Here is a 71,684-nt window from a genome sequence, read left to right on the forward strand (position 1 = left end):
TATTCAGTAGAAGCACAAATGCTGATTTTTCAATGAATAGGTAAGATATAATTTGGGCACACCTGTTAGAAAGGTGTTTAGACAATTTACTAAATTCTTTTTCTGCTTTTTCTGTTTATTGAGCATAATCTTTACTCATAACACTACCAAAGATCAATCCAGAAATGGTAAACTTATGGTCCCCATTACTTGTGGACTCATATAATGAGATTTTACTATATTAATAATCAACAGAGATGGTTGGATGGCATCACCAACTCGATGGAAATGAGTTTGAGCAAGCTCCAGGAGTTGGTGATGGATAGGGAAGCCTGGCGTGCTGCAGTCCATGGGGTCGCAAAGAGTTGGACACGACTGAGCGACTGAACTGAACATTCAACAGAACATACGCTTTTAGAAGGATGCAAATTTCTACTGCTCCATACCCAGAAATAAAATTTTAATCCAGCAAAGCAAATGGATGTTTATCACTTATACAGAACACAGAAATAGGTCCTAAATATATGTAAACTTCATATACCTTAACTAATAATGTAAAACAAAATGGAATTGCCTATATCATGGCAGCCTGGAAGGATAATTATGTAATAAACGACAATAAGAAAAAGTCACTCATCATATAGTCTAGTCTTTATTGAAAGACTTACTTCAACTGTGGTTTACAGCTTTGGCTTAAGTTGGCCAGTCATTTCAGCCTCTCACTGCCAGCAGACATGAAAGTGGGAATGGCATGAGGGGAAATACTAGTAGAGAGATCAGAGCAAAGAAGGTGGTAGGCAGAAACACATCACCAAAAATAAATCTCAAAGTGATTATGAAATAAACATTTTCTTGCTTGCCAAAGAATCTCTGCTGCTGTTTTTAATGAACATGGAAAAGGCAACGATTCTTAGGCTTAAATTGGATCAAGATAGCACTGACTTCACTCTGGGTTATAAAATAGTTCTTGAGTCTGTGTTAGCTTGATAGTTGTATTTTAAAATGGTACATTTCATTTGGATAAGTAGCTTTATATTTTAAAAACCATTTAATAAGAAATATTAATAATTTCCATTAACTGAACTGAGCACGTAATCTTGTTCTTTCAGATTAAGATGAAAAGATTTCAGTCATATGTTTCCTATGCAGTATTAACTAGTCTGGTGTTGCAACAAGCTACTTAATTTACTGGCAGACCGAAAAAGGCAAACTCAGAGTTTAGTTCAAGTTTCACATATATTTAAGAAAATTTTAACTAGGAGGCGTAATTGATATAATTTGAGTGTTCTCCTTATAAAGTATAAAGTAAATTTTCCAAAACATCCCCCAAAGATACTAACCATGAACAAAAGAAATAAGGGTAAATTTTATAATAGATGAATGTAATAAATGAGTACTGTGGTTAAAACTAAAGTGCCATAAAAAATTTGGCCTGAAGACGAACAACTTAGGACTCTGCAAATTTTCATATTTAATGAAGTTCTAAATGGGGGAAGAAGGAAAATACCAAAATTACTGTGGAGACCAACTTACAAAACCATTATTTTAAAGCTAATTGTAAGACTTCAAAAGTTTAAGAACCAGTAATTTGTGGGTGCTAACTGTATCTTATAGTGTAACTGTAAAGAGTTTTTTTCATTTTGGTTTCCAGACTTCAAAACATTTCAAATACACTGCCTAAACATTTGCACCCCCTAGCTGTCAAAATTCGAATAGATAGAATTTTTATCTCTTTTACATTCCTGTTATGATAGAAATTTGAGGCAGACTGTATGCACATGGCCTGAAAAATACCTCAGAATCAAGTGTTAATCTTACCCAATCGAATCATTTACAAACTCTGCACTCATACAGCTCAGCCTCTGTTCAGACTTGTCATCCCATGCACACTACCCACAAGGAAAAAATTAATTAAAAATAAAAGTCACAACTCTGTGTACTATTTAAGCTGAATATCCAATTATAAATTGGTACATCAAACTGTCTAAATAAGATGTTTTAACAATCTTGTTAAAAAAATTCTTGGGCAAAATATATCTAATTTTAAAAAACACCCCAAGATTTTTTAAAAACACTTGTACTATACAACTTATAGGAACCTTGAAATAGGCTTACAAGGTTTTAATCAAGGTATTTACATACCAGATGATGTAAAGCAAAAACAGAAAAAAGAAAAAAAAAATCTAATTTCCAATGACATTTTAAAATGTACTAATGCATCAGATTTGTATGAAATTAAAATTAAGGCTTTTTCTGTCATTTGTAGAATTTTAATCTTACATAGTAGCCAACCTTGGAAATGTCAGTCTTAAACATTCTTATTCATCCATTGCATTCAATGCAGTGGAGTGTGTTAAGTGTTACTTCAAATAATTACATTGTTGCTACTTCTATGTTGAAGCATGCTTTTAAAACACTGTATTCAATATTTACAATGTATATCATTTAAACTTCATGTAAAAGCATAGGTATGACTGTCTGACTTTAATACAAACACCATATTTGGGATTTTCCCCCCAAAATGAAATGTAGTTTACTACAGTTTTAATTATGAACACTTTTTAAAGTTTTAAAAATATGTCTTAATGTGGACCACCAACATTTGCTCAAGTAAGTCAGACAATGCTGTTCCTTATTTAGGTTACAAAATTTCTTTTATCAGTCTGGTTTCAGTTTCTTTAGGCACAGAGAAAGTATTTCCTCCAAAGCGACTCCAAAGTCATGCATTTCTTCTCAATATCACTGTTTTTTCCTGCTGACTTCGAATGTGGTCCACCTCGGGGGAGGGGAGGGGAGTATCAAAATTCAGGATGAACTTATATATGATTCCCAGTTTTTCACGATCCTCCCTTTTTTGCTCTTTTAAAAACACAGTGAGTTAAAATACTGAACAGCAAGATAAAAATGGAATAGTATCTAAGAATCAAAATGTATTACCCATTTCTCCTATTATATCAAAATTTGTAGTCAGAATTTTTTATTCACTTTATTTTAGTTTTTATACACAAAGAAAAATCATGTTCATATCCATCATGAACAAAAACTTAAAAAGGCAGAACTAGAAGACATGTGTCCTTCACCAAAGCAAAGCTGTGCTAAAGGTTCCAAACATTTCAATTTTTAAAATAAATATTTTCATTTTCCGATGTCTACTTTCATGTCTTCAGAGTGTCACAAGGAAATTGAAGCTATCATGAATTACATTTTGTTTAGAGTCCCCGCTCACTGTGTTTGGTAACTGGCCATGCCATATCCAGCTTGGTTGGGAGGAGGTATTACAGGGGGAGGGGCTTGTCCTTGGGGAGGCTGAGCACCAAATCCACCCATCCAAGCAGCTGAAGGTGATTGACTTGGAAGAAAGAAAGAAAGAAAAAAAAACTTGAGCAAACACAAATAAAAAATCATCTACACATTTATACACAAATCAAGCAGAGCCTAATCACAGAACAGACAAGAAATCAAGATACCTACAACAAAGAGCAAAGAAATAAATGTTACATATCTAGCCACATATGCAAAATATATATTCTAATATTAGTCTTAAATTTTTGTTTAGACAACATAATGTCTGATAAATATCTCAAAGCTGATTTTTTAAAAAAAAATGACAAATGATTCAACACATCTACCCTCCAAATATTGCACACATGGTAGATACGCATATCAATTTATAAGCAATTTAAAAAACACATGTTTACATTGGAAGGGGGAGGAGCAACTGCTGAGAATAATAATATAGGCTGGCCCAGGGGGAAAAAGTACAAGGAACAATGCAATCAATCCATAAAACAAAAAGGGTAAGCTGCTTTGTATTAGATAAATATTTGGAGACCTCACACAAGCTAATAGGCATAAAGCATTAAATTTCTGAACATAAATAAGACAAAAGATCTTTTCCATGCAAAAGTAAATTAAGTAGATAAAATGGAGTATTAGAAATACAAGTCAAACTCTACCAACTGCTCATAGAGATAGTAAGACACATCAAATGCTATCCCAACCTCCCTTTCCACCTAGATTATAAAAAGCAAAGTTTCAGCATTTTTTATAGTTTCTACAATGCTTATAATGCCACATTGTTCAGTGTGTTTAATTTAAATAGATTCTCCCCAGGAAAACATACTTTCAGATTCCTTTTGTTGGAATTTTATCTGTTTCTACACTGGAAAAACTCAAACAACTTACTCTACTCCAAACCCTTGTTGATTCCACGGCTGCCCGTACACCCCGTAAGGCGGTACTTGCCACCCATTTGCCATATACTGTCCATACTGTTGTGGGTTTCCATAAACTTGGCTCCACTGGCCCCACTGACTATAGTCAACCTAGGAAAAAGCAAATTACTGTTTTAGGAAACGAGTAAGAAACACAGTATTTGAAGAAAGTGGGAGACAAGGAAGAGAAAAACTAAGTAAGCACCCTTATGTGAATAGGACTCTGTTATTTATCATTGTCTAAGTTTATTGGGGTGGTGACACCTGTGAAAAGAAAGTATTAAGATTCAGTTAATACCGTAAAATAATCACTTTTGAAATAGCATTAATAAAATCAACTGAAAGCAGCTATATGCTTTATTTTTTGTTTGCTTTCTTTTATAGACTTTCTAAAGCTCTTATGTAGATATGTAAGATGGAAACCTTAAAAAGTGCTGTGAAAAATCGAATTACCTGTTGAAAGTTTTTAGTCATATCAGGAGATTCTTTACCCCAATAGCATTTAACAACATGTCCTTCAATTGTAGTACCATTCACCGAAACAATAGCATGAGCCGCACTTTCATGGGTAGAAAATCTAAGAGAGGAAGAGAAGGAGGTTTGTTTTTTTTTAAACTTAGTAATACAGAAACCCCTTAGTTTAAACCTATCAACTTGGTATTTTCCTAAAGCACATCATATAGGCAGTTTAAAGTTCTATATTGCAAAGAAGTACTAAAATAACAAACACATACTTGAGGGGATCAAATAATATAACTGAAAGGAATGGATTAAGGTAGAATTATACCTGACAAATGAATAGCCCTTTTCTGGAAAAACTCGGATTTCCATAATTTGCCCAAATGGTGAGAAGGTCTGCCTCATAAGCTGATCTGAAAAATAAACGTACAAAAAATGTAAAATATTTAAGGTTCATGTTATTAAGAAATTACTACTAATGATGATGACACTCCACAGAGAAGGGGACTAGGAAAAAAGAGACACTATACCTGTTAAGCCAGAAGCAATTCCTCCACAGTACACAGTACAGTTTTTTGGACTTGACTGGTTTACTACATCTTCAAATCTCAGCTGCTTAGTGTTATCTTTATGCAGAAAGAAAACAGTGTTGACAGTTATGCAGCATTATAAAATGGATTACTGTAATACTATAAAAATATGAGATATGCCTCACTGTGGGGAGAAACAGAACTTTTTTCTCCTTGACACTACTGATTTGATCTATAAAATCAGCTGGTTCACAGCTCCAAATATACTTACATCAAAGCCCCGTTATTTTCAGATAAATATATTAAAAATTAAATGAGTCTTACAACGCTAACAAAATTAAATTTTAAGAAATTGAGACTATACTAACAGATGATTCTGTGAAGTATCCTTAAAAACATATAAAAGCAGACGTATCTTACTTTCTTGTGTACTTTTAGGTGCAGGGGGTTTACGTGTAGCCCAATTGGTTCTGATCTGACGACCACCCAACCACTGACCTCCCATATGCACAATTGCATTTTCTGCATCCTGTGAAGAAAAAAAAGAAAAGAGCGATTACCAACACAGAAAGTAATGATATACAAGACTAAGATGAAATAAAATGTTGGTATTTCTGGAGACAAAAATCTTATCAGTAAGTGACTCATTACAGCAATGTTTATTTATAGATTTTAAGATACTAGGAACAGCATTTAAGCATCAAGGGAAATTTATAATTCAAACATGCAAGAAGAAAAATCACAATCCCATTGATAGCCAAGAAAAAGGACACAGTTGTTCTTAAATATCTTGTTGATCTGTAACATAACTTTTACTGTAGAGTTATCTAAAAACTCTTGATATTATGGTCTAAATCACCTTACCCCTTACCAAATCTACATTCTAATAGCAATGGATTATGATTATGACAGGGCTTCCCAAGTGATATTAGTGGTAAAGAACCTGCTTGCCAATGCAGGAGACTAAGAGAGAGGGGTTTGATCTCTGGATCAGGAAGATCCCTCAGAGGAGGACATAGCAACCCACTCCAGTGTTCTTGCCCAGAGAATCCCATGGACAGAGAAGCCTGGTGGGCTATAGTCCCTGGGATCACAAAGAGTTGGACACGACTGAAGTGACTTAGCACATACGTATGCAGACATGACTATGACACGAGATTTAAAGCTTAAGACAAAAGAGTTGGAATGCTGTAAAAAAACCTTTTTTTTTTGGCCATGCCACATGGCATGCAAGATCTTAGTTCCCCAACCAGAGATTGAATCCATACGCTCTGCAGTGGAACTGCAGAGTCCTAATCACTGGAACGCCAGGGAATTCCCCCAAAATGAGTTTAGATTATAGAGGTTAATGTGCATTTGCAATGAATCTAAGCAAAAAAAGAATATGACTCCAAGGACTTCCCTGGTGGTCCAGTGGCTGGGATTCCGGGCTCCTAATGCAGGGGGCCTGGGACCAATCCCCGGTCAGGGAAACTAGATCCTGCATGCCTCAAACGAAAGAGCCTGCATATGCAGGGAAAACTAGAAATCATACGTGCCACAACTAAGACCTAGAACAGTACCAAAAAAAAAAATACAACTCTTGTCCCTTTATCTTACTGCTTCAATAAAACATGCAATTTGTTGTTGAAACTGTTCCAAAATGTTAATATCAAAGCCCATTGTATTATCTGATGTTACAGTTAATGGAAATGCTTAGATATTTGATGTCTTTTTCTTAAATACATGCAAATATAAATATGAATTGCCTAAAATTTCATTTACATAACTTGCTGTAGTCATTACCATCCCAGCTACAAAGATACAGATAATATAATTTAAAAGTTAAAATTGAGATTTTCATGGTTAAGACAAATATAATTTAACTTCCCTCCAAATTCTGAGATTAGCTCATGTGTCCTAATTTTGAGTTTTACTTCTAACACATCTTACCCATACCAAGTCGCAATTGCAAACTTCAATATTCTTCCTTATAACCACCTTATAACCAGTCTATCTTTTCCCATTTATTTCCAAGCTTACGGAAAAAAAAAGAACTATGCGCTATTACTCAAACAAAATCACACAATCATTGTGTTTGTTGTTAACATCCAAAAACATTTACTGATGACTGAATTTTGTATTAAATTCAAACTGAGCTAAAAGAACATACCAGTTTATTATAAAAAGACACAAAGCCATAGCCTTTGGATTTTCCAGTTGCCATGTCTTTAACTACTCGGGCATCCCTGTGAAAAGAAGCACAGCTAAATGAGGGAAGTGAGAGTCATCCTCAAAATAAAAACTAAAAGGAACCACACACACTGTATTGTGAGCATTTTTTTAAATAAAATTTCAGTTAGCCCTAATTAACTATAGCCATTCCTGAACTCTCCCTAACGCTTCTTTACCTGTTAGAAAAAAGCAGTAGGACAAAAACATGTAATAAACATGCAACCTAATCAAATAGCCTGAGCTTTCTAAACTAAACGCTCAAATCTGAAGATTAACAGGAACAATAGTTTCCTCTGCTAATATTCTATTGGCTAGTGTCCTCTAGGTTTACTGGTTCTATAAATTACTGTAACAATGCTAGCTACTTTACCATGCAAACTCTAAATAGTTAAATGTTTTCTGCCTAGTGATACCAAATATATGAAATATTAAAAAATTGAAAAAGAGGAAAAAATAGGAATTAAAAAGGCATACATGGCCTGTTAACAGATTTCTTTATTTTTCTTGGTCAATTCTCTACCATCATTTTGGAGTTTGGGCAGCTGTAAATTTTGAAAAATTGACATTTTCAGAAATTTAAGAAAGGAGAATAAAAAACTAACAACAATGCTAAGCACACCAGTACGAAAACAACAAATTTACACAGAAATTTTAGTGAGTAAGTTAAAATGATTGGAAATATAGAACTCCACTGAATATAGAATGTTAAAATGTAAATACTAAAATATGTATATATAAATAATGTATAATAATAATAAATAGAAATGAGAAAAAAATCTACAACTGAGTTCCAGTGTGCACAGTTCCTTGCAGTTAGCCTTCAAGATCCTGTCCATTCTTATGAGCAATTCTGCAAAATAACCAGAATGCTATTACTTTTAATTGTGACTTGGACTTTAGAAAAACTGCAGGTCTCAGGTATAAATAAAGATTGAAAAACAGCAACCTGTATTATTTTTTACACTGATTTTTAAAACAGTATTACTTACCACATTTATTAGAGATTAAAAAGCAAAGCAAATATCAAAATAGAAAATTAAGAATTACATCTATCAAATAAAATCTATAGAACAACAAATTGTAGAGAGAAATATTGTTGTTCTTAGGTGAAACATATTTTTGTAAAGTACTAAAACATTTAACTTAAATCTACAGGAAATAAATACATAAAATAATGTGATTTTAATTAGATAAATTGTGATAAACATTTTATAGAACTTGTAACCACTTTTAATTTTCCAATATATTAGATCAAGTAACAATACAGTAAAATCTGAGCATAAACTTTGTTTAAAAAAATAAATAAATCAAACCACAATTCAGCCCTAACTAGCAGAATCAAACACCACTAACAAAAAATAATTTACTAATAAATCCCACATTTATGGCTCAGACATTGAAACATTTTAATACTGTAATAGTGCTACTTTTCAGCTAAAATATCAAAACACATTTATCATTATAATAACATGTACATTTCTAATTTCACAATAAACCCAAGGATTTCCCTACTTTTCCACACTTATAAATTCCTTCTATGAAAGTTTAATACACAACCGAAATCACATTTAATCTTGGTTAACCTGTATCTTTAACCACCAAATTCTGAAAACATTTGACAAAAGCTAGACTTTATTAATAGGCATTACCACCCAAACATCTGCTTTAAAGATAACAAATAGAATCACTTAAAATTTTTTCACATGTTATACACAGGATTAGATGAAAACAAGACCCCAAAACATTGAAATGACATTAACATTTTCAACAACATCTACTAATCAAAAAAACCAAACAAACAACAAACAAAAAAAATCACACTAACTAGGGAAAGAAACTCTTAACTCTGATACAAGTTCATCATATACAATTTTGCCTATTGCTATTGAATATAGTATTGATTATGATACTTACGATATTTTACCAAAGGGGGCAAATGCTGATTTGATATCTTCTGTTGTAATTTCTGGACTCAAATCTCCAACAAACACGTGGAAATGATCTGAAATCAAAGCATTTAGTAATCAAATATTTAAGAAGTCAGGGACTAAACCTTTTTTAGGCAACACTAAAAGGAAGAAAAAGCCCTATGTGAGCTGGTAATGCTGCCAGGATAATTTCAGAACTCTTCCGTAAAATGCAGCAGGAGTACTTACTGGAAGTATCTTTTTTCTGGCTACTTGGTGTTGTTGCCCAGTTTACTTTGACCTCCTAAAAATAAAGATTATATTTCATAAAATTATTAGGCATGTCATTATGACTCATAACACTTACCACTTATTAAATCATTTATCAAGCAGAATGAATTTTGGTAAAAGCACTAAGCTGAAGAAAACAAAACCATCACTTGGCAGAGCTGAGTATTTGTTTAGAAACTTGCTAGGAAAGAACACAAGCTCATCTGACGTGCAGACAGACACACTCACAAGGCGCCATCACTCACTGTCTTACCTTTCCCAAAATTTTTCTCCCATTCATAGCAGCTAATGCAGCAGCTGCATCTCTGTGTTCATAAAATTCCACAAAGCAATATGGGTCATTGCTTGTATGCTGCAAAACAGAAAATCCAACAGAAGAGTTGACCCTTCTGCTATCGGGTTGCTGAGAAGAAAATCCAGGAAAAAACATTACTGATAGCTAGGAATGTATGAGGTGAGACTGTATAAGCTTATGAAAGCCTAACACTTTACAAAGCCTAACACTTTATAAGATTTACACCTATACCTGGCTTTGCACCTCAGAATATTGTTGTACTCAAACGAACTACAAAGCAGTAGAGAATCATGACTATCAGTATTAAATAAAAAGATAGGATTCTGGTGAAATATGTTAAATATAAAACAGAAGTTTATACTAAACAAAACCTCAAGCTCAGATCTGAGAGATGAGGACCACTCCTTACCACTGCTCTCCTCTCCCAACATTATTTTCAAAGGGATGAACTCTATTTACGCATCATAATCCTTCATAAACTGTATCCCATGACTATAAAAAAAATACAGAAATGAACCAACTTTACAAGCTTTTCTCCTGATCGAAACTAGGATTAGTACTATACATGATGAGACAAGATTATGTATTTCTCTGGATAAGGAAGGAATAAGAATGGAAACCGAAAAATCTCAGATTTATAATCAACTGTTGAAATGAAATCCCTTTCAAAAGCTTTGGAAGCACTGGAGATTCTATTCACTTTGAATTTGGTCTTCCAAAGACCAGAAAAATGTACTAGTGATTAAGAAAAGGTTTTCTGAAAATGTGTCTGAATAAAATATTCCAAGGCAAAGCTACGATTTTACATCAGAAAATGCCAATACAAGAGTGAGTGTCTAATACAACACCAATAAATACTAAATAGCAATATTAAATTAACAATAAACAAAAAAAACCACAACAATATAAAACAAAGTACCTAAATTTTAGCAACTGTGTCACCTATGAACCAAAATGGAAATGAATTTTTATAAGATGGCCACCTATAATGAACAGCTATACAATTGTACAAATATATTTTTTACGTAGGCTAAAAATATTCATCACTGTTCCATGTAAAATACACTAAAAATAATACTTAAAATGTGGCAATTCCAGTTACACTTACAAGGGATTAAAAATACAAGATAAAATTAAGCTCTTTTCAACAACCACTGTTTTTCATTCCAGGAAAGTTTCAGAAGAAAAATCCAAAATAAGACATCTGAAACAATAGTGGTGAAGCAACCAGAAGGCATTTCCTTAAGGGAAAAAAAGTGTAATCGTTAATACTGACAAGAAAACTACGGTCTCTCATACAAAAACCTATTGTTGTAGCCACGTGAACGTGAATGTTGTATTTGCGAGGCAGAGAAAGGAAATAGGGGGAAAGACTCCAAAGAGAAAAAGGCATTCAAATTCCTTCTGTGAAAAAAGAGTTGACATTTACCAGTAACATTCATTGAAGAAAGGATTTCAAAGTAAGTAAGAGGCTAAATCTGTGCTAGTCAGCCTTCCTCCTCATCCTACCTCTTTTGCCCTGATGGTCTCTAAGGAAAACATGGGTAACTAGTAAAACGTACAGGAATCCAATGGTAGAAGTATTCTTAACGATGACAGGCTTCAGGTAACTAGTCTACTTGTGCATACTGATTGCAAATTTATCTAACCAGTAGTAGGCCAGATCCCACACAATGTACGTACATACATGTGTACACACACTCTTAGATATTCACATACACTGCATTTCATCTCACTTAAGACACCATTGATTTTTTTTGTCACTGTCAGAGATGTTAAAATTTTTTAACATTTGCCTTAGAATTGGTAATATACACTTATTATAGTATATGGAGGTGGAGCTTCCCAGGTGGCCCAGTGGTAAAGAATCTGCCTGCCAATGGAGGAGCCCTTAAGAAAGTCAGGTTTGATCCCTGGGTTGGGAAGATCCCCTGGAGGAGGGCGTGGCAACCCACTCCAGTATCCTTGCCTGGAGACTCCCGTGGACAGAGGAGCCTGGCGGGCTACAGTCCATGGGGTGGCAAAGAGCCAGACACACACAGCACCTGAGCACACACATACACACAGGTACACGGGGAAAGCAGCTAGAGTCTAAGACACAGCACCTAAAGTAGAACACCGTAAGGGCAAGAAAGAACTTTCTCACACACTGAAATGAAATTCATGAAAGGAAACCAACAGTCAGCAGTGGAGTTCAGGGCCTTTGAAAGCTTTCCATTTACACCACTACCAAGGGACACGATGGGGGCTTCCCTGGTGGTCCAGCGGTTAAGACCCCTGCTTCCTATGCAAGGGGCATGGGTTAGAGCCCTAAGATACCACATGTTGTGCAGCCAAAGGAAAAAAAGTTTAAAATCGACTGTGTCCTTACCTTCATGTTGTCACCAATTTTTGTTGGATGACATAAATACCAAAGCAGAGAAATATGAGACTTTAGAACTATTTACAAGTTCAAGTGTAGGAGTTGTAGAATATGGATAAATTATCAAAGTTCACTTCAAACCCTTCCACCCTCAAGTGGCTGATTGTGCATACAAGTTAATAAAACAAACATCAAATGTTTCTCAAAACATTTTCTAGTGACTTTCCACTTTCTCACATTCCATTCTTTCCCAAACACACTCCAGCCAGTTTCTAACCCAACCATGGCAAGGAAATTTTGTGCTGAGCTCACCAATGACCTCTCTGCCATCTTTGTGATTCCTGTTCTTCCTCATCTTGACCTTCAAGCAGAATTCAACACGGTTGACAACTCTCCTCCTCTTCTAAATATTCTCGTCTAGATTCCACCATATTCTCTTGGTTTTCCTATTTCCTCACTGGAAATCTTTCTGAAGGCATTTTTCCCTCTTAACTCAGACTATTACTGTCACTTACGTGTTGAGGAGAGCCTGGCATGCCGCAGTTCACAGGGTCACAGAGTCGGACATGAGTTAGCAACTGAACAGCAGGTGCTGAGACGCACCAGGGCTCGTACCTAGGCCCCTCTACTCTCTCCTCTCTCAGCGCTCTCTAGATCTACCAACTACTTCTTCTCCAGCCCCACGGCTTCAAACATTACTGCAAGCTAGTATTATCAGCACTGGTCTCCCTGAAGTCCCAAAATGTTTATCCAACTGCCTACACATAATGTCCATTTATTGATATATCTCTACAACACATCTTAAATTTAACACTGCCAACACAGTGAGTGATTCCCACCACTCGCCCCATCCATCCCATGCCCCCTTCAGTCATGCCCATTTTAGCAAATAAACAGCATTACCATCCACACAACCACAAACAAGAATCTCAGGGGTTTTTCTTGATGTCTTCATTTCCCTGTGTCCCAAGGTCAATTCAGTGTTATCGATGCTGCCTCCAAAATACATCTCAAATTTATCTACCTCTACTTCTGTGGCTACCGCTCTAAAGAACAAATCCCCCACAGCATGTCTTACCTTGACTAGTGAAATAAACACAGTTAGTTTCCTTCTCCTTCTGCCCTTGCCCCCTACAATCCATCCTCCATACAACAGTCATTTTCCAGTCACCTTTAAAATGCATGCAAGACTAGAGAAAGTCCAAGCCCCTCAATGAAGACCCAGCACAGCCCCTCCCCCGAAATCAAACAGGAATACTTTACCACCCTACCTAAAGCCCCGGGTGCAACCACAATAAAATCCAAGTGCCCTGTCATGGCCGGCACTGCCCGATTGATTCCCAAACCCTGCCTGCCTACTCATTTCCCACCATTCACCAGGCTCCAGCCACCCTAGTCTTTGGTTCCTCAAACACCCAAGCTAACTACCAACTCAAGGCTTTTGTGTGGGTTGTTCCCTCTGCCTCCAGCTCGTAATGCACACAGCACCATCTTGTTATTCCCATCTCAGCTCAAAGAGGTGATGATTTCTGACAGCAATCATCAGGTTGGTCCCATACCCAATATCCACAGTCTGGAAAAGACTCATTTGATCCTTTAAAATTTGGCTGAGTCAACTGCCCACTGACAAGAGAGATTTCTGGATCACAGACCATAACCAAAAAGCCTCAACATTCAATTAGGCAACTTTCGTTCCCGTCTCCTTACGAACCTTTATTATTACATTCACAAAACAGATGCCAACGGCAGCAGGACACCTCCCCTCACCACCCAGGATACAGGGCACCAACACTCCACTCGTCATCACGGAACTGTCTTCTTCTCTTCAAAGCTCTCATCCCTATCCGGGATTGCCGTTCCCGGCCTTCCACAGCAGCTCACTGCTGCTGACGACGCTCTCATTAACATGTGAGCTCTCGGGCACCTGCGGGTCTAGCTCTGCGGTACGTCCCCAACGCGCTGAACGATGCCAAGTGCAAAGTAAACGTTTAACGAATGAAAAGGAAGAATGAGTAATAATCAAAGACAGGAAGGAAAGAAGAGAGATCATTATTGTCAGGAAGGAAGATCCAAAGGCTACTTGGCTTTACAGGTGCTTAAGTTTCTGCACATCAGGACATCACACCAACTCCTCAGCCAGCTCTGGTCCCTGCTGAATGCTCCTGCCTCACCTCCTGGGATCTCACAAGACGAATCCCATTCCAAACTCAACCGTGTTATGGTTTTTATTTTTCCCTCAATCTCACAACAACTCCCGCTCTCTGTCTACCGGCCTGGATCAACGTTCTTCTCTCTACCCGGATTCCCATCTTCCTCGCATTGCTATCTAGACAGTTTCCACTATCCTTTCTGGTTTCGCCTGAGACACTGAATCCCCCAAGAAGCCTCCCCCGCCTGAAGACTGTGTGGACCTATGTGCTCCTAGAGTACTTGAAACGCTCGGTGTCCGCAGCGTCTCCTATCCTGTATCATTAGTGCCTGGTAACGCCTCTGTCTCCCTCATTAGACTGGAAAATTCTCTAGGGCCAGGAACTGTTATATTCACCACTGTATCCCTACCACTTACCATGGTACCTGGCACAAACTGAATAGTCCCCCCCCCCCCCCAAAAAAGCATTAACAAATAAAAAAGAAGAGAATAAACTGAAATACAAGTCATTGACCAGGAAAGTATAAAAAGTAAGATTTCTTTTTTTGGGGGGGGGAAGGAAAACAAATTAACAATTCAATTCAAACTCCTACCTTCATCAAGTTGTTCAGTCAGCATTTACTAAAAATTAAAAATGTTCAAGATGCTTATGTGGCACTATGCTCATAATGACCCAATGTTCTACACACACCCTTCCCTGAGCTCCAAACATAATGTTCTTACTGTAAATAGGTGAAAGATCACCTAGTTTTTCAAGTATTTTGAGATAAGCTCTAACAATTTTTTATAAGCAGCATCACCTGAAGACAGCATCATCATGAAGGACTATTTGAAAATACGGGCGCAGAAACTTTGTCCTCTAAACTTCTAAACCTAGTTTGTCAGTCAAATCAAATAAGTCAACACAACAAACACTAATCTCTCCATCTAGTAACCTGAGGCTTAAAATGATACAAATCAACTCATGTATCTCAAAATGTTAAACATTATACTAACTGTCAGCACGTGGAACTGGGAGGCTCTTACCTCTGTGATCATTTTACAGCTTTTACAGGGTCCAATCTGACTGAATAACTGAAGAATAAGAACTTCTGTCACATCTCTGGAGAGGTTACCTACGTATCTGTATAGGAAGAGAAAAAAAATAAAACTATCAGAATTTCCCTTCAGCTCTGGCTCTAAAGCATTATCATTTACACATCATCTTTTATTTCAACTTCCTCTCTCTTCAATAAAATTTTTCCAATTAAGCCTCATTCTTTGTGTGTAAGATTAACTCTCACCTAGGAAAGCATAACTGTTCTTAGGGCACTACAGTATCACTTTCAAAAGAGCAAATCAATGTGATTTTGCATACCCCCAAAAGCATATTATTCTGTAGCCTATATATCATTTTCTCATCTGTTAGAATAAAAATAATAATTTAAACCAGTCTCAAGAAAACTACAATGTTTAGATGTGAAACACAATTCAAAATAATGTGTAACACACACAGTACCACAAATATTGACTCATTAAAACACCCAATCATAGAGGGGTATCAGATATAAGGTTAGTTTATCTTAGGCCCTCAACCAAAGCAATTACATGAACAAAGAACAGAATCAAAGTTATAGCAAAACACACAAGAGATTGAAGGATTTTGTTCTGTCTTGGTAATAAGACTGTCATTGATGGTATGTCTTCATTATTTTGTTTCAGGAGAGCAGGGTAAAATAACAAAATTTCCTCATCTAAAATGCATCAGAATCAGCAAAATACATCTTTATGTAGGTAACAAAGCAAATATAAAGATGTCTCTAGAAATTCAGAAAAAATTACAGACAAATTCAGGCATACTTTTGACTGTAACATATCTAAAAATTTGCGTTTTTTTAAATTACAGGTTGAAGATATATATTTTGTATAAGAAATTTAATACACAGGTTAAGTTTAAAAGAAAAGAACATTGCCACTCAAAGACGACCATCTTGCATCATGGGCCTATCTCAATTTAGCTGAATAAACTTTTTAAGTCTTTCCGGTACTCAGTGTATAATTCCTAAAACTCACATCTGCTATGATCCTCATAAGCCAAACAATATTTGTAAAATTTAAACATTGTTTCTTCTGGAAAGGAAAGTAATATATAACATCTGGAAACAATGTATTGAGACCAATATAAGCCTTGCATCTACAGTTGCCATAGTTTAAGTAGGGACACTCTGAAAGGGAAAACAGGACTGAGAAAGGTAAGGTTAAGTGTTAAAAAAAAAAAGAAAATCTGATTAAGAATGAACAGCAATTTTCTTGTTTACCTAAGAATTTCATCATAATGGGTCCTAATAACTTTAACACACTCTAAAAATGAAACATAAGTCCAATGTTACTTGAACGGAAGACTAAACAAGTGACAAACTGGTTTGGGTCCACTACGTTACCTTTTTTGTTACATTTACAGTAGAGCAGACCCGAGTGTAGAATGTGCAGGACACTCTCCCAGCAGTAGTGAAAGGTTACAGACTTTTGAGCTAGCCAGACAATCACCTGTCTCCTTTTTTTTTTTAACCCATAGGGGTTTGTGAGTCTGTATCCTTGGAATTTTTTATACAAGGTAGACCCAGCTATAAAGAACAGTGACCTCGGTCTCTGAAGTGTTAAAATTCATCTAACCTAAAATAGTAACAGTTAGCTCATTTCTAAGTGGAGAAGGAAATGGCAACCCACTCCAATATTCTTGCCTAGAGAATCCTATGGACAGAGGAGCCTGGTGGGTTGCTGTCCATAGGGTCGCAGAGAGTCGGATACGACTGAAGCGACCTAGCATGCATGCATGCATTGGAGAAGGAAATGGCAACCCACTCCAGTGTTCTTGCCTGGAGAACCCCAGAGACAGGGAGGGGAGCCTAGTGGGCTGCCGTCTTTGGGGTCGCACAGAGTCGGACACGACTGAAGCGACTTAGCAGCAGCAGCAGCAGCTCATTTCTAAGAGAATAGGAGGTTCACGTATCAAAGCTAACTAGTAACAAAGTAAAAATTATCACTTTTATGTAACAATTTGTAAATGATTTAAATAATTTTAAGTTTGTATGAGTGTTTAAACAGCTTTCCAGGAAAAACTGCATGGGCATACTGTTTCATAGGATCTTTATTCCAAGTCAATCTATTTCTAATCAATACAGATTCTGAAGAATTTCTAGAGGCACATTTAGATATATTAATTTACATTTTGAGCAACAAAGAGCAAAAGGTTAATTTAAGTTTAGAATGTCATGAAATACTTATAGAAAGAGTCCAGTTTTAAGGTTTCCTATTTTTCAAATATTTTCACTAAAAGTTCAGCGGTAAAGGAGCAAACTTCAGAAGCTAATATAAAAACGGCCTTCCATAACCACATGTAGGACATCTGAATCTGACAGGATAAAAAGGATATAATTCAACACATAATTTCACCTAAATTATACCCAAATCTCAAGACTGCCTTTTCCTTCACTCAGAGTTCTGTAATTCATTTATCTACATTTGCCTGCATCCTCCATACAACTTAATACAGAAATACTTCGCAACTTTTAAAACACTATACTATACAGTTTAAGTACCTTGACATTATCATAAAGTTATCTGTCCCAAAATAAACACTAACAAAAATATTCAAGGCTTGACCTGGCAAAAATATCACATCTTGGTAATATACTGAAATATTACCCTTTTCCCTTCTAAATTATATGTCATTTCTACACTTTCTTTCTGCTTTGGTTATGAGGCAGTCAACATATTCTAACATTCCAAGGATTTAAATATAAAATTTCTAGTTGAAGAACACAGAATAACAGAAAAAGACAAATGGCTCAAATGCTTGTATCTGGACAATTCAAAGAGAAAATACTTAGGAAATTCTAAAACACTTTTTAACTCAAGGTGGGGAAAAAGCATACATTTGGTCTATTTTGTCTTCTAAGAACAGGAACTGTAGGAATTAACACGTTAAAAATGGAAAATAGTGTCTCTGTCCCTAACCTCAGGGTTAAAATCAAATTTGAGACGAGAACTTGGCAGTCTCACAGGAGGCAGAAGTCCACACTGCCAAACTACTTCCTATGTTGAACTGGGCAGAATCTTAAGAACACCATGCCTTTCAGAAGACTAATCACACTTTCCATCACTGACTCTGCTCTCACTCTGAAAAGGTCAGCCCTACAGAGGCCGAAATTATCAGCGCTTTTACACAAGATGCTATGGCTAAGTAACATTTTTGGTTTTGTTCTTGCAAATTCTTATGTAAGAGAAGATTTTGCAACAATATCCTTCAATGGGCCTCTAATGAACTGATCAATTTATCAATATTTCATTTTAGGAAGCAGGCAGGGCAGAAGAAAGGTACAGAAGTATAAGTGAACTGACCAACTATATAAGGAATATTAACACACATACACATACATTTTAGAGAAACAGAATATGATTAAATTGAATGAGAGGCTTAATTTAATTACAGGCCCAATAGGGCCAAACCCTTGGTACAGCTAATCAATTCTGTAATAGGATTTAATAGTATTTACTTCTGTTATTGCCCTTGGATGGTCAGATTATACCCTAAATCAATGGTTTATTTCCTCCTTTTGACTGAGTCTCTATTAGGAAGAAAACAGTCTAAAAGATGGCTCTGTACAACATGGTATAATCCCAGATCCACAATTCCTATTCATTGTGGTACCTCGAATAGATGAAGAAAATAAAACTACAGTAGAACACCATTACAATTTAATGCTGTATAACAGATTCAGAAATACCATGGATCGAATCACTGCACTCAAAGTTATCCACAACACAAATGTGAAATGTGAATCCTACAAGGTAGGTGCTGGGCAGTCCCCTTCCAACACCAGTTTTACACAGAATTTTTCTCATTTGTTTTTTTAGATCTCAAATTACCCAATATATATTAGCTCCCCCCACCCCGCAAATGTCAAATAAGAACAAAGAAACATCAGAAAACAGACCTTCAAAGCAACTATATGACAAACTTTACGCTCAACATCAAAGCAATTCTATATCACTTTAAATACCATCAAATAAATTAGTAATACTGTAGGTAATGAATATTTAAAGACCTACCTAGGCTATAAACACCATATTGTTTTCTGATGATAGAACCATATGTCTTAGCTTGTGTGTGTCTGCAGGAAAAAAACCTCACTAGTAACACACAGGCATTTTAAGGAAACAGTTTAAGATAAACTTTGTTAAGAGTACATTGTTTTAAAACATACCAACCACTTTAAAGCCCAAACCAAAGATCACAATGTAAAATAAAAGAAGGATCTCCATAAATAAACAAAACCCCTACTAGATATCAATCTCTAAAGTCACCTTCAAATTTTTCATCATGTTACTAGTATCTAAAAGAACCTTTTGAGAATACGTAAAATATGCATTACTTTTATTAAAATCTGACAAAACTGTAATTGTGAAACATTCGCTTTTATCTCAAAATTGTACGTTTGAGGTTTAAAATATATATATATATATATATATATAAAGCAACAGACCACACCATATATGACCATGTCTGCCTACATACAATTTTAAATCGATCAGGATTTCTTAAAAAAACGGACTTAATATTAAATTTAGTGAAAAGAAGTAAAATCATTGTAAAATATTTGAGTACCTCTTACGTTCCAGGCAGGGGTAAGACCTAGGAAGATGTAGCAGTCCTTGTCTAAAAAAAAAACACAACAAACCTTCCCATGGAGAAGAGTGGGAGAAGGAAAAAGGAAGACTAGCAAACACGTGCTGACATCTGACATACGGGTACCACCAAGCTCAAGGTGCTTCAGTACTTAATGTATACATGTCACAGTTTTAGACAGCTGTAAAGATACTGAGAAAGAGCAGGAGTTTGGAGAAGGTCGAGGTAAGAATTCCTAAGTGAAAAGAAATTATTCTGTAGAGTAAGGTCTGACAGGGATCGAAGAGAAGGCAGAGGCAAAGTAGTTACATGAATTAAAGGTACTGCAATAGCATTTTATTTAGCATGACAAAAACCAGGAATTCTTCATAAGGGACACAGTTAAAGTGAAACGTGTCTGGAGAATTTACCAATTATTCAGTAGCTATTATGATGCAATGATGACATTTCAGAGTTTTAAATACAATGTAACTTTTCTCTTTGTTAAATACATGCTTGCTTGCTAGGCCTAAATTCAGCCTTCCCAGATGCTTCCTTCCAAGAACACATTGCTAACTAAATCCCAAGTCTTGGCTTCAACAGATGTCAAGAGGACAAATTTCAGGCTTGTCCCAATTCTCTCTTCTGGGAAAAGACAGCAGAAATGGAAGACAGCACAAAACATACACTGAAAACTTCCATTAAGCAGGCTTTTCAATCAAGCATTTGACGTGCTTAAGCTGGCCTCAAATTCTCAAAAAGAATAGCGGATACTTTAGGGAGACATTAAAGAAACAGGAACAAAAAAGTGTAATCTCCCCCCTCCCAACAAGACAAGAAGCCAAACTTGTACCAATACTGAACACAGATATCTGCCTTCTTGACCGAACACACTTTCCTTGCTAGGAGTAGAGAAGAGAAACTGGTCAAACTGCCTGAGTACCCATCCACCTTCGTCTACTCCCCCCAAAGTAATTTCCCCATCAGATAGTACAGCCAAGTGGACTATGATCCTATCAATACCAGGCAGAGGCAAGAGAAAACAAAGCAGCGACCTGACTGACTCCCTGCACGGGAAGCAGGTGTGCTGAGCTTCGAAACGTTAGGAAAACCCAAGGTACCCAACTTAAACATTTAACTAGGAATTACTCACATTTCAAAAAAAATATTTTTTTTTTTCCAGGAAAAAAGGAAAGGAATGCCATACTGTTTGCAAAGGAATGCAAATGCTGAGTCATCACTCTTCAGTAGAAAGGCAAGGAAACTCGAAAAAGCGATTGGAAGATGAAATTCATTCATTACACTGGGTTTCAGGTAAAGAGTGACAGCAAGATCGAAGAAAGAGCGCTCAAAAGACACACATCGAAGAGCTGATTAAAAAAAAAACAAACAAACAGAAAAAACCCTCTACTTATCCAACTCTGAAGGTCTCGACCCAAGAAACAGATTAGAAAGAGGTAACACCAATGAGAGCAAAAGCAGTTTAACAACTGGTTGTCAGTTTAGCGTAGGTAGCGCTCAAAGTAAACTTCATCATCCAAGAAGGGAAAAGATGCTCCGGCGGCAAGAGGCATCCCTTTCTCACTCTCAAAGTAGCGGGCGCTGGGCGAGTGTTTCTGACAGCGTGGGCGCGGGCACGTGGGGCAGAAAGAGAGTAGGGGCTAGAGTTGCGGGAGAGCGTCCGGCTCCCTCCGGGAGTTCAACTTAGGGAGAAGAGCCTTCAGCGACTGGAGCCGGGGACGTGGAGGGCGCGAGTGCCGATTCCTCGCGACCCACAAGGAGAGGCGGCTGCGATCCCACCCCCAGGCCCACCCCCACCAGGCCCGGCCCCCATGGTCGGGCGGGGGCGGGGGGGGACCCGCAGCTCCCGGCCCAGCCCAGGGCTCCCAAAGCAGACTGAGAGCAGGAGCTCTCCCGGGCCTGACAGGTTCTGCCGTGCAGAAACCCAGCTTAGGAAGGGGGTGCAAAGAAGGGCGCGAGAGGGAAAGGTCAAAGCGAGCCCCGGACCCCAGGAAGTGACTGTGTTTGGGGGGGAAGGGAGGGCTTCCCTTCCAAGGAAAAAAGGGACAGATGAGGAATGCACTTCGCGTCCGCGCCACCGCGGCCAGGGATCCACCGAGAAGTCCCAGCTTCGGCCCCGCGCTCCTGCTCCCTCCCACAGCGTCCCGCGGTGCCAGGGGGCCTCCCAGCGCCTGGCATCCCCTCCGTCTCGGGTACTCACAGAGTCCGGGGCTGCCCGTCGTCTTCCATCATGGTGGGTGCGACGGAGCGATCCCGGGACAAGGGGGAGGGCAGGGCCGGGGAGGGGAGGGGGTGGGGAGGAAGGGGAGGGGGGCTCCGGGCACCGGCTGGGGACAGAGGAAAAGGCACCGAACCCTGCTCTCGGGCTTTCTCCCCCCAGCCCGCTCCGGACACTGCGCTCCAACCAGGAGGAGCAGGAGGAGGAGGAGGATGGACAAAATGGCCGCCGCCACCAGCCAGGCAGGAAACGGGGCAGAGCGCAGGCGCGGCCCGCCAGGTCACTGCTGAGGCCGGCGGCGACGGCCTGCAAGGGGGATCGCTAAGAGGGGAGGAAGACGGGCCGCTAAGGGAACCCGGTGCGGTGTCACGGCGAACCACGTCGTCGCTGTGCGCCGGCCGGTCGGCGAAACCCAGCCAGCTCGAGTCAAAAAAAAAAAAAAAAAGAGAGAGAGAGAACCGCCGGGAAGCTGATGTGTCTGGGAATTGTGGTCCTAGAAATGAGAGAGGGAGTCGCTTCTCCAGGGGACTTCTGGGAACTGTAGTCCAAAGGAGACGGCCGGCACCAGCGGGGCGCTGGGACGCGGAGAAGAGGCTTCTGGGTAGTGTAGTCGTCTGTGAGGCGTGCGGCGACCAGGAAGTCGGCGTGCTGGGAGGGGAGCGGGGGCAGAATAAAAGCTACACTAAGAGGCGGGGAAACGAGGTGGGGGAAAGCCCCGTCTCGGAGGTAGACTACAAGTCCCAGAGTGCCTCGCGCTGGGGGCTGTCCTAGCACTGCTCCTGGCATTTTAAGGCTCTTCTGTTGGCTCTGCGGGGGCTGCCGCTCCGCCTCCATCCAGCTTGAGAGCGGTTTCTTCAATTGCGGCTAAAGGCAGTGCTCTGTCTCCGCGTGGTGTCCGAGCCCTCAGGGGCTTTCTGGCCCCAAAGTATTAACCAAAACGGCCTGCCTATTGTAATCAACCGCTACCCCGCGCGACGGGTGAAGGGGGTAGAGTGGACCTTGGACCCGCGCTGAGCTGCAAGCTGCGCTCGCCGGGGCCTCCCTCCGACTTTTCCAACTGCCAGCCGCGTCCTTTGGGCGCGTTTTCCCTCAAATAGGTATTCGAGCCTGGGTTGGTGGCATGCAAATTGCTTTGGGGGTCCTGCCCAGTCGTGTTCGACTCTTTGTGACCTCTGTAGCCCGCCAGGATCCCCTGTGTATGGGATGTTCCAGACAAGAATACTGGAATGGGGTTGCCATTTCCTTCTCCAGGGATCGAACCTGAGTCTCCTGTATTGGCAGGCGGATTCTTTACCACTGAGCCACCAGAGAAGCCCCAGGGAAAATTGCTTTACAAGTTTCGAAGATCTCTCCATCCGTTCACTCATCGGATAAGGCGATAAGAAGAGCAGGGGGTTTCTAGAACCATGTTGTTAAGGATTGACACCAGGCTGAGGAGTTTGGGCTTTGTCTACTAGTCCATAAAGAGCTTTTCAAGGGATTTATTCTCTTAACTGGACCTGGGTACAGTACTGTATTTATCATAAGGCAGTTCATCATGGACCCATGCCTGGCCCACTTTATTTATCTCCTATTGTTGCTCTAACAGTCTTAATGACTTAAAACGACAGGAATGTATTATCTTAGAGTTCTGAACTGAGTTTCACTGAACTATAACCAAGGTGTTGGCAGGACTCTTAAAAAAAAAAAAATGAATGGTTGCAAGAGATGAGGATGAATAGGTGGAGCACAGGTCATTTTTACCCAGTGGTGAAATTATTCTGTGTGGTATTGTAATGGTGGATCCCATAGAATGTACAACACAGAGTGAATGCTAATGTACGCTATGAACTGTTAGTGAGTAATCATATGTCAACACTGGCCCATTGTTTGCAACAAATGTACCACATAAATGCAAGATAGTAGCAATAGGGGAAACTGTGTGGTAGAGAGAGGATGTATCGGAACTTTGTACTTTCTGCACCATTTTTCTGTAACCTTAAAACTATAAAGGTCATTACAAAGTGGGAGGGGGGAAATTGTGTCTTTTTATCTTTTTGAACTTTTTTCATACACTGTAACATTCATACACTGTATGAAATTCATACATTTCTTACACTGTAAGATTCAGCCATACTTTATGTATTTAGTTCATTCATTTTCACTCTTGTATAAGATTCCAGCTGGTGAACATACCAGATTTTGTCTGATTTCTCTTGAATGGACATTTGAGTTTCTTCTAGGTTTTTGCTACTGTGAGCAATGCTGCTATGAACATTATTGTACTCTTCTGTTACAGATTTACAAGAACTTTCTTTGGTTTGTTTGAGTCTATTCGTAAAAGTAGGTTTGTTGAGTCACGGGGTATGTGAGTATTCAATTTTAGAAGATAATGCCAAACGTTTTTTCCAAAGTGGATACACAGATTTGCACTCCCATTAGCATTATGTAGGAGGTTTTATGAGTGGATCCATAACTTCTTCAGCACTTGCTTTGTCAGACTTTTTACACTTATCAATCGAAATGTTAGCTCAGTGTAGACTTAATTTGCATTTAATAATCAATAAGATTGAGTGTCTCTTCATATTTCATAGCCATATGTATTTCCTCTTCTGAAAAATGCTTGTTTATATCTTTTGTCCATTTCTCTGTTAGGTTATATATGCTTTTTTTCATTGATTTTAAGGAATTCTTGATGCTGATCCTTTCTCAGTAATGTATATTGCAAATATCTCCTCCCAGTTTATAAGCTGTCTCTTTAAATGCCTTTAATGAACAAAGTGCTTAATTTTTAAAATTATTTATTTATTTTTGGCAGTACCTCGTGGCTTCTGAGATCTTAGTTCCTGGACCAAGGATTAAACCCACACCCTCAGCAGTGAAAGCACAGATTCCTAACCTTTAGACCACCAGGGAATTCCCAAAAGTGCTTAATTTTATGGAGTGTGTGTGTGTGTATTGTTTAAGAAATATTTTCCTACCTCAACTTCTAAATCACAGATTCTAAAAGATACTCATCCATGGAGTATACTAAAAGTTTTTAAACTTAATATTTTAAATTTAAGTCATTAATCTACCTGAAGTTAAATTTTATACATATATAGGGTAGGGATCAATTTCATATTTTTCCACATTTATATCATTATTTTAAAGTTCCATTCATTGAACAGTTCCACACAGTGTTTCCCATTTAATCTGACATGCTCCTTGTGTCATCGCGTAATTTGGGTCCTTAGAAGATCGAGAGAAGCATTGAAGGAAAATTTGTGAAGGGTGAAAGAGGACAGGAATAGGCCAAAATCCCACAATACATGTTGGACACTTGTGAAAAGGGAAGTGGGCAAGGAGGGTTGGCTAGGAATTGCCTCCAACTTGGTGCAACTCGGAGATAACGTTGACAAAGTCACTGGAGACCCTCAGAGAAAAGTTTGCCTCTTAGTGGAGACCCATGTCAGACAGAGATGGCTCCACTCCCGTACCCCAGCTGTCTCAGTCACTGGCTCAAAGCAGCCTTGAGAGAGAGCGTGGTCTCTGCACGAATGCTGCAGTGGCTATAAAGCTGCTGTCTGCTAATCTGGGCGAGACCTAGAGGTTGTCCACTAACTGTGCTCCTAGCGCCAGGTGCTCTTGGAGGGAATTTTGAGTAAGGTACCTTCATGGTTATCAGAGTCCTATGCCAGAGTTTCTGACATGCACAGGTTTGTTTCCGGGCTCTCTAGTCTATGCCTGTTGTCAGTACAAAACTATTATCTTCATAAGAAGTTCAAATCAGCTATTCTTGGTCCCTTTGTGCTCAGTCACTCGATCGTGTCTGACTCTCGGCAGTCCCATGAACTGTAACCTGCTAGGTCCTCTGTCCATGGGATTTTCCAGGCAAGAATACTGGATCGGGTAGAGTAGGTTGCTATTTCTTACTCCAGGAGATCTTCCTGACCCAGGGATTGGGTCTCTTGTGTCTCTACCACTGTGCCACCAGGGTTCTCTTCCACATATGTTCCGAGATTTTAAGTAGGGGAGTAATATCAGGCCTATACTGGAGCAGGAAAAGTCAGGCAGGTGTCTAGATTATCACAGGGATGAAAGATTTCAGGCTGAGAGAGCTTCTGGGCTAAACTTCAGCAAGTAAGAGAAAAGGAGTTACAAATTGAGTAGATTTAGGCAGTAGCAATGAAAAAGACGTTATGGATACAAGATAACAGGGCGGCAGTAAGGTGGGAGAAGGGAAAAAAACCCAAGCTAACTCCCCATGTTAAGGGCTTGCCTATCTTCCCAGATGGTGAATTCTTTCACTGAGTCAGGAAACACAGGAAGAGCAGGTTTTAGGGAAAGTGTGTTTGGTTTTGCTCTCAATGTTTGCACATATATTTATGTGCAATATAATATATTTAAGCTGCCCAGCATTCAAATGGATATGGAAGCCTAGAGCTCAGGGACCCAGACTAGCTACCGGAGTAGAAAATCTGTAGATGTAACTGAGGTCTGAGGTGAGAGAAAGTGTCGCCTGGGGAGCGTATGGAAGGTAGGAGGGCTGAGAACATGAGAGGACACTAACATAACGAAAATCAAAGAAACAACCTTAAAAAATTGATAAGGATCAGTCAAAAGGAAAGGCTCCTACCTGAAACCCATTTGGATGGATACTATGGAAAATGCCAGAAAAAGTAAATAAAATAACAAGTGTTGGTGAGGATGAGCAGAAATTGGGACCCTGGGGCCCTGTCAATGGGAATGTAAAATGGTGCAGCCACTGTGGAAAACAGTATGGCAGCTCTTCAAAATTAAAAACAGAATTACCATATGAGTCAACAATTCCACTTTTGAATATATACCCCCAAGAAATTAAAAGTAGGATCTCAAAGAGAAACCATACACCATGTTCATAGCATTACAATAGCCAAAAGGTGGAGGCAACACGTGCCCATTGATGGATGGATGCATAAGCAAAATGGGGCATATATGTGTAATGAAATTATTGTTCAGCTTTAAAAACGAAGGAGATTCCAACACATGCTACAACATGGGTGAACCTTGAAGGCATCCTGTTAAGTGGAATAAGCCAGTCACAGAGGGCAAATATTGTATGGTTCCACTTATAGGAGGGGCCTAGAATAGTCAAATTCAGAGAGTAGATAGAAGGGTGAGTGCTGGGAGTTTGGGGAGGAAGAGACAGTGTTTCATCGGCACAGAGTCTCAGTTTGAGATGATGAAAAAGTTGCAGCGATGGATGGTCCTGATGGTAGTATAAAATGAATGTGCTTAATGCCACTGAACTGTACACTTAAAAATAGTATCGATGGTAAATTTTGTTGTATATATTTTACTGCAACCTTTTAAAAAGAGTCTGAGAGAGACTTGGTCAAGAAGATGAAATATAATGAATACCTAGGTTGTTCGCTCTTACTGAAAGGAGAGCAAACAACTGAGGGAGAATTGGGAGATAATGTAAATAAGTACATGAAAAACCAAGTGAACAGAAAATAAGACATTTACCAACTCCATGAAAAGGAAGTTACATTGGATAGGAGAAGTAATTGTATTGTTTGGCTCAGCTGTGCATAACATTTACACGGTCATAATAATAAAGACACTGAAAATTGATTTAACCAAAATTATATTACAGCAGGATATGTGTTTGTGTGGTAGATGAGGGGTGAAAGATAAATTCTTATCTTTTATAGCCGAAGTCAATAGATAATACCTAAAATTGAGGAACCGGGAAATGGCAATATAGTCAAGCTATTTAAAGATAGGGAGTAAATACTGAAAATGGATGATTCTGGGAAGAGGAAATGGAAGAGGTTTCAGAATTTCTGGTTTCCTAACAAGCCTTATACATTTTGATTTTTTAAAAACTACGTATACAGATCTGATAAAAATTAGAATTCATCTACAAAGAAAATAAAGCATCAACATGGTTGCACCAGTGGAAAAATTAATCCTCCCCTCCCAATGCTAAGCCTTAGACCCAAGAGGGCTAAGAGGGTGCTGTAAATGATGAAAGGCCTTTACTTTTTGTAAAATCAAGCAACTAAAACATGTAGCAAAAAGCTGGTCTAAATTAAAATCAGACAAATGAGGAACATAGAGTATTGAAAAACCAGCCCATAGCAATCTCAGCCTCCGCTGCGTGCAAAGTCATTTAGAAACAATTTCAAAAAGTCACCAACCTCTGATCTGATGAAAAGGGTCCTCAAGTCTGTGGTTTGTGACAGTGGGGACCAGGGTCTGTTAGGTTCTCCAGAGTCCTTAACATGATGCTCTTTCCTATAGTCCTTCAACTCCCCCATCTCAAGTCTGTTAGATCAGGACCCTAACTTGAACACAATCATCAGTTAAGAGACTCTACCTTAATTTCTCACCTCTCACCACTTTGGAAAACAATCTGGTAGTTACCTATAAAATTAAACATAAAAATTACTATATGATCCAGCCTATCCCACTCTGAGTTATTAATCCAAGTGAAATGAAAGTTTGCTGCTGCTGCTAAGTTGCCTCAGTCATGTCTGACTCTGTGCAACCCCATAGACGGCAGCCCACCAGTCTCCTCTGTCCCTGGGATTCTCCAGGCAAGAACACTGGAGTGGGTTGCCATTTCCTTCTCCAATGCAGGAAAGTGAAAAGTGAAAGTGAAGGCGCTCAGTCGTGTCTGACTCTTTGCAACCCCATGGACTGTAGCCTACCAGGTTCCTCCATCCATGGGGTTTCCAGGCAAGAGTACTGGAGTGTTGCCATTGCCTTCTCCAGAAATGAAAGTTTATACCCACACAAAACCCGTATCAGGAATGTTTACAGAGCTGTATTCATAGTCACCAAAAACAGGACATATCTTGTGACAATTTTATGTGCCAACTCAGACAGCAGTGCCCAGTTGTTTGGTCACACGTAGTCCAGATATTGCTGTGGGGGTATTTTTGTACATGTGACTAACATTTAGTTTACTACGTAAAGGAGATTATCTTCAATAATGTGGGTGGGCTTCATTAAATCAACTGAAGGTCTAAAGAGCAATCAATCAAGAGCAATCTGACATTTCCCAGAGAAGAAGAAATTCTGCCTTCAAAAATGTAACATAGAAGTCCTGCCTGTATCTCCAGACTGCTGGCCTACCCTTCAGATTTTGGACTTGTCTCACACTCATATGAACTAATTCCTCAGAATGAATTCTTTTTCTTGATAGATACAGATGCAGATATTGATACAGATGATATAGATAGATCTAGATGTATATATGCATGTATCATATGTATAAATATATACACATATATGTGTGTATATACAGGCTTCCCTGGTGGCCCATATGGTAACCAAGCTGCCTTCAATGTGGGAGACCTGGGTTCAATTCCTGGGTCAGGAAGATCCCCTAGAGAAGAGAATGGCAACCCATTCCAGTATGCTTGCCTGGAGAATTCCATGGACAGAGGACCCGAGTGGGCTACAGTCCATGGAGTCACAAAGAGTCAGATACTGAGCAAGAGAGAGAGAGAGAGAGAGAGATGTGTGTACACACACACACACACACACACACACACACGCATCCTACTGGATCTGTTTTTCTGGAGATTGACACATATCAGTCCTGATTGATATATATCCTAAATGTCCTTAAACTTCTGAATAAACTGATACACTATTCATACAATGGAATCCCACTTAACAATGAAAAGGAATAAAATTTGCATGCAACAACAGGAATGAAACTCCAATGCATTATGCTTTATTCTTTCATTCAAAAGAAGCCAGTTTCCAGAGTCTACATACTGTGTGACTCCATTTATATGAAATTCTTAAAAAAACAAACCTTTAGGAATGGAAGACAGGTAAGTGGTTGCCAGAGGTTGAGGGCTGGAGGAGGAGTTGGCTATAGAAGGGTTTGTGGAGATTTTGGGGTGTAATAGAACTGCTTTATAGCTTGATTTTGTAATAGTTCAGTTCAGTTCAGTCGCTCAGTCGTGTCCGACTCTTTGCGACCCTATGGACCACAGCACACCAGGCCTCCCTGTCCATCACCAACTCCCAGAGTCTACCCAAACTTGTGTCCATTGAGTTGGTGATGCCATCCGACCATCTCATCCTCTGTCATCCCCTTCTTCTCCTGCCTTCAATCTTTCCCAGCATCAGGGTCTTTTCCAATGAGTCAGCTCTTCGTGTCAGGTGGCCAAAGTATTGGAGTTTCAGGTTCAACATTAGTCCTTCCAATGAACACCCAGGACTGATCTCCTTTAGGAGGGACTGGTTGGATCTCCTTGCAGTCCAAGGGACTCTCAAGAGTCTTCTCCAACACCACAGTTCAAAAACATCAATTCTTTGGTGCTCAGCTTTCTTTATAGTCTAACTCTCACATCCATACATGACTACTGGAAAAACCATAGCCTTGACTAGATGGACCTTTGTTGGCAAAGTAATGTCTCTGCTTTTTAATATGCTGTCTAGATTGGTCATAACTTTTCTTCCAAGGAGTAAGTGTCTTTTAATTTCATGACTGCAGTCACCATCTGCAGTGATTTTGGAGCCCCCCAAAATAAAGTCTGTCACTATTTCCACTGTTTTCCCATCTATTGTCATAGTTACTTGACTACATATTAATTATACCTTCATAAAAATATGCTAGAAATGCTGAAGAGGCAATCACGTAAAGAAAATTATTCTACTGAAATGAAACCGTATGGTAACACAGATCTTCCTGCTTAATGACACACAGAGGTTGAGAATGAATCTGGAATCTAATAATTATGTTAAAAACAATTGTTGGGCTTCCCTTGTGGCTCAGTGCTTAGGAATCCATCTACCAATTCAGGAGACACGGGTTTGATCCCTGATCCGGGAAGATCCCACATGCCTCGGAGCAGCTAAGCCTGTGTGCCACAACTACCGAGCCTGTGCTCTAGAGTCCAGGAGCCACAGCTTCTGAAGCCCAAGAGCCCTAGGACCCGTGCGCCCCACCAAGAGAAGCCACTGCGGTGAGAAGCCCATGCACCCCAACGAGAGAGTAGCCCCCGCTCTCTGCAACTAGAGAAAAGCCCACGCAAGAGACCCAGCACAGCCAAGATTAATAAATAAACGCAATTTTTAAAAAAACTTTTTGTCGTTCAGTTGTTTAGTTTTGTCCGACCGTTTGTGACCCCATGAACTGTAGCATGCCAGGCTCTCTGTCCTCCACTGTCTCCCAGGGTTTGCTCAAATTCATGTCCATTGAATCAGTGATGCTATCTAACTATCTCATCCTCTGGTGCCCTCTTCTCCTTTTGCCTTCAGTTATTCCCCAGCCTCAGGGTCTTTGCCAATGGGTCAGCTCTTCTCATCTGGTGGCCAAAGTATTAGAGCTTCAGCTTCAGCAACCTTCCAATGATTACTCAGGATTGATTTAGGATATCAACATAAGACAATATGTATATAAAATAAATAATATGTACATTCAATTTAAGATATGTACCCTACATAAGTTAAATATACTTTATTTTTTGTTTAGCTATTTTTATTTAAGATGTTTTTATAAAAAATCCAAATGCCAATAAACTGAGATGGTTAAAAACAACAAAAAAATCCATGTTGTTGTTTGTGGCTTTAGTTTATTTTTACTGCTGTGTTACATTCCATTTTGTGACCATTGCAGTTTATTCATTCTTTCATTAATGTGCATTTTATGCTATCGCTGGGCTTTCCTGGTGGCTCAGATGGTTAGGAATCTGCTGGCAATGCTGGAGACCCTGGTTCGATCCCTGGGTTGGGAAGATCTCCTAGAGAAGGGAATGGCCACCCACTTCAGTATTCTTGCCTGGAGAATTCCATGGACAGCAGAACCTGGCAGGCTACAGTCCATAGGGTTGCAAAGAGTGGACACAACTGAGTGACTAACACGTTCACTATATTCTCACAAGTAGTGTTGCTGTGAATATTAAAGTATTACTTAATATTTATTCTTTTTCTGAAAATATACCACTATCCTTATTGACGACAAAATAAAACCCAAAGGGACCCATGGCTACATCAGTAGCATGTCCTGGGCTCTGGCTTCTGTCTTGGTTCAGCCAATGGGGAGTACTGGTTAGGCTTGCCACGTAAAATACAAGACACCCAGTTAAATTTGAATTTCAACAATATTTTAGTGTAGGTATTTCCCATGTAATCTAGCAACCCTTGTATTAGGAGGTTGGAAGAAAGAAAAGACAGTATTTATTCCCGCAACTTCCTACCCACTGGGTTGCTACCCTCAGCTGGTCATGTCCCCTAAAACATAACCAGCAGTTCTCAACATACAGCTCACCAGGTTCTAGTAATTGGTCCTCCTTCTTGCTCCGTCAGGCCTAAAAGTGGTAGTTGATAGCTCCCAGTTATTATTAGTACTAGGGTACTGTAGCAAGTCCTCCTTGTGGCTGTTACTAAACCCTGCCCACACTTTCGTAAATAGATCCCTGATTCATTTCAGTTTCCCAGTTTGAGTGTTGTCTGTGTCCTGCAGATAGGAGGCTCTTCCTGGCTTTTTGAAACAGAATAAGTAAATCTATCCTTGGCATCCCCATGGCAGTTTGTGTAAACCCTTATGACTTCTGGGAAGGCCAGAGTACAGGGCCTCTCCTGCAGCCCCACATAGCAGATCCATTTAAGCGCCTCTGATTCTTTCTCTCCTGTAGCTTGTCACTACCATCTCCTTTGGAGTAGGAAAAAACCAAACAAAAAAATTATTCCAGAGACCTCATGGCTTCCTTTCCTCTCTGTGCCTTTGGTATGAGCTCTGTATTCTGAGTCCTCCAGGCTCTTGGTCTCTGAGACCTCAGGAAATCTTTCCCTTCTCAATAAACCCAGCTCTTGCAACTGAAAAGTGTAGCTCTCGAGACCAGTGTCCTACATGTTTGAAAAATCCACTCAGATGCTCTGTGAACTGCTATGACAGTCCTAGTTCCTGACACACTCTGGCCTGAGATGATAAATAGCCTGTGTTTTGCTCAGTCATGTCCATCTCTCGGTGGCCCCATGGGCTAGAGCCCGCCAGGCTCCTCTGTCCACGGAATTTTCCAGGCAAGAATACTAGAGTGGGTTGCCATGCCCTCCTCTAGGGGATCTTCCTGACTCAGGGATTGACCCATATCTCTTGTACCTTCTGCATTGGCAGGCAGGTTCTTTACTACTGGAGCCACCTGGGAAACTTGAGATGATAAATGTCATGGCATTTATGGATAAGGGCCACAGGGCAGTAACACAATACTGTGATAAAATAAAAACCTCAGCTATCTCTAAATTTTATCTCACTGTGTGGTACTTAGTACAGTGAGAGTTTAGTACAGTGTAGTTTAATACAGTGAGAATTTAGCAATTGTGCTTAAGAAAGATGAAAAAAGAATTAAAAATATAAAAATAGTCACCCCCAGGACTTCCCTGGCAGTCCAGTGGTTGAGACTTCACCTTCCAATGCAGGGGGTATGGGTTTTATCCCTGGTATGGATGTGAGAGTTGGACCATAAAGAAGGCTGAGCATCAGAATTGATACTTTCAAATTGTGATGCTGGAGAAGACTCTTGAGAGTCCCTTGGATAGCAAGGAGATCAAACCAGTCAATCCTAAAGTAGATCAACCCTGACTATTCATTGGAAGGAATGATGCTAAAGCTTCAATACTTTGGCCACCTGATATGAAGAACTGACTTATTGGAAAAGACCCTGATGCTGGGAAAGATTGAAGGCAGGAGGAGAAGGGGGCCACAGAGGATGAGATGGTTGGATGGCACCAACGACTCAATGGACATGAGTTTGAGCAAACTTCCGGAGATGGTGAAGGACAGGGAAGCCTGGCGCACTGCAGTCCATGGGGTCACAAAGAGTCAAACACGACTTAGTGACTGAACAACAACAATGGGGAACTAAGATCCCACGTGCCTCGTGGCCCAAAAGCCAAAGTAAAACAGAGGTAATATTATAAGAAATTCAGTTAAGACTTTCTAAACGGTCCACATCAAGAAAACATCTTAAAAATAGTTACCCATAATTGAACATTTCATCTGGGCTGTGCAGACAGTACCCGTCTTCACCACGCCTGCAAGGGAATGGAGGTTCTGTTTCAGTGGCCACCCTTCTACCCTGGCTCTGTGATTCATGCCAGGGCTGGGAGTCTGCAAGTTACAGTTCTTCTCTCACAGCTGGCCAAAAAAGGGCCACTAGGGGGAGTGTGGAAGGCAGAAGGGACCTTCTATTTGCTTGCCGGGAACAGCAGACGGTTCCAATTTCCAACTTCTTTCCACATTCCCAGCATGGCTGGGTGGTACCCACTTTTCAGCTGTCTACACCCCAGCTCCATGAGGGCCCTCCTCCAAGGTCCTGAGCAGTAGCTGGAGATCCCATCGGGCCTTGTGATCAATTGTTACACCAGTGACCCTTGATGGATGATAACTTCTCAGTACGCCGTAACTTGGGCTAGGCCAAGTGATCTGCTGTGGTCGGTGGGATGTCAGCTAACAGGAGGATGGACCAGAACTTGTGCTTTGGGGCTCATCTTCTTGGACTGTTGCTGCCACCATCACCAGTTTCTTGTTCAGTTGCTCAGTCATGTCTGACTCTTTGCAACCCTGTGGACTATAGCAAGCCAGGCTTTCCTGAGGGAGCACCACTTAGCTTCCTTGAGGATGAACAGACAGAGAGAGAGAGACAGGCCAACCCCTCAGCATGTCCCAGCCTGCTTTCCAGCAGAATATTGCGGCATGAGTGAGCCCAGGTGAGACCCACAGAAGAACTGTCCAGCCAACCCATGCAATGTGAAGTCTCTAAGCTTTGAGGCGATTTGTTGAGTAGCAATAGATGACTGAGGCAGTTCTGATAATGCCAACCTCTTCTCTCCACCAAAGGAACGGTAGCTGCTGCTTGTAGTTATTATCTGTAGCTTCAAAATACCTATTTTTGTCTTTTTCAGTCCTCCAACACGTGTAACAAGTTACTGCAACTTCTCTCCGTTAAACCAACTAATGTAATTTCTGTTTTGCTGACTGGACCCTAAGCCAGTATTATTATACCCATTGTACAGATGAGAAAACGGAGGCTCAGAAATTAAGAAACAGGTCACTGTTAAGTGTTCTGAGCTGATGTCAGAGTCCTTGCTATACTTTATATTATTCTTCTACAGCAATAGATACTTGTACTAGATAATCTACAAGTTGTTACAGATGGTTATGAAAACAATTATTTGCAGTTGGTGTCACAAAGGAAGGATTCTGTCCAACATCTGGAAGTCTCCAGCTTGTGAGCCAGCAGAGGGAGCTCTGTCCCCGCCGGCTGACCCAGTGGGGAGCAAGGGTGACAGGACTTCTCACCACCTGAAAGGTTTGGACAGAGCAGACTGTGAGCTCCTGGAGGAGAAGGGAAAGGAAGCCACGTAACATTTATGAAGCCTCCAGAAGTCCGTCAATTTTGCTTATAAAATACTATAAACTGGAGCTGCTCTCCTTGGAGTGGACTGTCCTCCAAGAGAAGGTATTCAGTGTCCTTCCTGTCCTCCTCTGGCCCTACGCCTGATTCCACCCAGAGGTCAAGAGGAGTTTCTCTGGAACTCAAGATGGGCCACACCTGCCAGTGGACAGTTGCTCAGTTAAAGCGACCTCGGGTGGAGAGTGGCTCTTGCCTCTGTCCCTTCCTGTGAAACAATAGCAGGAGGAGGAAAGAGCAGGCCTGTGCCCTCCCCAAGAGCACGTGACCCAACCACCTCTCCTCCCTTCCCCTTTCTCCTCCGGACCTGCACCAGCTCTGCACTTGGCTCCTTCGCTCTTGCCACTGGCTGCATTTCTCCCTGATGATGGAGCTGCGTGAAAGCTGACTTTTCCTCTTATCACGATTGCAAGGTCCGACACTCAAATCTAAGTTCCGGGGTAAGAAATACTAGACTTCAGAACCTGTAAGCAGGCCTCGGGGTCCAACCAACACGAACAAGTGGGGCAGTACCCATGCAGCCCACCTTACCTCCTTTCTCTGCCGTGGGGTTTGGAGCAAACAGTCAATGATTTCTTGGCCTCTCACTTACCTGCCATTGCCTTCTGTTTTGAAACTAGGTCTAGCTAGAGAAGGGCTTCCCTGCTGGCTCAGATGGTAAAGCGTCTGCCTGCAATGCAGGAGACCCGTGTTCGATCCCTAGGTCAGGAAGATCCCCTGGAGAAGGAAATGGCAACCCACTCTAGTACTCTTGCCTGGAAAATTCCATGGACAGAGGAGCCTGGTAGGCTACAGTCCATGGGGTTGCAAAGAGTTGGACACGACTGAGCGACTTCACTTTAATTTCACTAGTTAGAGAAGATAGGCCAAAGGTAGAATTTGGGACTTCTGGACTTGCCCTAACTAAAATGCCTTTTTTTTTTTAAGTTGAAAATTTTTTACTGCTTCTCCACTTTTTAAAAATTATTTTTTTTATTTGGAGTGTAATTCCTTTACAGTGTTGTGTTATTTTCTGCTGTATAACAGTGTGAATCACCTGTATGTATACATATATCACACCTTTCTAAGAGCTTCCCTCCCACCCCCTCATCCTACCCCTCTAGGTCATCACCAAAATGCCATTTTAAAACATGATGTCATATGTAACACATACTAAAGAATGTAATATATATGACAGTGTCAAGGATAATAAAGTGAATACTTACCACCCCACCTAAGAATTAGTACATTACCCATCCCTAGGTTTCTCTATCCATATGTTCCCCCTCCTCTCATCCAATCTCTAAAGGGGTAGTTTAAATTAGGCTGAATCTTTTTCCATTCACTTCTGCTTTCAAGTACGAATTTATAACAATTCTATTTCTTTTTTAATTACATTGACACTTTTTAAATGTTCAGGCCCTCAATTTGGATTTATTTCAGTATTTTCACATAATTATATTCAGGTTAAATATTTTTAGTAGGAATTCCTCTTAGGTGATGCTGTGTCCTCAATATATCCAATTAGAAGCTACCTGGTGTTGATTTGTCCCATTACTGGCCATCTTAAAGAAGATGTGAAGAAGATAATTGGTGAAGATGTCCACCAGACTTCTCCTTTGGAAAGACACTTCTTACTGTTTGTAATTATTAAGTAATTCATGATGTGATCATTTGAGTGGATGTAAATATCCTTTCCCCCAACATTATTTTACCAGTGGTTTTAGCACTCATTGATGATTCTTCCTTGAATCAATTAGTACAATAGTGGTTCCAGGGCTTCCCAGGTAGCACAGTGGCAAAGAATCTGCCTGTCAATGCAAGAGACACAAGAGACACGGGTTCGAACCCTGGGTCAGGAAGACTGCCTGGAGTAGGAAACGGCAACCCGCTCCATTATTCTTGCCTGGAAAATCCCATGGACAGAGGAGCCTGGCGGTCTGCCGTCCATAGGGTCGCACAGAGTTGGACGTGACTGAAGCGACTTAGCACACACGCCAACTGGAACCTCACAGGACAGGGAGCCAGTCTCATCCTCGGCCCACTGCGTCTCTAGCTCTCACTGCGGTGCCCAGCGCACCCAGCAGGCTTCACGTGCCAGGCTGAGGTCCGCCCTGGGCCCGATAGCAGACTCTTTTCTTGTACCCCAAGGTAATCCGAAGCTCAGCAGAATCACCAGAGCTGCTGCTCCGGCTCAGTCCAGCTCCCGAGACCATCCAGTCTACTCTCAGAATTTAAATGGACCCCAGGAGCCAAGGAGGAGTGGAAATGCAGAGCTAGCAACAGTTTACCTCCATAAATTCGACTCCCTGTTGCTCACAGTATTAACTCTGGTTTCAGGCACTTCCACTTCAATTAAGACTTGGCACAGTTCAAAATACCTCTGAACAGCAGGACACTGATTGAATTTTGAGGTGCCAGGAAGCCAAATGGAAAAATAACACTAAAACCACTGGTCCTTTTACATTGTCTTTAAAAGTGTAAACAAACAGCTATTACACTTCTTTAATCTTGATTCTGTTCCAAATTAACCTGGAATAAATATAGCAACTTCACAGTTTTTAACTGGCCCCATTAGGCATGTCCAGTCCAGTCTACAGCACTCTTGACCTGAGGTTCCAGTCTGTCTGTCTGCACCACTCTGGGTACACAATGTGGGTCAAAACAATAAGATTTGTAAATGTTGCAGAGGATGTTTGAATTATTCAAATGGTTGTTTTCATGTATGTTCAAATATAGAAACTCTGGACAAGTTTGTAATTATATATTTTATTTAAAATTTTTTCAATTAAAAAAATTTTTAAAGAGAGCTTGGAAATAGGTTATTTTATTTATTAATTTAGTTTTTGGCTGTGGCAAGTGGGATCTTAATTTTCTGACTAGGGGTCAAACTATCATGCCTTACATTGGGAACACTGAGTCTTAACTTCTGGACCTCCAGGGAAGTCCCCAAGTTTGTAACTATATAGTTTAAATGCTCTCCTTTAGTCATATAAATTATGGCACCTATTCAATGAAATAGTGCCCAGTTATTTAAAAAGAATGTGGGAAATCAATATGCTTGAATGTGGAAACATGCCCAAGCTTATTAAGTGAACACAAGCAAGTTGCAGAGCATTACATGTAACATCTCTCTGTGTGGATGTGTATGTAGATACATTTTCTTGTAAGCACAGAGTATTTCTGGAAAGAGACCCTACATCATGTCTGGGAGTAGAATGGCTATGATGAATATCATTAACATATGTGAGGCACTTGCTCTCTGCCAGGCATTGCACCAAGCATTTTTTCCCCTCTCTCTCTTATGTGGACCATTTTAAATAATATTTATTGAATTTTTTTATAGTATTGCTTCTGTTTTATGCTTTGGTTTTTTGGCCACGAGGCATATGGGATCTTAGCTCCCCAACTAGGGATTGAACCTGCAGCCCCTGCACTGGAAGATGAAATCTTAACCCCTGGACCACCCCAGAAGTCCCCGCACCAAGCTTTTTTCAATACTTTCATTTACTCTCCACAGTAACCCTAAGAGGAAGCTATTACTATGATCTCTCAATTACAGACTAGAAACTGAGGCCAGGAGAAGAAAAGTAACTCAGTTTCACTGTCCTAGATTCTTTTTTTTTTTTTTTTAACTTTGAATCTACATTATGTCTCTCACAAAGTCTTTGCCTCTTGGATTTTTAAACTGAGAGGGGCAATGAAAAGGTTCAATCCCAACAAGTTCTGTTATGACGGTGAGTGAAATTTCAAGTTGCATCACTTCTCACTGCATGCACTCTTTTCCAGCAGCCTTGCGTGGAGAGGTGGTCAGAAGGGGCTCAGTGGAAGCAGGAAAGGGAGGCCAGTGGGAGGCCCTTTAGGAGCCACCAAATCTTGTTTCCTTAGCGTGTGATTATAGATGAGCCATGATGAACCCTAATTATAGATGAGCTGACCCCACTGCCATGAAGGTAACAGTAAGGAGGCCTCAAAGCTGAGGGGTGACACTGCCTCTCAGTACCCTAAATAATTCAAGATTAGCTACTGGCTGCAAACGTTTATCCAGGGGCACCTGGATAAAACCCATTACCGCCCAATATTCACCATGATGCCAGATCTTCCACTAACACTTCATTTGATACTCACAATAATCTATGGACTCCCTGATCCCCATTTTAACACCTAGGAATCCAGCACTTCATGAAACTCAGTAATTTAAGGCCCACAGCAAACTGCAAGGTTAGGACTTGAACTCAGGTCTATCTGCTTCCCTCTGGACTCCCACTGTGGGCTTCCCATGATGAGCTGATGGTAGCCAGCTGTCACAGATTTCATAGGTTCAGCACCACTTACTTAGCACATGCTGCTGCTCAGTCGTGTCTGACTTTTACAACCCCATGGACTATAGCCTGCCAGGCTACTCTGTCCATGGACTTATCCAGGAAAGCATAACTGGAACAGGTTGCCATTCCCTTCTCCAGGGGATCTTCCCAAGCCGGGAATCCAACCCAAGTCTCCTGAGTCTCCTACACTGGCAGGTGGATTCTTTACCACTGAGCCATGTGGGAATCCCCTTACGAAGCATCCCTCACCCAAATTGTGTAGGACACAAAAAGTGAACAAGTGCAAGGCTCCCACCTCATGAGCCAGCCTCTCTGCTCTCAAGCCTTCTTCATTGAAGGATCGCTGGGCAAAGTGGCCTCTGCTCCCAGATTGCCCAAGGGCCACCTGCCTAATGACCTCTGAAACTGCTCTGAATCTTATTCCTGCCATCTATAGCTGAGACCTTCCCGGACTGATGGCTGTATCCTAGAATTTCCACCTGGGCTCTGGTGCCTCAGCCTCCATGGACTGGCCACTGTCGCACCCACAGACTCTGATACTAATGCTCAGGCCCCATGGTCCTCTAGAGATCCAGCACTCCAGAGATCAGGCCCTCTAGAGACTCTGCTTGGAAAGTCAATAGTGTGACCTCTGCAGATGAGGGCTGATGGAGCTCTGAATCTCATGCCCTTTGAAGTCTGGTGTCTTGGAGATAAGCTCCTAGGGCAGTTCCTAAAGGACTTTCTGAGGCTAAAAATGATGATGATGGGCAAAGCTAGTCTCCTGCCACTTCCACTTGAACATGGGGCAGCCTGGAGACACGGGCACACACACACGGTTCATACCTCTGGGTCCTGGCTTGCTCTTCCCTCGGCCTGAAATGCCCTCCCTTCACTTGGGAATTCAGTTCAGGTGTCACACCCTCAACTCCAAGCTGAGCTACTGCTTTTGCAGCACCAGAGTTAACCGCCACGCCAGCGTCCTGCAGTGAATCTCGTCTTCTCCTTTGCACTGCCAGCATTTAAGGATGGGGCCCAGACTCGGGTCACCTGCGGTTGCTCAGAGAGTCTCACCCGACACCTGGCTCGCCGCGGCCGCTCAGAGCAGGCAGGTGGCCCTGGCCGGCACCTGCGTTCTGAGCCTTCAGGTGGCCTCTTTCTTGGGCAGCACAAGGTTCCCATTGTGCAGACACATTACGTAAGTGTGCAGGGCTTGTGTTTGTGGCTTATCTGAGTTTCATCTGCAGTAGCCGTAATTGAAATAGCTTCCACGATGGGAAAATCACTTCTAGAATTCAATTTCCAAGCTTGTGGCCTGGACTGTTCAAGCTGATTACAGGAAACGGTTGGAGCGCTAATGCTCCCCACGCTGCATCCAGATGGGTGTGTTTACTAGGCTAAGAAATGTTAATCCTGTCTTTGGCCCCAGAAATATCTGGCCTCCTCTTTGGAGGAAAATAGAAAAATAGGGTCGTATAACCAGCTAGGCTTAATTATATTCCTCTAAAAGAATGCTTTTTTCAAAACAAAGCTGGGGGAGGAGGTTGCCAATTCTAATAGTGTGCTACTGACACTGATTTTTTTTTTTAAATTCAGAAAAAGAGGTGTGAGTAGTCAGTCTTTAGCTCCATCACAAGGCTGGCCAAATTGAATGCTGACTGAATGCTGGAGGAGTATGCCTGGGGGAAGGAGCCGAGGTCTGAATCTGCTCACCTCCAAAGGATGTGAGTAACAGCATGCATGTGATCAAATGACAAAAAGGAGAAGTGACTGAGTCCTGGCTTCTGGCCAAGCACTATGCTAAAATCTCTACATCTTATACATGATTTGATCCGATGACTCTTTGAAGGAGATTATTAATACTAACTCCCTTGCAGCTCAGGAAACCAAGATTCAAAGAGTGGCCTGCTCAGGGACTTCCCTTGTGGTCTAGTGGTTAACACTCCGCACTCCCAGCGCTGGGGTCCTGGGTTTGATCCCTGGTTAGGGAACTAGAATTCACAGGCTGCGACTAAAGATCTTACATGCATGCACCTCAGTCGCTTCAGACGTGTCTGACTCTTTGCGACCCCATGGACTGTAGCCCACCAGACTCCTCTATCCATGAAATTTTCCAGACAAGAATACTGGCATAGGTTGCCATTTCCTTCCCCAGGAGTATCTTCCTGACCCAGGGATTGAACCCACATCTCCTGCATCTCCTGCATTGCAGGTGAATTCTTTAGAGCTGAGCCACTGGGGAAGCCCTAAAGATCCTACATGGGGCAACAAAGATCCAGCACAAAGAGGGGGGAAAAAAAATGAGTGACCTGTCTGAAGTTGCAGGCATTCCTACGTGCTTTGCAAACACTTTTTACAACTTCTAACAATTTTTTTAACCTCCGCACGGTGGCAACGCAACCTGCCCTGCATCTGCGTGGCCGCCTCTGTCCTGTGCAGGGAGAATTCAAGTTCTTCCAGCTGAAAGATTGAGGTAGGACAGCAGGTGCCCTTTTCTCCCTAGGATACATCCTTCCACCCAGTGCTTGAGACAGAGGAGACAACAGATTCATTAGCTGAAAAAGTGACCCAACACCGGCCTGCCCTGTCTAAGCTCTCTGAGAGCCTGACTTGGGTTGTGACTGCAGGGAGTTAGCATGGGGAGGAACAGAGCTTTTGAAGCCCTGTAGCCCTAGCATGGAAGTATTTCCGGGCCTCCCCTACCATCTTCCTGCTGATGCTAGGGAGATTGCTAGCAAGAAAAGGAGAGTCCCTCTTTGTCAATTAAGAATGCTACCTCCTGGGAATTCCCTTATGGTCCAGTGGCTGGGACTCTGCGCTTCCAGTGTGGGCGCTGAGAGTCAATGCCCGGGCAGGGAACTAGATCCCGAATGCCACAGCTAAAGATCCCATGTGCAACTAAGACCCAGCACAGCCAAATTAAAAAAAACAAAAAAATGCCACCTCCTGATGCTAGTGCCAGAAGAGAGTGCTGAACCTCCCCGTGGTCCCTAACTCAGCCCTGTGACTCAGCTCACAGCCCCCCGCCCCCCAGACACTGTTTGTGGGGCGCTGTAATTAGTTAATGAACCATCTGAATGATATTTCTCTAGTCATTCAACCAGCGCCCCCCCTCAGGGTGCTAATTGTGTTTGAGGTTATTTAAAAACATTATCGGATCCAAATAGAGTTTACATCAGCAGACAGCGTGATTAGCAATCCTGCTCTCCCTGGTGTTTCTCAGCTGTGCTGCGAACCGCCTGGTGAGTTGTGCAAAAATGACTTCTGCAGCCTCGGCTCCCACTCCCCAACCCCAGGGGTCTTCTCTGAAACAACCAGCTGCCTGAGAAGGGAGGTCATAATAGCAAAAGTAACTTGTGGCCAGAATCCAGTTGACCTTCGTTTAGAACAGATTGTTTTCAGAAGAGTTGCTCCATTAACTTGATCATCTCCTCTTTAGATGGGAATTCACTCTCCTCCCCACCCCCTACCCCCAGTCTGAACCACAAGGGATGTGGGATCTTAGTTTCTGGACTAGGGATCAAACCTGCGCCCCCTGCAGTGGAAGCTCAGAGTCTTAACCCCTCACTCTCTTTTACCTTTTTACTTTACCAGAAAATATTGTGACACTAATCTTGGTCTACCATCCCTTAACACCTTTTATGGAAATATTAGAGTGATATAGTTAAAAGCACCTACCTATGCTTACTTAACATCTCTACGCCTCCATTTATTTGTCTGTAAAATGGGCATCATCATAGTGATTCTAACAGGGGCTAACATTTTAGTGCTTATTATGTGTCAGGCACTGTTCCAAGTATTTTACATGAATTATCTCTTGTGAGCCTCAGGATAACTCTGTGAGATAGCATGATTAGATAATGTAACTAGATGCCTGTGATGATCCTTGGCCTTCCCAGGTCATGCTAGTGCTAAAGAACCTGCCTTCCAATGCAGGAGACTTAAGAGACATGGGTTCCATCCCTGAGTCGGGAAGATTCCCTGAAGGAGGGCATGGCAACCCACTCCAGTATTCTTGCCTGGAGAATCCCATGGAGAGAGGAGCCTGGTAGGTTACAGCCCATAGTATCACAAAGAGTCGGCCATGACTGAAGTGACTTAGCACAACCTGATGACCCTCACTCTTTGTGCCAAGAAATTGAGTCATGGAGAGGGCCAGTAACTTCTCCAAGATCACTCCTCTGCAAGTAATGGAGCCCAGATCCAAATTCAGGAGACTGATTCTATGCAAAAACTACTCCTAGTTCAGTTCAGTCGTTCAGTCATGTCCTACTCTTTGCGACCCAATGAACCGCAGCACGCCAGGCATCCCTGTCCATCACCAACTCCTGGAGCTTGCTCAAATTCATGTCCATTGAGTCGGTGATACCATCCAACCATCTCATCCTCTATCATCCCCTTCTCCTCCCGCCTTCAATCTTTCCCAGCACCAGGGTCTTCTCCAATGAGTCAATTCTTTGAATCAGGTGGCCAAAGTATCGGAGTTTCAGCTTCAGCATCAATCCTTCCAAGGAATATTCAAGACCATAGACTGGTTGGATCTCCTTACAGTCCAAGGGACTCTCAAGAATCTTTTCTGACACCACAGTTCAAAAGCATCAATTCTTTGGTGCTCAGTTTTATTTATGGTCCAACTCTCACATCCACACATGACTACTGGAAAAACCATAGCTTTGACTAGACGGACCTTTGTTGGTAAAGTAATGTCTCTGCTTTTTAATATGCTGTCTAGGTTGGTCATAGCTTTTCTTCCAAGGAGCAAGTGTCTTTTAATTTCATGGCTGCAGTCACCATCTGCAGTGATTTTGGAGCCCCCCAAAATAAAGTCTCTCATTGTTTCCATTGTTATCCCATCTATTTGCCATGAGGTGATGGGACCAGATGCCATGATCTTAGTTTTCTGAATGTTGAGTTTTAAGTCAGCTTTTTCACTCTTCTCTTTCACTTTCATCAAGAGGCTCTTTAGTTCCTCTTTGCTTTCTGCCATAAGTGTGGTGTCATTTGCTTATCTGAGGTTATTGATATTTCTCCTGGCAATCTTGATTCCAGCTTGTGCTTCATCCAGCCCAGCATTTCACATGTTGTACTCTGCATATAAATCAAATAAGCAGAGTGACAATATACAGCCTTGATATATTCTTTTTCCAATTTGGAACCAGTCTGTTGTTCCATGTCTGGTTCTGTTCCTTCTTGACCTGCATACAGATTACTCAGGAGTCAGGAAAGATGGCCTGGTATTCCCATCGCTTCAAGAATTTTCTACAGTTTGTTGTGATCCACACAGTCAAAGGCTTTGGTATAGTCAATAAAGCAGAAGTAGATTTTTTCTGAAATTCTCTTGCTTTTTTTAATGATCCAATGAATGTTGGCAAATTGATCTCTGGTTTCTCTACCTTTTCTAAATCCAGCTTGAACATCTGGAAGTTCTTGGTACAGGTGCTGTTGAAGCCTCGCTTGGAGAATTTTGAGCATTACTTTGCTATCCTGTGAGATGAGTCCAATTGTGCAGTAGTTTGAGCATTCTTTGGCATTGCCTTTCTTTGGGATTAGATTGAAAACTGACCTTTTCCAGTCTTGTGGCCACTGCTGAGTTACCCAAATTTGCTGGCATATTGAGTGCAGCACTTTCACAGCATCATCTTTTAGGATTTGAAGTAGCTCAGCTGGATTTCCATCACCTCCACTATCTTTGTTTGTAGTGATGCTTCCTAAGGCCCACTTGACTTCTTGTTCCAGGATGTCTGGCTCTAATAACTACTCTACTATTCTGCTTTCTTCATATGGCTGCGAGGACTCAGTGAGATTCACTAAAGACATATTTACTGTGTGCCAAGTACCATCACAGGAGTTAGAGTAAAGGACAACCCCCCCCCCGCCCCCCGCCATCTTATAGATATCACATCCAAGAAGAGAAGATTATCCACTTAAAGCTTTCAGTGCAACACTCAGGAGAAGGCCAGTGCTCAATTCCAAGTGTTAGGGTTTTAGAAGTTTCCACATGGTATTTTAGTTATTTATATACACATTTTTTAAATTATCTATTTATTTATTTATTTGGCCAGGATGGGTTTTAGTTGTGGCATGCAGGATCTTTAGTTGCAGCATGCAAACTCTTAGTTGCAGCATGTGGGATCTAGTTCCCTGGCCAGGGATTGAACCTGGGCCCCCTGCACTAGGAGTGCAAAGTCTTAGCCACTGGACCATCAGGGACGTCCCTATATACACATTATAATGCTCCCACTAGATTATAAATTCCTTGATGGCAAGAATAATTTCTGATTCCTTTCTATATGTTTTCTAACTCCTTATACATAGTAGGAAGTCAATAAATATTTATTCAGTAAACAAACCCTATTGATCCTGAATGTATGTGAAAGAATTGCAAAAACTGCTTTATCCATGTATTAATGCAAATGTTTTCAATGTAAAGTTAATCTATTGGGATTGCATGCTCAGTTGCTCAGTCATGTCCGACTTTTTGCGACCTTATGGACTGTAGCCCACCAGGCTCTTCTGTCCATGGGATTTTACAGGCAAGAACACTGGAGTGGGGTGCCATTCCCTTCTCCAGGGGACCTTCCCAACCCAGTGATCAAACCTGGGTCTCTGGCATTGTAGGCAGATTCTTTACCCTCAGAGCCACCAGGGAAGCCCTATGGTTCTAATGAAGCAATTGCTAATCCCAGGGCATAGACTGACCCTAGAATGTGGATGAGACTCTACCAACTACACAAGGTAGCAGTGAGTAAATAGTGAGTATTTACACACAAGCCAATACAGGGAATTTTTATTGTAAAGAATTTTTTATTGTAGATCAACAAAAAGCTGTATTAGTTAGCCATATTGCTGTATACCACATTACTCTCAAATTTTGTGGCTTAAAACAACAGGAACCATATCTCACATAGTGCCTGTGGGTCAGGAGTTTAGGAGCAGCTTGGCTGGAGGTTTGGGCTCATGCAGTCAAGATGTTAGCCAGGGGAGGTTCAAGAGGTAGGAGACATATATATATGCCTATGACTGATTCATGTTGATGTATGACAGAAACCAACACAATATTGTAAAGCAATTATCCTCCAATTAGAAGAAGAAATGTCAGCCTGGATTGCAGTCACCTGAAGGTTTGACTGGGGCAGGAGGATCCACTTCATGGCGACTCACGCACAAGTTGGTGCTGGTCAGCTCCTCTCCATACGGGCCTCTCTACATGGAAGCTTGAGTGTATTCACAGTGTGGTGACTGGCTTCTGCCAAAGGGGCTGATTTAAGAGACCAAGGAAGAATCTGCAACATCTTTTATGTTCTATGTTGGAAGTCACACACCCTGTCTTTTGCGATATCTCATTGGCCCCACGAGTCAGCTTTATTCAAAGTAAGAAGGGATTATACAGAGGTGAGTACCAGAAGGGAATGAATGGTCATGGGGCCATCCTGGAGGCTGGCTACCACGATGGGAAACTGGAGCTCAGAAATCAGACAAGAGCTGGAGGGTAGCCTGGAGCCAAGGCAGCTCTGGACACTTAGATAGCCAGCGTCCCTAAGTCTTCACTCCTGTTCTCTCCCCTTCGTGTGACTCAGTCACACTCCTGTCTTCTGCCAATGCTGTTTCTTACTTTACATTCCTAAAAGCAGAGCCTGAGTGCTTGGTTCATCATTTTTCCCCAGGTCATTGCAGGTCACACGCCAGCCATTGAATTGTGTTCTGGGGATCTACTCCTAGCTCAGACATGTAGGGAAGTCAAGTTTCACATGGTCCGAAACATAGACACTTCAGCTTAGACATTAGTCTGTGGTCCGGACAGTCTTGCTAAGATGAGGTTGGAGGGAGATGGAGTCAGAGCTCTGGAAGGGTAATCTACCCAGTATCGCTCAACGGGCGCTGTGCTGGACAGAAGGGCCACAGATGAGGAGAAGGAAGAAAAATGAAGACAAATAAGTTGATCCCTGGCCTCTCTGTTTAAAGAGAAAGACACTCATAACCAAATAATTATAATTTGTGTATAATACAACTCCAGGAGATGGTGAAGCACAGGGAAGCCTGGCATGCTGCTGTCCATGGGGTCGAAGAGTTGGACATGATTGAGTGACTAAACAACAACAACAAATAATGTTAGTAGTTATAGTAGTAGCTATGTAAGTAGTACCTGGGTCAAGTGGGGAAAGTTTCCTAAGACCCTTCTGCCAGGATCTTGAAGGATGAGATGGGAAGGATCCAGATGTAGAGAAGGGAAAAGGGCATTTCTGGCAAGAAGGGACCCATATAAGATATTTGAAGGGGGTGGAGGTGAGACTCTGTAGGAGGACTGGAAGGTGAAGAGAAGCTGGCAAGTTCTGCTTAGCTGACACTGCAACAGGTTTGGGGCCTCAGTGAAGTGTTTGGGCTCTTCCCTGAGAGTGGTGGGAAGTTCTGGAAGTTTCTGAAATAGGAATGACTCCTGTGGGTGGCTCCAGGGGCTGACGCTTCCTTCAAAGGATTGTTTAAACACATGACCTTTCCTGGGGGCTCAGATGGTAAAGAATCTGCTTGCCAACACAGGAGACCCAGGTTCGATCCCTGGGTTGGGAAAGATCCCCTGGAGGAGGGCACGGCAGCCCACTCCAGGTATTCTTGCCTGGGGGAATTCCATGGACAGAGGAGGCTGGCAGGCTACAGTCCGTGGGTTTGCAAAGAGTTGGCCATGACTGAGTGACTAACACTTAAACACAGGAGTATCCACCTCCTTCAGGTTCTAGATCACAAGGGGTTGTGTATGCTTTGAGGAAAGTTGTGGTCTCCGTTATACAGAGATATCCATGCTTACGAGGAACTGCCCTTCTGCTGGTTTCCTTTAATAGCAATCGCTCCAAATATGATTCCACAGGCATCCAAATTAAGCAAAGCTTTTTTTCAACACCAAGAAGGCCACTTCTACATAATGAAATTATGTCATCAGAAGTCTCAGAAAAAGTCTCCCTGTGGACTCCTCATCAGAAAACTTGTCCTCTCCTACAAAAAGCCTCCCAACCAATTCAGAAAATAATGTCTGGAAAGTAACGCTTTCGGAAGCTCAGGCCATGCTAATAAACAGCTTATAGCAGATTCACGATTCCTACATAAGTGAACTTAGGTCCAAAGATGCCAGTCGCAAGTTTTATATTTTAAATGTCTGAGGGCCAATTTTGTTTCTGGGCTTTCACTTGGAGTTAGGGTTGCTTTGTTGAAGCCTGGCCCTGGGTAGGAGGACCAGTATGTTGTAGAAGCTCCTGGAAGCTGCACGGCCCACGGTTAAGAGCCTGCCCTCTGCTAACATAGTTAACAGCCAGCTTGTTGTTGTTGCTCAGTCACCGAGTGGTGTCTGACTCTTTGCAACCCCATGGACTGCAGCACACCAGGCTCCCCTGTCCTTCAGTATCTCCTGGAGCTTGTTCAAATTTGTGTCCACTGAGTCAGTGATGCTACCTGGCTGTCTCAAATCTGCTCCTCCCTTCTCCTGTTGCCTTCAGTCTTTCCCAGCATCAGCGTCTTTTCCAATGAGTTAGCTCTTCGCATCAGGTGGTCAAAGTATTGGAGCTTCAACGTTAGCATCAGTCCTTCCAATGAATATTCAAGACTGATTTCCTTTAGGATTGACTGGCTTGATCTCCTTGCAGTCCAAAGGACTCTCAAGAGTCTTCTCTAGCACCACAATTCAAAAGCATCAGTTCTCTGGTGCTCAGCCTTCTTTATGGTCCAACTCTCACACCTGTACATGACCACTGGAAAAACCATAGCTTTGACAAGATGGACCTGCCGGGGCTTATATCCTGAATCTGACACTTTCTGCTCTGTGACCTTGGGTAAGGTTCAAATGTTGACTCAAAGTGCCCAAGTTCAAATCTTGACTCTCCATTCACTGACTGTGTGACCTTGGGCAACTTTCTTAACCTCTCTGAGCCTTGGTGTTCTCTATAAAACAACAATAATAATGACTTCCCTGGCAGTCCAGCGGTTAAGACTTCACCTTCCAATGCAGGGAGTGCAAGTTTGATCCCTGGTCAGGGAGCTAAGACACCACATGCCTTGGGGCCAAAAACCAAAACATAAAGCAGAAGCAATTTTGTAACAAATTCAAGACTTTTTAAATGGTCCATATAAAAAAAAATCGTTAAAAAATGCAACAACAATAATAATGACACCTAACTTCACAGGCATTTGTGACGCTTGAATGAAACCACACAGGTGCCTGGTACTTAGTTATACATTCAATCAAACTTAATTTTCATTACTATTATCCCTCTTCTAGGGCAGCACCATCTCTCACTTAAATGCTCATGTTGGCCTCCTAACTAGTCCCCTGACCTCCAACCTTGCTTTCCTACAAGATATTCTCCATTTGGCAGCCGAAAGATTTCTTAAAAACACAAATCTGGGACTTCCCTGGTGGTCCAGTGGTTAAGAATCCGCTGCCAAAGCAGGGGACTTGGGCTCGATCCCTGGTCTGGGAAGATTCTACATGTCTCAGAAGAACTAAGCCCAAGTGTCACAGCTACTGAGCCTGTGCTCTAGAGCCCACAGGCTGCAACTACAGAGCCTGTGTGCTGAGAGCCCATGCCCCACAAGAGAAACCACCGCAAAGAGAAGCCGTGCACTGCAAGGAAGGGGTGCAACTAGAGCAACTAGTCGCAACTAGAGAAAGTCGCAACTCACTGCAACTAGACAAAGTCCCTGCACAGCAATGAAGACCCAGCACAACCAAAACTAAATAAAGAGATAAACACAAGTCTGATCACATTACTCCTCACTTAAAATTCTGCAAATGGCTCCTACTGCCCTTACCATAAGGTCCCACAACCAAAACTAAATAAATAAATAAACACAAGTCTGATCATATTACTCCTCACTTAAAATTCTACAAATGGCTCCCAATGCCCTTACCATAAGGTCCCACACCCTGGAGAGTCCTTGATGGCCCTGCAAGATCGGGCCCAGCTCACTTCACAGCAGAGCCCCGTGCCACCACGTGCCCACCACACTGGCCTTGTTTCCTTTCCTGAAGGTTCCTTAACACAGACCTTCACATATACTGTAGACCAGCTCCTCCACAGTCCTCAGCCCCGCCAACTCCTACTCACCCAGCAAGGGCCAGCTGATGTGTGACTTCCTCAAAGATGCCTTCCTAACTTCTGGGCTAGGATGGCTGTTCCTTCTTGGTGTTAACAACTGTGACTTAATTCTTCTCTGTACAACCTTCCTGCCCATGTGGGAACTTGGTCTAGAGTTTGTGCTGTTCATGGAACATCCCCAGAGCGTGGCGTGGTACACGGTCCATAATGACTACTCAATACATGTTTCAATAGTTGTGAATGAATGAACAAATGTGGCATTTCCTGGGAACTAACCCTCTTCTGCCTGTGCCGTTCTTAGAGCCTTGATTCACGTTGGCCTCTCTTGCTCTGTGTGGGTAGCAGTGAGGAAGAGGAGACACATTGTTTAGAACCCAGCAGGCTGAGGACAGGCCGCCCCATCACAAAATCAGAGCAGGCAAGCCATTTAGGGTCTGGTCATTCAGTTCTCTTCCTCATTCACACTGTCAGTGAACCAGGAGCTCACGCCTAAGCAAGTTCTTCCCCATCTCAAACTTAATCCTGCCTCCTTAAAAGTTCCCACCCATGCCTGAGATGTTCATTTTCTTCTGAGACTTCTGTATTTCCCAGCTTTTACAGAGTTCTATAAATTGCTTGGGTAGTAACAGAGAAAACAATACAAATTTTAAAATTCTAATCACAAAACCTAGTTCTGCTTTTTTTTTTCCTTCTGCTTTTTATATGGACAAGAAAGAAAGAGAGAAAGAAACCTAACTGCTGGCCTCCTCTCCCACATGAGGTTGGGGATGGAGTCCAGCTTGAGCATAGCTTGGCCTCCCTTGTCTCTGGGACCTGCCTGCTGTTGGCAGGGACCATGAGCTGCTAATAACTAGCAAATGCTCTTCCCAACTTTCTTTTTTTAAATATGTGTTCTATTTTTTTATTTTAAAATTTTTAATTTTTTTAAATTATAAAGTGGTTTGGGTTTTTGTTTTGTTTTAAAGGGATATTTTTTTGGCCACGCCACATGGCATGAGGGGTCCTAGTTCCCTGACCAGGGATGGAACTTGTGCCCCCTGCACTGGAAGCTCAGAGTTTCAACCACTGGACTGCCAGGGAAATCCTTTCCCAGCTTTCAAATGCACCTTTACCAGCCTACTGCTGTGGGTAAGGAACACAGTATGGACTCCTAGGGGCCCACCAGGCCTGTTCCAAAGAGTGCAGGTTGTAGATACTGTGAAGGTAAAAACTGCCTGCTCCAGTTCCCAAGTAGGTCTTGATGTCTTATGGCCAACAAACTGTATGGGATAGCTTGATGGGTAAAATGAATAAAATTAATCTGGGAAACAAAAAAAATTTGGAAAACTAAAACAGACTTTTCCTAGGTGAAAGTGAAAGTCACTCAGCTGTGTCCAACTTTTTGTGACCCCATGGGCTGTATAGATTGGAATTCTCCAGGCCAGAATATTGGAGTGGGTAGCCTTTCCCTTCTCCAGGGGATCTTCCCACCCCAGGGATTGAACACAAGTCTCCCACATTGTGGGCAGATTCTTTACCAGCTAAGCCACAAGCAAAGCCCTTTCCTAGGTACAGGTGGGCTAAGCTCTAGCCTACACCTAAAGAACAACCCTAAAGTATGCCAAGAAATAACAGAATAAGACATTGGATGAAATGCTCCATTTATACATGAGCTTAAAATTTAAAGCACATTTTCAAACAATGGTGCATCTTATTTATTATTTATGTAACCAAAATGAACACCACTAAAATAAATCCAAACAAAAACAAAGGAAATGCTGCTAATTATTCTCCTCTATTTACTAGGGATAATGCATCTTTTGGTGAGTGAAGAGTGATAAAAAAGCTAAGCCAGTTTGGCCCATCAGGGTGAATAGTTGCTGTCCAGTAGAAGAATTCGACCTTTAAATACAAAAACAATACCCCCCCCAAAAAAAACATTAAACTAAAGAGGCTGAGTTTCCAGGGAGATCTAAGGACAGAAATGAAAAGGGTCCTTCGAATTGAACACCCCATTTTGTATAAAATGGAAATGGCTCCAGAGAAATGCCCTGAGAGATCTGTTCCCCACAGCCTTGGGAGGGGAAAGGAAAATGTGTATTCAAGCGCAGCAACAACAAAAGACTGTGTGCAGCAGCCAAGAGGCGGCCCAGGACACCCAAGCTGGGAAAAGCTTTGACTCTGTGAGACTTTCTCTCATCTGCCCAACCCTCCTGGAAGGCAGGGAAACCCTGTGGCTGTCTTTTACATTTGTTTTCAGTCCCGAACACACAACAGTAGGTGCTCAATAAATATGACAGTCCTGGTTCAAGAGGAAAGAAAATTCTGATGATGTGGCAATAATAACAAGAATGGTGATTTTTAAAAAAATTTTGTTAGAGAGGAGACTTTCCTGGCAGTCCAGTGGTTAAGACTCAGCTCTTCCACTGCAGGGCACTTGGGTTTGACCCCTGGTCAGGGAACTAAGACTCCACATGCTGTGTGGCCAAAAAAAATCTTTGTTTTTAACTGAAGTATAGTTGATTTACAATGTTGTGCTAGTCTGCTGTCCAGCAAAGTGAATCACTTATACATATATTCACTTTTTTCTAGATTCTTTTCCCATATAGGTCATTACAGAGTATTGAGCAGACTCCCCTGTGCTATATAGTAGATCCTTTTTCATTACCTATTTCATATATATTAGTATGTATATGCCAATCCCAATCTCCCAATTTATACCTCACCTCCACTTTTACCCCTTTTGGTAACTGTAAATTTGTTTTTTCCATCTGTGACCCTATTTCTGTTTTGTAAATAAGTCCATTTGTAGCATTTTTTAGATTCCACATGTAAGTGATATCACATGATATTTCTCTTTCTCTGTCTGGCTTACTTCACTCAGTATGACAACCTCTAGGCCCATCCATGTTGCTGCAAATGGCATTATTTTGGCAGTTAAGGGTGATTTAATGTTATTTAATTTCCATCTCATTTCTGGGCAGCGGGACTACAGAAGTTCTATTTTCTATTTGTCTGCATTGTCTGAGTTGTTCATGAGTACATTTTTTTGAAAAGAAAGGAATAAAATTATCTCCCCATTGGGACAAAGTAATTCTCTTAACCATCACTGCCAATTTCTTGACCCCTTTTGGAACAAGGTTGGGAACTCATTCTTCCATAGATTATAATTCAATATGAGGACGAAGTGAATGCCTTCACTCCATAAATATTTATTTAACACTGACTCGTGAAGGATCTAGGCAGGCATGGGGAATATGCATGCTCAGAAAATACTAGTTTCCAGCCTAAGATGGAGTGAGACATTAAGCACGTACTTCCACTAACAAGGTCCAGTTCAACTCCGACAGCTGCAGAGGGGAAGGGGCCTGGAGCCAGGAGCACCCGTGTCTCCTGCTTGGGTCTCCCGCCACAGCTTTGCTTTTGCTGTTTCCCCTCCCAGAAGGCCCTTCCCCTTTCTTGCACCTATTCAGACTTGACCTTGCTTCAGAATTCAAGGCCCCCGTGACTGCTGAGGCCCCCACTTCCTCCCTCCCTTCAGCATCTCTTTCCACCTGGGCTAAGTCAGATACTGCCTGGAGCGTCACACAACCCACTAGTCGTTACATTAGTCAGAGTTCTCCAGAGAAACAGAACCAACAGGTCTATCTATCTACAGAGTGAGACAGAGGAGACAGTGAAAGACATTTATTTTAAGGAATTGGCTCACACGAATGTGGAAAGGCAAGTCCAAAAGCTTCAAGGTAGGCCAGCAGGCTGGGGGCGCAGTAAAGAGCTTTAGTCCAAGTGCAGTCTGCTGCAGGACTCCCTCTTGCTCGAGGGGACATCACTTTTCGTTCTGATTAAGACCTTCAATGGATTAGATCCGGTCGACTCACATTATGGAGGGCAATCTGCTTTACTCCAGGTCGACTATTTTTAAACCTTCACCTCATCCAGGACACATCTTTACAGAAATATCCAGAATGTTTGACCAAGTGTCTGGGCTCTGAGGCCCAGCCAAGTTGACACCGACAATTAACCATCACAGTAGTCTTATTCCTCTAATTAGGGTCTAACATCTTGGAAGGCACAGGTCAGCTTCTGCATGTCTGAGTCTGTGGGAACAGAGCCAAGCCCAGGGACTACTGTCAATAAATCCACCAAGAATGGAAGAATGGAACAGTGTTACCTGACAGACCCTCTGGAAGCCACCTCATGCACCTTCTAGAAACAATAGAGGGTGTGTGACTGACTTCTGCCTGAGTCCCAGAGTACAAACCATGTGACTGCAGAGACACCAAAGCATAGCTTGATCCTGTCTCTTTTCTGAAAACACCTCTTCAGACATCCTCAGTCATACCTTCCAGGAAAATAAAGACAGAAGAACAACAACAAAAGCATGTTGTGGCCTAGGGAGGAATTTCTGAACTTGGCCTCTGACTGTCTTGTTAGGACATACGGTCCTGTCTCAGGCTTCACCTCTCTCCTAAATCAGTTACTAATTCAAGCCAGAAGCTCCAACCTCTCATGCCCCCACCTCCCCCCAACCAACTTTAATCAGCGCCCTGGAGATAAACCAGGCTCAGAGGAGGGGCCTAGTGATTTCTCAGACAATTCACAGTCCAAGCTCAAATCTGCAATTCTAGACCTAGAATGTAGTTTCCAGACTTCCCCTCGGTATCTGAGCAGGCTGCTGCTCAGGCTGGAGGAGAAGGAAAGGCCTGGCCCAGAGATCTCAGGCAATTGGGGAGGTGGTAGGTCCTCAAGCTATTTTTCAATGCCAGCCCTCATCTTCCTGTGCCCTACAATTATTTGGTCCCTTTTAAAATTCCCTCTTTCTGCATCTGTAAAAATCCTTTTCATTCCTCCTCAGCTCCAGCAGAGAAATGCGCAAAGGATATGTACAGGCTGTTCAAAGAAAAAGAATACCAAATATCTTTTAGACAGATGAAAAGATGCTCGATTCGGCTCGTAATAATATAAATGCAAATTAAAAGTACAAAGGGAATATATCAGATTGGCAAAGACCGGAAAGTAAGGTACACAGTCTGGAGATTGCAGGGAAGTAGGCATTGTGAACACAGCTGGGGCAAGGCTGACCTTTTCTGACCTCCTTGGAGAACAATTTGGTAAAACATCTCAAAATACACTGGTTCAATGACCAAGCACTTCTACCTCCAGGTATTAATAGATGTACTTGTATATTCATGCAAAATGACGTATGCCCAAGAATATACATTGTGCTGTTGTTTGTAATAGCTCTCTAAAAGTCTATTAACAGGGTTCCAGTGAAATAAATTATAGCCTGTTGTATAGCCACTTAAGGAAATAAGGAAGGTCTGTGTGGACTGATGTGGAAAATTTCGCAGACTATTAAGTGAAAAGAATATATTAAGTGAAAAGAATAAGGAGGTTGCCAGTTCACATGATGTGCTAGAATTTTTGTGTGGGAAGAATGCACATACATGCTGGGAAATGCATGGAGGATCCCTGGGGATATTGGTTGCAGGGATTTGGGAGCCAGGACCCAGCAGACTTGGGAACATCTGAGAAAATGAGATTTACCTTTTTTCTTAATACTGTTATGGGTTGAATTGTGATTCCCAAAAGTTATTTCCAGAAGCCCTTATCCTCAATATCTCAAAACAAGACCTTATTTGGTAATAGGGTCATTGCAGATGTAATTAGCTAAGATGAAGTCACACAGGAGCAGTGCGGGCCCCTAAACCAATAGGGCATGTATCCTTGTACAAAGGGAACATTTGGACCCAGACAGGCACACGGAAAACAATGATGATGAAGATAGAGATTGAAGTCATTCTCAGCAAATTGTTAGAAGCCAGGAGAGAGGCATGGGAACAGATTTTTTTCCCCTTGCAGTTCTTAGGAGCTATCAACCCAGCAGACACCTTGATCTTGGACTTCTAGCTAGCAGATCTATAAGACAGTACATTTCCACTGTTCTAAACCATCCAGTTTGTAGTACTTGTTACAGCAACCCTAGCAAATGAAAATAGTTTCCTTGGGTGCCCTTGGAGGTGTGTAAGCAGGCAAACGTATTACCCCCCCAAAAATACTTTTTTTTTTCCAGTATAAATGTCCAATGCTCCCTGAAGCCATCTCAGGTTCACCAGTCTGGGTTGATTTCTCTGTCTTTCTAGCTCTTAGAACATTTTATTCTCTGCCACAGAATTTACTATTTTGTGATGTGATTTAACTGTTCATGAGGTTCTCACCTCCACAAACGGGACTGAACCCACATTTCATCCATCATTATGATCCTAGAGACTGGCCCTCAAATGTTTGGTGGAGTGAATGAATAATTAGGTAACTAGGCATTTTTCACCCCCTTCCTCCATCTCTATTCTGTTTTTGGCTTAATAAACTATTAGTTCATTGATGGTTAGAATAACATCACTGCAACCTGACCCTAAGATTTGGAGAATTTGATAGGTGAAAGGAAAAGAAAAAAACCTTATATAAAAACACACTTAGGGGACTTCCCTGGTGGTCCAGTGGCAAAAACTCACACTCCCACTGCAGGGAGCCCAGGCTCTGATCCTGATCGGGGAACCAGATCCCACATGCCACAGCTAAAGTTCAGTTCAGTCGCTCAGTCATGTCCGATTCTTTGCAACCCCATGGACTGCAGCGCGCCAGGCCTCCCTGTCCATCACCAGCTCCCAGAGTTTACTCAAACTCATGTCCATTGAGTTGGTGATGCCATCCAACCATCTCATCCTCTGTCGTCCCCTTATCCTCCGGCCCTCAATCCCTCCCAGCATCAGGGTCTTTTCCAGTGAGTCAACTCTTCACATGAGGTGGCCAAAGTATTGGAGTTTCGGCTTCAGCATCAGTCCTTCCAATGAATATTCAGGACTGATTTCCTTTAGGATGGACAGGTTGGATCTCCTTGCAGTCCAAGGGACTCTTAAGAGTCTTTTCCAATACCACAGTTCAAAAGCATCAATTCTTTGATGCTCAGCTCTCGTAGTCCAACTCTCACATCCATACATGACTACTGGAAAAACCATAGACTTGACTAGACCAGCCTTTGTTGGCAAAGTAATGTCTCTGCTTTTTAATATGCTGTCTAGGTTGGTCATAACTTTCCTTCCAAGGAGCAAGCGTCTTTTAATTTCATGGCTGCAGTCATCATCTGCAGTGATTTTGGAGCCTCTCAAAAATGAAGTCCGTTACTGCTTCCACTGTTTCCCATCTATTTGCTATGAAGTGATGGGACAAGATGCCATGATCTTAGTTTTCTGAATGTTGAGTTTTAAGCCAACTTTTTCAGCTAAGGTTGGGCACAGCCAAATAAATAATAATAATAAAAACAACATACAGAAACTCAAAACACATTCAAGTGTTTCACTTCAAATGAATTGAGAGCTTAGTATTTTACAAGGGAGATCAAACCAGTCAATCCTAAAGGAAATCAACTCCGAATACTCACTGGAAGGACTGACGCTGAAGCTAAAGCTCCAATACTTTGGCCACCTGATGCAAAGAGCCAATTCACTGGAAAAGACCCTGATGCTGGGAAAGATTGAGAGTAGGAGGAAAACGGGGTGACAGAGGATAAGATGGTTGGATAGCATCACCAACTCAGTAGATGGTTTGCTCAATGAATTTGAGCAAACTCTGAGAGATAGTGAAGAACAGGGAGGGAGGCCTGGGGTGCTGCAGTCCATGTGGTTGCAAAGAGTTGGACACAACTTAGCGACTGAACAACAACAAAGGAACTAATTCCTCAGACAAGAAGAGAGATGATTTGGGATGACAAGGAATTAAGAAAGTCTTCCTGCCTGCATGGCTGTTCTTAATGCGGGACAAGTGAAACAATCTGTCAATTACATTCCAAAGGGTGGTTCTTGTTATGGATTACAGAAGCAACGTTTGGGACAGGCAATAGAGATTGAGAGTATGGCTGCTATATCAGGTTCCTAGGGCATGCTGCGGTCCATGGGGTCACAAAGAGTCAGACACGACTGAGGGACTGAACTGAACCGAACTGAGGGCTGCCTTAACAAAGTACTACAAACTGGATCACTTAAAACAACAGAAATTTACTGTCTCAGGCTGTCAGTCCTTGGCTTAAAGGGGTATCACTCCCATCGCTGCATCACATGGTGATTTCCCTGTGTGTTCGTGTCTGTGTATCCACATTTTTCTCCTCTTATAAGGACGCTTGTCATCAGATTAAGGGCTGCCTTAATCCCCTGACCTCATCTTAATTTGAATACATCTGCAAAGTAAGGTCACATTCCAAGGTTCTGGCTAGATACGAATTTGGGAGGAACACTATCCACCAGGCCTTCCCTGGTGGCTCAGTAAAGAAGCTGCCTGCAGTACAGGAGACATGGGTTTGATCGCTGGGTCTGGAAGATCCCCTGGAGAAGGAAACGGCAACCCACTCCAGTATTCTTGCAGGGGAAATCCCATGGACAGAGGAGCCTGACGGGCTGTAGTCCATGGGGTCACAAGAGTCGGACACAAGTTAGCGACTAAACCACCAACTACCACCTATCCAACCCAGTATAGCGCTCAACTGGGTCTCACTGAGGGTGGAGAAGCACAGCTGTGGAATCAGACAGATTTCATGTCAAATCCTCATTCTACCTGCCAATCAACCATGTGAATATGGGCAAGTTACTCACCATCTCTAAAGCTGTGTCCTCTGTGCAATGGGCTTAATGCCTCCTAGAATCGCTGAGTGAAATAAATAAGATCAGGTCCTGGGGTGCTTAGCGCCAGTGCCTGATATTTTAAAAAATTAAATTTTAACACTAGAGTCCCCATTTCCAAGGCTCCTGATATCCTTTCAGGGACGAACATAGACAGTTAAATAGCAAAACAGAATAGTTTATGATTAAAGGCCCAGCTGCCTGGAACAGGATGTACCTGCCTCAGGAGGTCAGAGAGCACAGGGCGGCTGGGCTGGACCAGGCACAGACTTTAACTTTTAATAACAAACAGATGCAAAGTTAGTGCTGAAATCTGAAACTTTGAACTAAACCATATTGATTTCCCCTCCCCCTCTGTAGGGCATATAGCTAGAGCTTATTCTCGAGGTCTCTACAGCAGAACCAGACCGGGTATCTATTCCTCTCTCCCCTCCACCACCTCCTGCCTGTGGCCCCCTCCCAATGAACTTGACCATCAGGAAATTCCAAGAGGCCGGAGCTTCCATCCTAATGGCCCTGGCCTCCCCTAGTCTAGGCTGCCCATAGTGGAAGGGTCCCCTTGGGAGGCCCTGGCTGGTGAAGCTGTGCACGGCTGCATGTGTTGGTCTCTGAACACATCCCAAAGCAAACAAAAACAACTTGGGATAATCAGCATTTTGCACAGGTCGGGGAGAACTGGCTGTTCTACGCCAGCTCATGTGTTCCATTAGAAACGGATTAAATCATCCAGACACGGAGATCTTTCAGGTGACATTTTCATTTAGAACTCACCATTAGAGTTGAGCTTGAGTCCCTTCTCGGTGACCTGCACTATGAGTCAGCCAAGCCCGTACACACGGTTGACAGGACAGGCTGTGATCATCCACGGCCGTCTGCTGTGGCCCTGGTTTCTTTGGCATTAAGAAGATTGTATGCACAAAGCTCTGTTTCTGGATGTTAGTCACTCGGGTGTGTCCGACTCTTTGGGACCCCATGGACTGTCACCCGACAGGCTCCTCTGTCCATAGGGATTCTCCAGACAAGGATACCAGAGAGGGTTGCTATTCCCTTCTCCAGGGGATCTTCCCAGCCAAGGGATGGAACCCAGGTCTCCAGCATTGCAGGCAAATTTTTTACCATCTGAGCTACTAGGGAAGGATAGGAGCTACATTTTTTTACCTTGGTGACTAGTGGAAAATAAGCCATCGATTCACCGACTGTATTTATCAAGTGCCTGGTTAGAAGCATAGGCTCTAGAGTCAATTGACTGAATTCAAATCCCACCTCTCCAAGTCATGAGCTTTGGGACACTGAGCAAGTTACCTAGTGTCTTTAAACCTTAATTGAGGAGAATCTTAGTAATATATATCCATTAGGCTACTAGGAGGATTGTTCCAGGGTTAGTTCCTCGAGAAGTAGATGGTGAGACAGAAATCAGCCAGGAGGATTTTATGAAGGGATCCTCCTAAGAGTAACACCAGTAAAAGTGAGCAGGAAGCAGGACTGGGCAGAGGGAGAAGCTGAGCTGGGATGCAGTCCCAAGCAAGTAGCAGCCCACCCCAGGGGTGCTCTGGAGCTGGGAGAGCACGTTAGCAATGCCTCCAGTTGAACCCGAAGGACAGGGTCCTGACGCCCCTCTGGCAAACAGTCACTGGATCCAGGCTGCCCCTAGAAGGAGATGTGACCTTGGGCAAGGCAGTTTTCATCAACTGAGTCAGTCTGCAAAGGATGCTGGTGACTGGTTTCCTACAGTGTTCTCAACATATAGATCCTTCATTCCTGCAAGGGCATTACAGTAACCATCACAAAGATTAAATGAGATTATCCACATAAAGCTCATACCACAGTACCTAGCATTCAGTCAATGCTTGCCACTTGGCTACCCTTACAATCATTGTTTTTACAACTGTTAATTGCCAGGCACTGTGCTAGAAGCTGGGGACTCAGTGTCGATCAGATTCTGCTCCTAGGCTCAAGAAACTCAGTGCATAGCAAATCAGACCACCAGGCAAGCAATTGCAATGCAGCGCACTTGATAGGGTGCCCCAGGATTTGTATGGGAGCATCTAGAAAGGACACATGACCCAGACTAGGAAGGCAAAGGAAAGTCATACCAAAGGTGATACCTGGAGATGGAGAGGAGTCAGCCAGGCAAAGGGTGAGGGAGCTGTCAGCGGTGGTGAAGAAAGTTGAGGAGGCAGTGTGCTCATGATGTAGTCCAGCAGGGCCAGCAAGGAGTGGGCATCAGAGAGAGGGGAAGAAGGGTCTTTTACACACCAGGCCAACGAGTGTTGGATTTGGAGATAAAGAGGGCAACGGAGAGCCATTCAAGCCTTCTAACCAGAGAAAGGACCTGGCCCATTTGTGCTTGAAAATGGTCGCTCTGGCCACCATTTGGGCAATGGATTGGACATGAACAACCTAAGAGGCTGTTCCCAGGGTCCACACGAGAGACAAGGATGACCTGGACTAGGCTTGTGGCACTCAAGAAAGAGAGGATACCCAGAAACAAGGTGATACCATCTACAGACTCGATGATGATTGGATGGAAAGAGAAAAACGGACATTCAGGGTCATGTTTCAGCTTCTGATCTAGGCAAATGAACTGCAGAAGGCCTGGTGTCTTAGTCCATTCGAGCTGCTATACCGGACTAACTCAGACCAGGGGGCTTACAAACAATAGAAATGTATTTCTCACAATTCTGGAGGAATTCCAAGATCAAGGCACCAGCTGATGCAGTGTCTGGTAGGTGCCAGAGGACAGCCATCTCCTCACTGTGCCTTCACATGGTGGAAGCAAACAGGCAGAGAGCTCTCTGGGTTTTTTTTATATAAGGGCATTAAACCCATTCATAAGGGCTCCATCCTCATGACCTAAGCATCTCCGAAAGGACACAGCTCCAAATGGCAGCACATTGGGGAACACGTTTCAATACATGAACTTTGGGGGACACAAACATTCAGTCTATAGCCCCTGGGGAATGAGTGTCATAAGATCTAAAAAAAGAAAAAGCCACCAAGATTAGACATGTGCCTCATTATTCAGCATGGCTTAAAGGAGCTTCTTCTAGACAGTTCTCCAAGATTTATGACTCCATTGTAGACAAACCCACTTGAAACCCCAGATGGGCTATAACTCTCAGAAGCCGGTATGGTAATCCCAGAGGAACCTGTTTCCTCCCTGCTTCTCTAGCAAATTTAACAAAAAAAGCAAACAAACGTTAACACTAAGAAAGAATGTCCTGTCTTTAAATGTGGTTGTAGTTGTAGTGAAATCAAGCAACGCAAGAAAATACAAATAAACATTCACTTTGGAATCAACCTTCAATAAACATAAATATTTATTGAATATGGACTCTGGGCCCAGCCTTCTGCTCAAGGCTTCAAAAATAAGGAAAAATATGAGAGCCACTGGGATTTCCCTGGCAATTCAGTGGTTACAACTCTGTACTTTCAATACAGGACACAGGTTCAAGCTCTGGTCAGTGAATTAAGATCCCACATGCCACCCAGTGCGACCAAAAAATAAAAATAAAAAAGAGGCCCGCTGACTAGTGCACTTGAGGGCTCAGCTCTTTCAATAGTAACACTTCTTATGGTAAATTGGTGCACTGGCATTTGGGTTTATACCTTAGTCTTTCATCTCTGTGTTTTCACAAAGCTGAATTTTTGTACTTTAAAGCTGATGAGTAGACCTATGCAAGTGAGACCCCTATTCAACTGGAAATGACTGGCAGGTCTCTTCAGCATTTGCTCCAAAACGAGTAATTTGAGAGTGGGAAGAGAAGAAATTAGAGAAAACGTGTTGCTTCTGAGGGTTCCAGAATGTCCTCTGCATTTGAGTTGGAAAATTTGGCCCAATATTACTCTAGCCCAGGACACCTTCTCAAAAATGTTTCTGGGGAAGGGAATGAGCCTGCAGGCCTAAAAATTTAAAATGGGACCTCCCAACATCCCACCTCTGGGGGCATACTCTCTTTCCCAGAAGAATGGAGGTGCTTGGCAGAGGTTACAAGCGCAACCACCATTTCATCAACCACACAAAATTTTTTCATAATTTGAATTCTTCCCTACCTTCCAAAGGGCTTCCCAGATAGCTCAGTGGGTAAAGAATCTGCCTGCAATGCAAGAGACATGGGTTTGATCCCTAGGTAGGGAAGATCCCCTGGAGAAGGAAATGGCAACCCACTCCTGTATTCTTCCCTGAGAAATCCCATGGACAGAGGAGCCTGGCGGGCTCCACAGGGCCGCTAAGAGTTGGAGGTGACTGAGCAGGCGTGACTTACCCTACTTTCCAAATGAAGGTCAGATTAAGATAGCAAGAACCAACTTGCACCATCAACAAGACCCAAAGCCCAAACAATGTTTTTTCCTTAAAGTTCTTCACTGCAAGGACAGAGTCTACATATAAGACATGTGCTTCAGGAACATGCATGCGCTGATGCAATCTTTCTTTCTTTAGGATTCAAAAGAAAGGCAGGTGAATTTCCATTTGTACTTCCATTATCCTCCCTGGCTTGCTTCTGGTGTTGGATCAACATTCCAGAGCCCCTTCCGGACGGCCCTTAAGCCCATGGAAAAAAAGTGATTAACTGAGGGTCACCAATATCCCGGAGTCTCAGTAATCTAGGGGTGCAAAGGCGAGGTGGGAGAGACTCTAGTTTAATCCCCAAAGACTTTTTTTCCCCCCCCAACAACTATAAAGGCTAACGTTGAGTTTGTTTTTATAGGAAGGAGCCAGTCCCAGGAACACCCACGCTGCTCGAAGAAGACGGAGCGAGTCTGAAAACCGAAACCGGTCCAGGACACACGGAAGACGTCCCAGAGGGGTTCGCTCGACCTGCCGCCTGGCGGCTCAGGGATCCCGCGGATGCAAGGCCCCCGCCCAGCTCAGGGACGACTCGTCCGGGCAACACCCACCCCGGAAGGCCCCCGCCCGGGGGAGCCGCGAATGTGGGGAAGAAGTGGCGGGGGTGGAGGAGGGGCGGCCGGCGGATGCCCCGCCCACGCCCCGCCCACGCCCCGCCCCGCCCCGATTATAGCCGATGACTCAGGGCGGAGCTCCGCATCCAACCCGCGTCGCCGCCAACTTCTCTGGATGGGACCAGAAGTTTCTAGCCGGCCAGTTGCTACCTCCCTTTATCTCCTCCTTCCCCTTTGGCAGCGAGGAGGCTATTTCCAGACACTTCCAGCCCTCTCCGGCCACGTCACCCCCTCCTTTAATTCATAAAGGTGCCCGGCGCCGGCTTCCCGGACACGTCGGCGGCGCTCACGACTCTCCTCTCCGGCCGCGGCCAGCGAGCGACCCTGCACCTGGAGGTCCGGCACCCCGCGACCCCGTGACCCGGCACCCCGCGACCCGGCACCCTGCAACCCAGCACCCCGGCGGCCGCCCCTCCGGGCCGACCCCGACCCAGCATGAGCGCAGCCACCCACTCGCCCATGGTGCAGATGGCGTCCGGCAACGGCGCCAGCGACCGCGACCCCCTTCCCCCCGGCTGGGAGATCAAGATCGACCCGCAGACCGGCTGGCCCTTCTTCGTGGACCACAACAACCGCACCACGACGTGGAACGACCCGCGCGTGCCCCCCGAGGGCCCCAAGGTGAGCAAGGCCCGCGCCGCACCCTGGCCAGCGGCTCCCCCCGCCACCCCTATCGACGGCCAGTCCGGGGACAGGGCCGGGCCGGGGCGGCTGGACTGGGCCCGGCTGCGGGGACGCGAGGCTCCAGGTGTCCACCGGCCGCAGCCGGTGCCCGGAGGTCAGTGAAGGCCGCCTGGGACGCACGGATCCCCAGGAGGACGCCAGCTCCCAGGGGGGTCGGCCTGCTGCGCCCCCCCATGAGCCCCCTCTCCAGGCCCGCCCTTGGCCGGCGTCTGGGCCAGTCTGGGGAGGTTCCCAAGAGGACTGTCCTCTCTGGGCCGTGTTTGGTTTCCGGGGGTCGGGCGGGAAGTGGGACACGCACGGTGGCACCAGGTCCCGTCCACCGGCTCCATTCGAGGGGCCCTGGGCCAGGAGACGACGGGTGGCCGGCCTGCTCAACACCAAGGTCCGGGCCAGGCCCGGACACGGTCTCCACCCGGCTTCCAGGGCTCAGATCCTGGTTTCACTCTGCTGACTGTGCTTTGGCAGACACCAGGGGACCATTGGCAAGCTTCTGTGGGGGTCCTTTAGGGTCTCTTAGGAATTTTACATCCTCAAGTTTCTGGACTTGGTTGAGGGTATCTTGACTTCACTCTCCCATCTCAGGCACAGAGTGACTCAGGAGACTGATGTAAATGCATTCCTTTTCTTTTTTTTCGCTCTTTCTGTATTTGAAATTAAAACTGTATTATTGTTTGAAAATTGTCTTCACTATGAATATATTCTAGTATGACTTGTTAAAAACAAGATGCAATCTTCCAGGCAATTTCTAAACGGAAGATGTGAGACTGTCTCCTAGTTGGCTATCGCCTTAGATACTGCCTCACCCTGGTCAGAAGGAGATGTTTTTTTTTTTTTTAATAGCAATACATTTCCCTTCCTCCTTATGCTACTAAAATATTTAGCATTTGTTTTTTATCCCCAATACACAAATAATTTGGTAGTAATACTTTTGTATTAGAAGTATGCCTCATTTACATATACGCAGTGGGTGTATATACTACTTAATCCTTAGAACCATGAAAATTTGAAAATATAAACTTGGAATGAGTCCGTTAATTTAAAAAATTAGAACTAATTGTACTGCTCTTGTAATTTTCTATAACTTTGAGCTTTTTCAAAATGTAAAGCTTGGCAAAAAGAAATAGACTTGTAGTAGTGTTACATTGTCTGGGCAAAATAAAGTCATAAAGAGCTGGTAAATTATTTTGAAGATTTAAAAATTCACAGAATTAAAAATGTTTTATAAACCGTCGTTTTAGAAGGAAAAAAATCTGTATTAACCATCTTCATTTTTATGCAGTTTTTTTCCTTTAAAATATTTATGAAACTCTGGTGCCCAACAGTGAGATATTGTATAATCAGCAGCTTACACTTATAAGAAATTAATTGTATATTTATTCCTGAAAATTATTTCAAGAGGCTGTAATTAGCTGGGATGGACATAACCATGTATTCCTTTCGCTTGTCTGTTCAGCCCATTATTGAGTGAAACTAAAGCTCATTTCTGACCTGCTCTGTTACTGCAGCCTACAAGGATGTAGATCTTTACTGAGGCCAAAAAAATAAATAAATAAATGCTGTCATTTGGAGGCTTCCTTCCTATAGAGACAGGAAGAGTCAGAATCCACTGGCGTTGTTGGTGCTAAGTGTAGGTCAAGTATGAACATATCCACCGTGAGTTCAGTGTACATGCCACATCGCTGGCACTTTGTTTTCAACATGAAACTCACCCAGCAGGTTGAGATCTTATGTATGATGGATGGGTTAGGCTGTGGTTTTATAAACTTTTTCAAGGGGGAAAAAAAACAGGTTAAGTTACTATTATTTTTCTCAACAGGTAGAACATAAGAGCTAGTAAATCAGAAGTTTTGATGCTGTAAAAGTTGATTTGAAAATTTAACAGAATTTTAAAGTTGAAAGATCATTAAAGATCTTTTAGCTCAGCCTCTATTTATCTGAGAAGGATACCCAGAGAGTTCACATGTGTTTCCAGAGGCCATTCAGCCAGTACCAATAGCAAAGAGAGACCTACGCCGAAAAGTCCTAATAAGAGGCAGTTTATTGTTCAGAAGAAGGTAGAAGAGACTTAAATTTTAAGTGTGAAATGTGCAGGCTGGAGTACTTGATTGTTTTTCTGCCCTTCTGACTTTTGTGACTACTTGGATAGTGATGGCTGGATGTGATCAACTCAAGAAAAGAGCTGCTTTCCAGATTAATTACTTGAGATTTCTCAACATGGCACTAGAACATAGGGAGAAAACTAACATTCACTTTGTTAGTTCTGTGGGCTTCATGGCTTTCAAGACACTGCTTTGATGTACACAGAACAACTATGTGACTAATTCAGTTTAACTTCTGTGAATGACACCTCACTCCAGAATAAATACAATGGAAAATCTTTCAGTCAGTTCAGTCACTCAGTCATGTCTGATTCTTTGCAACCCCATGGACTGCAGCACGCCAGGCTTCTCTGTCCATCACCAACTCCTGGAGCTTGCTCAAACTCATAGCCATCAAGTCGGTGATGCCATCCAACCATCTCATCCTCTGTCATCCCCTTCTCCTCCTGCCTTCAATCTTTCCCAGCATCAGGGTCTTTTCCAGTGAGTCAGTTCATCTCATCAGGTGGCCAAAGTATTGGAGTTTCAGCTTCAGTAACAGTCCTTCCAATGAACAGTCAGGACTGATATCCTTTAGGATGGACTGGTTGGATCTTCTTGCAGTCCAAGGGACTCTCAAGAGTCTTCTCGACACCACAGTTCAAAAGCATCAGTTCTTTGGTGCTCAGCTTTCTCTATAGTCCAACTCTCACATTCATACATGACTACTGGAAAAAGCATAGCCTTGACTAGAAGGACCTTTGTTGGTAAAGTAATGTCTCTGCTTTTTAATATACTCTGTAGGTTGGTCGTAAGTTTTCTTCCAAGGAGCAAGCGTCTTTTAATTTCATTGCTGCAGTCACCATCTGCAGTGATTTTGGAACCCCCCAAAATAAAGTCTCTCACTGTTTCCATTGTTTCCCCATCTATTTGCCATGAAGTGAATATCCTTCACTAGCACTTCATATCAGAAATTGGTTTCTTAATGTGGGTTGAGAAGAGAGCTCCGGCAAAAAAAAACAAAGGGTGATTTTAGAGGAACTGAGCTAAGAGGACTCTCTGAGCATCCTTAACTTCCAGAGAAGATGCTGTCAGTCAATAAAGAGCTATTCACTGAACATGAAAAACAGAGAGCCCTCTTCAGGGGAAGACAGTTTCTGGGGTGTTTGCAGTTTAATCATATGGATAAAGGAATGAATTTCTTGGAAAGAGGACGACTAGAACTTGTGTATGGTTTAGTCTTATTGGCTGTTGTCTTAGAGTTGATCCTCTCCCGTTTCCCTGAGGTGTTTAGAGTGACCTTTCATCCCATTTTTAAAGAGGGGGCAAGTGAAAGTGTCTTGCCCTTCACTGCAGAGGCAGGACAGCTAAAGGCACAAGGCTTTGGGCTTACTCCAGCTCCACTCTGAGGATCTGAACCTCCCCACCGGCAGTCTTCCTGGATATCGATTTTCTGCACATGTGGGCGGCCCACTAATCTGGCAAGTTCCTACCAGTCCAGGCCCCTTCTCTGGCAGAGGGCTTGGCATCCTCTTTGAGATGTACAGTTTCTATGCAGGCCGCTCCACTGGCTCGCCTTGTGAAATAAACAGAGGCCAGATGCTTTGGAGTGTGGCGCTGTGCCGCTCCCTTGCAAACCTCCCTGGGCAGAGGAGCAGGGCAGGTCTAGCTCTTCCGGTCCCGGAGGTGCCTGGGCACGGATTCCTGAGCCTGGCAGTCTCCAGGGAAGCTTGAGGAGAACACAGGTTGCCAGCTGTGCGTCCTCCCTTGTTGGATCCAGCTTGCTCAGGGTAGGACGCAGAAATCTGTATGTCAAAAAAAGCTGCCCGGTTGGCTCTTGATTCTGGTGCCCGGGCATTTGGGAGTCACCAGAGGACAATGATCCCACATCCTAGAGGGGGTGGCGTGGGGGAGCTATGACTTTGTGTGCACCTGTGTGAGCCTTGGCATCCTCAAGGGAGCCTGCTTCACATCTAAACCTGCAGAGCCATCGCCCGAGCCTCCCTTCCTTCCCGGTGAAACTCAGCAGGTGCCTGAGTTTCTGGGGGTGAAGATGGGGGTGGCAGGGGGAGGGATGGAGCCTGGCAGGGTGCCAGTGCCGGGTGTGGGGAAGTGATCCCCAGACCCTTGTGAACCCCGGGAGAAGCAGGCCAGAGGCTTGTCCTGCTGGCCGAATCTCACCACAGTCATTTGACAGATTATCCTCAGGCTCTATAGGAGACAGGTAGGAGCATCCTTGCAGAGGAACTCAGAGCTGGTTTGCGTTTTCAGTTGACGCAGGGACCCATTTATTCCCCTTCACGTTCAGGAGAGCTTCCTGAATATTCCGAGATGAGATCATCTTGTGGTTTGCAGATCGATCGCAAGCTCTTGTGCCTCTTAGAATCAGAACACAGGAAAGGAGCGGCCATTCTTTCCTTTGTATTTCCAGCCAGTTGCAGTGACTCTGGAGCAAATGTCTGTATTGCAGATGAATAGCAATTTGCCTAGGGTTCGATAAAGAGCATGGCCGAACAAATGCCTTCGGAGCCCAGCTCATCCAGGACCTTCGTTTTCCCCTCTGAAGAATAGTCCGTGTTTGGCCTATGCAAGACCTGACCAATAACTTGTCCCCTGTTTCTCGGCATATATTTGCCCTTTACAAGGGGTAGAGAGCGCACAGGAACTGTGGCAGCGGTTGACGTTAGCCAGAGCCAGGAAGGCTTAGTTGTTTGATGCCATTGGGGCTGCCTGTGAGTCAGAAAGCTTCATACCACCCATGAGGCTTGATTAGCATTGTCCTCGTTTCTGGAATGACACACAGTTGCCTTATATAAACCACTCTACACGTTGGTTTCTTCCTATTGACATTTAAAAACGACCTGGCATTTTTCATAAAAATTAGGAAGCCATGCATAAATCCAGACCTACGCTTTCTCCTTCATAGTTTTGCTGTGTTAATGTTGCTCTTAACATGTTTAAGACGCCTTATATAGAGAAACTGGGAGCAGTAGCTGAAGGCTTTGCCTATTGGGAACCTCTGAGGATCCTCTAGTGCCGATGAACTGCAAGGAAACTTCTCTCATCCCTGACAGTGGCGTTCTCCAGGCCCTCCCGGCTGCCCATGGCTTGTGAATCAGGTCTGCATGCCCATGATCCTTTTGTGCCTCAGCTCTCAGACAAAAAGCTGGACTTCGGAAGCGAGGCTGCAAGTCCCCTCCTTTTGCAGATGTGAAAGTTGATCTCCGGCCCTTGTTTGGCATCATGCAGTCGGGTGAGATAGCTGGTGTTGTTCAGCCTTCACATATTTCTAGGATGATTTCTTTGGGGGCCTCGGCAGCTTTTCAGCCAGTCAGGCAGCTTGCAAAAGCTTAATCAGAGAGAATTTGTGTAGGAAGGGAGGAACCGATTTTTTCCGTCTGTCAACACCTTTGTAGACATGTGCCAGACACAGGTGGGTGCTTTTACAAACCTTATCTCTTTAAACCCTCAAAGGCGCTCACGAAGGTGGAAGCTGTCAGATTTACCTTATAAATGAGGAGACAGACGTGGAGAGAGGGGAGGTGCCCGGCCTGAGGCCTGTCCGCTGTGACAGAGCAGACTGCTGTGAGCAGAGCTTTACCCCCACCTCAGGTGACAGACAGACTCTCTGTCAGCGGGCCTGGCTGCTTCTGTATACTTAGACCCTTATACTCCGAGCTCGCCGGGCACAGCCCCGATTTTAAACAGCCTTGAGTCCATCTCCTACAGCTCATCAGACACATTGGCTCCTTTCCTGAGCCTGGGTCTGAGCTGAGAAGACAAGCCCCAGTCTCCGCTCATTCATCTCTGCCGAAATTTTTTGAGTGCCCGCTCTCTGCAAGTCATGGTGTTAAATGTCACACAGAGGACAGTTCTGCCTCCTTCAGGGCCATTTTCCACAAAGCATTTCCCCCATCTCTCGGGTTGGAAGCAGCCCGTCCCGGCTCTGGATGCCACATTACTTCAATTTGAAACTTTCCTCCAAAAGGCCGCACGTTCCTGCTTTGCCTCAAGGTCACGTCCCTGTGGGCTGAGCGTCCCAGAGGCAGACTCTGCGTCTCTTTCATCTCCCTGCCTCTTCAGGGCCTGGCAGGGTCCACGGGCTCAGTATGTATGATTCTGCGTGGAGAAGAGGAAAACGTGGGCCTGGGCTCCGGAGTGGACAGGCTGTTGAAGAAAAGCGTCCCTTATTGACGTGCGTGTTGCAGGAAGCCTTCTGTTGGTTCCTAAGCGGCATCAGCCTCGTCCCCAAACGTCTCCCAGTTGCCAGTTCCTTTTTA

General features: G+C 43.0%; 3 protein-coding genes and 1 non-coding gene across 11 annotated transcripts in view; 2 read left to right on the plus strand and 2 right to left on the minus strand.

Annotated features, from left to right (window-relative positions):
• Positions 1 to 612: 612 nt before the first annotated feature.
• Positions 613 to 22,451, minus strand: TIAL1 (TIA1 cytotoxic granule associated RNA binding protein like 1). Of its 8 annotated transcripts, none has more exons than XM_043925442.1 (13): positions 22,269 to 22,451; positions 19,492 to 19,553; positions 15,427 to 15,523; positions 9,848 to 9,997; positions 9,553 to 9,607; positions 9,311 to 9,398; positions 7,335 to 7,410; positions 5,603 to 5,711; positions 5,183 to 5,278; positions 4,981 to 5,065; positions 4,647 to 4,770; positions 4,165 to 4,304; positions 613 to 3,328 (listed from the first exon to the last, which is right to left on the minus strand). In XM_043925442.1, exons 3-13 carry the CDS (start codon positions 15,436 to 15,438, stop codon positions 3,202 to 3,204), a joined length of 1,062 nt encoding a protein of 353 aa, XP_043781377.1. In that variant the 5' UTR covers positions 15,439 to 15,523; positions 19,492 to 19,553; positions 22,269 to 22,451; the 3' UTR covers positions 613 to 3,201. The 8 variants fall into 8 exon arrangements, with proteins under 8 accessions (XP_043781377.1, XP_043781374.1, XP_043781372.1 ...); XM_043925439.1 differs by lacking the exon at positions 19,492 to 19,553 and adding an exon at positions 20,048 to 20,098 and having other exon boundaries at positions 9,848 to 9,946; XM_043925437.1 differs by lacking the exon at positions 19,492 to 19,553 and adding an exon at positions 20,048 to 20,098.
• LOC122708826 (translation initiation factor IF-2-like) lies at positions 21,925 to 27,596 on the plus strand. Its single transcript, XM_043925445.1, has 2 exons — positions 21,925 to 22,301; positions 22,449 to 27,596. Exons 1-2 carry the CDS (start codon positions 22,125 to 22,127, stop codon positions 23,055 to 23,057), a joined length of 786 nt encoding a protein of 261 aa, XP_043781380.1. The 5' UTR covers positions 21,925 to 22,124; the 3' UTR covers positions 23,058 to 27,596.
• An 18,492-nt stretch (positions 27,597 to 46,088) lies between these two features.
• TRNAR-CCU lies at positions 46,089 to 46,161 on the minus strand. Its single transcript has one exon. It is a non-coding gene; the product is annotated as a tRNA-Arg (tRNA).
• Positions 46,162 to 64,677: 18,516 nt separating this feature from the next.
• Positions 64,678 to 71,684, plus strand: part of BAG3 (BAG cochaperone 3) — a 23,707-nt gene continuing 16,700 nt past the window's right edge. The window contains exon 1 of the mRNA XM_043926121.1: positions 64,678 to 65,263. Within this exon, the coding sequence (XP_043782056.1) occupies positions 65,078 to 65,263 (186 nt within the window). The 5' untranslated portion in view covers positions 64,678 to 65,077. The remainder of the gene's footprint in view (positions 65,264 to 71,684) is intronic.

Source organism: Cervus elaphus, chromosome 15, assembly GCF_910594005.1.
Source record: "Cervus elaphus chromosome 15, mCerEla1.1, whole genome shotgun sequence".
Taxonomy (NCBI): Eukaryota; Metazoa; Chordata; class Mammalia; order Artiodactyla; family Cervidae; genus Cervus; species Cervus elaphus.

What these genes read in the sequence shown, in the direction of transcription:
- TIAL1 (XM_043925437.1), bottom strand. Translation starts at nt 22,300, where the DNA reads ATGATGGAAGACGACGGGCAGCCCCGGACTCT. An exon ending in ACCTAAAAGTACACAAGAAA is followed by an intron (nt 5,279 to 5,602) that starts GTAAGATACGTC and finishes TTCTGCATAAAG; the next exon opens with ATAACACTAAGCAGCTGAGA. An exon ending in AATTGCTTCTGGCTTAACAG is followed by an intron (nt 5,066 to 5,182) that starts GTATAGTGTCTC and finishes TTTATTTTTCAG; the next exon opens with ATCAGCTTATGAGGCAGACC.
- LOC122708826 (XM_043925445.1), top strand. Translation starts at nt 22,125, where the DNA reads ATGCACTTCGCGTCCGCGCCACCGCGGCCAGGGATCCACCGAGAAGTC. An exon ending in GCCCGTCGTCTTCCATCATG is followed by an intron (nt 22,302 to 22,448) that starts GTGGGTGCGACG and finishes TTCTCCCCCCAG; the next exon opens with CCCGCTCCGGACACTGCGCT.